Source organism: Clytia hemisphaerica, unplaced genomic scaffold, assembly GCF_902728285.1.
Source record: "Clytia hemisphaerica strain Z4C2 unplaced genomic scaffold, Clytia hemisphaerica genome assembly, whole genome shotgun sequence".
Classification (NCBI taxonomy): domain Eukaryota; kingdom Metazoa; phylum Cnidaria; class Hydrozoa; order Leptothecata; family Clytiidae; genus Clytia; species Clytia hemisphaerica.
The window spans coordinates 258,057-330,145 of NW_027104019.1; the positions used below are offsets into that span (position 1 = coordinate 258,057).

General features: G+C 35.7%; 3 protein-coding genes across 3 annotated transcripts; 1 reads left to right on the forward strand and 2 right to left on the reverse strand.

Annotated features, from left to right (window-relative positions):
• Positions 1–2,188: 2,188 nt before the first annotated feature.
• LOC136811415 (fibroblast growth factor receptor-like) lies at positions 2,189–44,116 on the reverse strand. The gene is made up of 20 exons (XM_067068019.1): positions 44,043–44,116; positions 42,721–42,850; positions 41,876–42,063; positions 41,445–41,599; positions 21,263–21,395; positions 20,331–20,442; positions 19,051–19,232; positions 18,139–18,312; positions 17,855–17,988; positions 14,438–14,579; positions 13,327–13,568; positions 12,808–12,931; positions 11,894–12,004; positions 11,381–11,547; positions 10,190–10,309; positions 9,203–9,273; positions 8,677–8,717; positions 5,346–5,442; positions 3,950–4,052; positions 2,189–2,594 (listed from the first exon to the last, which is right to left on the reverse strand). The coding sequence occupies exons 5-20, from the start codon at positions 21,291–21,293 to the stop codon at positions 2,466–2,468; spliced, it is 1,980 nt and encodes a 659-aa protein (XP_066924120.1). The 5' UTR covers positions 21,294–21,395; positions 41,445–41,599; positions 41,876–42,063; positions 42,721–42,850; positions 44,043–44,116; the 3' UTR covers positions 2,189–2,465.
• Positions 31,841–39,435, forward strand: LOC136811424 (uncharacterized). Its single transcript, XM_067068027.1, has 2 exons — positions 31,841–33,432; positions 38,200–39,435. The coding sequence occupies exons 1-2, from the start codon at positions 31,855–31,857 to the stop codon at positions 39,433–39,435; spliced, it is 2,814 nt and encodes a 937-aa protein (XP_066924128.1). The 5' UTR covers positions 31,841–31,854.
• Positions 44,117–48,688: 4,572 nt separating the features above from the next.
• LOC136811417 (uncharacterized) lies at positions 48,689–60,057 on the reverse strand. The gene is made up of 9 exons (XM_067068021.1): positions 59,452–60,057; positions 58,275–58,572; positions 57,943–58,029; positions 56,837–57,005; positions 53,166–53,439; positions 52,613–52,843; positions 51,618–51,872; positions 50,823–51,008; positions 48,689–49,591 (listed from the first exon to the last, which is right to left on the reverse strand). The coding sequence occupies exons 1-9, from the start codon at positions 59,950–59,952 to the stop codon at positions 49,148–49,150; spliced, it is 2,445 nt and encodes an 814-aa protein (XP_066924122.1). The 5' UTR covers positions 59,953–60,057; the 3' UTR covers positions 48,689–49,147.
• Positions 60,058–72,089: the final 12,032 nt, after the last annotated feature.

The following is a 72,089-nucleotide window of genomic DNA, read 5'->3' on the forward strand; positions in this document are numbered from 1 at the left end:
TCTTAGAAGCCGTATACAGTATGTTCTTTATAAAGTTTTTGATAAAAAAAGGGTTCAGACATTGAGATTTCAACCTTTACTTTTTGCTAGACGGAACAAGAAAGCGATCATCCATTCACTTTATTAAGTTTATTTGTTAACACCTTTAAAAAAAAGAGAGATCAACCATAGACTATTTCTTGTTTCATTTGTTTACTAACACCTTCACATGAAAGAACAATTTTTTTTGTTTAATTTCAACAGCTATAAAGGTGTTACAGAACAATACAATAAAAAAAAGCAAGTAGAAACCACCTCTAATCTCAAGATCAATCAGAAATAATTTATGCGATTATTCATGCATATATTATGACGTAAAAGAGAAAATAACAATAGGAGACGAAGTAAGGATATGTGACGAAGTAGTGCTATGCACACCCCCCCCCCCCCCCCGGACAACGGGTTTTACCCCGGACAAGCATCAGTCGACCTCCCCAGACAACCCAAATTTTGATGATTTTTCGCTCCCCCCCCGGACAATATATCCTCCACCCCCATGTACGGACATTTTCTGGCAGAACCCAAATAAGACATCGAGATTATAAAGCAAAGGAAATTACTTTTCGTTTTTCATGCAAAAATATAACTAATATATACAAAAAGTTCGTGCAATAGAAGATACTAAAAAAACACCTTATGGAAGCTTTACTTTAACATATTCACTCTTTCTTAGTCCGAATCGCAGATACTTCCTATATAAGAAACTCTCTTCGCTATATGATGAGCAGAAGCCTACTTTTTATCATATCAATTTTTAAAGAACAACGCAAAAAAAAACAATTTTAGGAATTAAGGGTCAAAAATAAAATTTAAAGCTAAAAATAGGTTGCCCGAACATGAAGAACATGAACAGCTGATGAGAACAACTCGAGGCTAAAAATGCCAAAAATAAAATTTTGAGTATAAAAATATTGACTGGGTTTTTCAATAAAACTCAATTAAAATGCTATCTATCTGCAAATCAAAATAAATATCAAATCCTTAAAACACAAGATATTTTCGTTTTAAATGTAAACATAAACAAATATAACAAAATAAATAAAAATATTTTCATATAGACTAGTATTTAAACTTTAAATATCGACATAAGACTCCTAAGCTAAATGGCGTTCAAAATCAAGCATGCCATATTAGCACGGCTTTATTTTGACCGTAAAGTGCCATACCGTAGGCCTGTACACAACTTACCAAAGCAAACCATGCAAGTGAAATCTTATGTACAGGCTTACGATATCCCACTTCACAGTCTAAAGAAACACTTGCTTAACCTCGCCATTACTTCGTATAAACGCCAAGGCGTATATAAATCTTTTGGTTTTTAGGAGGGGCGTTTATTCGAAGGGGAGGGGGGCGTTTATTGAAAAGCCTTTAGCCAAGGTCACTATCATGAATAGGAACCTTATTTTGCCTTTTCGTTTTTATTCGTGTACAACCATGTCAATTTAGGGATGTTTTGTCAAGTTAGGGAGGCATTTATTCGAAGGGGGCGTTTATATGAAATTCTTTCTCAAAGTAGGGGTGTTTATTCGAGGGCGAGGTGGCGTTTTAAAGAAGAAGGGAGTTTATTCGAAGTAATACGGTACACGAAAAGGCAAAAAAGGATACTCACTTTTTCTTTTACAAGAACATTGTTATAAGAACAGCAAGGCTTAAGAATGCTTAAAAATAAGAATAATTTAAGAACAACATGTAGCTTTGAAGAGCTGTATTTGAATAATATTAATTGAATATATGAAACACAAACAAAGAACAATTCTGGAATAGCCCAAATTGAACAAGAAGAATTTAAAGCGTTGAAAAAAGAGAACAAAATAAGAATAAGAACAAAATAAGAACATTAGCCGTTCGTAACGCTTAAAAGCACTTAAAAAATTGCAAAACACCTACATTGATAAAAAAAACTAAAACTAAATTCTCAGAAGATGATTCTTTTGATATTTGGCATGATAATACCTTTTCTATGATCCCGAAAAATTGATCCAATTATTTCACAGTCGAGTTATTTGATTTTGAAAATTTCTAAACATGAGTGGTTGTTCTAGAAAAACAGTTTAAGATTTCAAAATCAAGTATCTCAGAAATCGACACACGTGATCAGTGAAAAGCATCATTTTTTATTGAAAACTAATAGAAAAAAGTTAATTCTTAGTTTAGTGGCTTAGCTTAGTTTATAACTAGAAAGTGGAACTTATTTCTCGGCCTATGCACTGAAATCCACTCTTTCACTTTTTTTGCAGACTGGATTTTCTGAAAATCAAAAACCTGTTTTTCCATTAAATTTAGGGTGTATTGAAATAGGGTGCAAAAATTGAAAAATCTTCTTCGTCGCCCAACCATGGTTGGCGACATTATTTTCCCAAGAATCCCTTCAATCACTTCAAACGGCTCGACAGGAATGAATAACCAAAATTTACTTTACCAGAAGTTCACAATGTGTTGTAATGATTGGATTTGCTTTGACGTAATCCTTCCACAGCCAGATGGTTTGGGATGATTTCAAGGATATCCGAATGAAACTGGCGATGTACCAAAGCCGTGTAACTAGAGCTTGAAGTCTTTAAGGGAAAGAATAGTCATTTCGTGATTTTTTCTCTAGGGATGTTGGTCTAATAGCGCTCCGCATCGGATGTGTCATAATTATTTAAACTAAAATTTGTACGAGTTCCAATCATTGACTTCCAAGGGCTGACTCAAGACTCCTGGATGGGGAATGAAGCCACTTACTTCCCATCCAGAACGCCCGCGCGTGGTTTTTACTCAAACGCCGGATTGAAAATAAAATCTATCGCTAGATTTCAAAAAATGCAGTCCTCGAAAACATAGGAACCACTAGATACAATTCGCCGCCTGGGAAAGGTAAGTGATTCTACTCTAGTCCTTCGGGCTTTAAACTCAATGGTTCCAATCCTCTCAGTTCATTTCGAAATGATATCGTAAGAAATTAACGTGCAAAAAAGCAACTAACGCAAAGGAGGATGGGATTGCAAGTCGTACAAACAAATAAATTTGTCCAGGTTTCTTACAATTTTTAGATTCACCGCGCTGTGCTATAGAAGAAAATGGAAAGTAAAAATTTGATGACCGAATATTATATTCCAAGGACCACTTAAAATTTCTTGAAATGTATAAAAATTTCTTTTAATTTGAATTTTTATCAATGTCGTTTGAAGATTAAACTCTAAGAATATTTTAATTTTATGTGGGTCTTTTTTCAAAACATATTCAGACGTTACTGATTCTTATCGCTCTGGTATGATTTTGGAACGTTTTGAAGCAACGCAATTAACGTCTTATCCATTTTGGGACTTTTTGAGTGTTTTGAACATTGGATTTTTTGACGTCTTTTTAAACTTTCGAAGCTCTTGCAGTAGCATAAAAATCGAATTTGGGTCAAAGCACTTGAAAGGCTTTTATTTTTCGGGACAAGCTGGAGTTTTTACAAGCTCTTATTTGATTTGGTTGGTCGTTAAGATGTAATAAAAGAATCTTTACTTTTTCTAAAGAACGCGTCATCTCTATCACTTTAAATGACCAATTAGTGAAGTATCTTGTAAAAACTCCAAGGCATCTCTATTTTTCGAAAGTCGTCAAAGTGGAACTCACTAAAGGCCGGTCTCCACTTGCGCGCGCTTTAATCGCACTTTTTCGAGCAAAGTTTCCACGCTATTGGTCAGAAGAAAAATGGAGCGCGCGCTACATTTTTATGACGTAATCTTTTTTCCAAGCAAAAAAGATTGAAGCCAAAAGGTGCGATCGCAGCGCGCGCGAGTGTAGACCGGCCTTAAGAAACGGGATGGAAAGTCCCGGTTTTTGGTGAAATGTTCGCTAAGTGTTTTGGACCATTGCGTTTCAGAAGGATACAAAACCGACTGTCTCAAAGACACGGCGGCTATATTACGAAGGAACTTACGGTTGAGGTTGTATTTGCTATTGAATCAAAAATCATCTGAAGGTCTTCGAAACTCGGTCTTCGAGAAGGCTCTTCTTCCCAACACATCAACATGACAGTGTATCTGAAATTAAAGACGTTATTTTTGATGGTATATTTAATGCAGGTGCACAATTAATGCTGACAAGAATTTTTTTCATTTATGTGCTTTCCCGGCGCAGTCGTTCTTTCTTTTGCTAAAAATGACGTAGAAAATAGTACGTTAAATTATGTCTTTTAAGTTATACTAAGCTCTTTAAAAGAGCGTAAACGAGTGTGACTTCTCACTTGTTGTAACTGTCTATCACTAAGTCAAGTTAAAAGGACTGAACAGTTGAAGCTCTCTCTTGAAAATCACCGTCAACAAGAGACTCTTATATAAACGACGCCCTACCATTCGATAAAAATCCAATATCCCTTGAAAGTATAGTGGGAGGTGGGGCGCCACACCTGATCTTCGTTCTCAGTAACTTGCCTCCTAGATCAGATTAACCAAGCTACTCATTCGCTCAGCTGGCAGTGACCGGGGATCGAACCCACAACCCTTAGATTGTAAGACGAGTACTCTACCGACTGAGCTACCCGGGATGCATACATCAAATCAGGTGAGTTGTACAAGACAGGTGCGTTTTAAAGCCTACAAATAGCTGATTTACTATTTCAATACTATGTAGCCGACCAACCCACTAAGCTTCCATTCAAGAGCAGCCGCCGGCAGATTTTTTTTAAATAACTGTTCTTTTTTTCCAGGAGAGTAAATTTTATGGATAAATCTAGAAGAGACTTTCCTAAAAACACCCAGGTAAAATCCAGGGGTCGCCTTAAAGACATCTGTTCTTAAAATCCAGGAGCACATTTTAAGGAAAAAAACATACAATTTTCCAGCGGACAATCTGTTCAAAAAATCCAGGAGCTACATTGTGAAAAACACAACCAGATGCCAGATTTTTTTTCCAGGCAGCTTCATAATTTTCTTAAAACGTCTCATTTTCTAGGAGCATTTTAACTTCTTAGAGAATAGCTGTTATATTTTTCCAAGAGCATAATACTTCTAGAAGAACAGATATACATTTTCCAGGAGTCCCATTCTTCCCCAGAACAGATGATATAATCCAGGAGAGCCCAGGATACAGAACAGATAGTTTTTTCTAGGAGAAAGGGACCTCAAGAACAGATATTTCATACTTCCTAGCCGGTGGCTGCTCTTGTTCCATTACTGACTTAGCTGTCTACTTCGTATCAGTTTGAATCGTAGAATTTTATATACATTACATATACATAAAATATTTCAATTTCTTGTAAGAAGAACCAACATACTTTTGGAGATGAAGAAATTAATAATGAAAAAAAAATTAAAAAAAAGAATATAAAGTCTTACATTTTTTCCGGTGTCCAATGTGGCTTATGCAGGCGTCGTCCAGATGTCAAGAAACTGGACAACAGTTGAACGGAAATTCCAGTGTAGGGTCGCCCACCTGAAAATCATTAAAATAATATTTTGATCAGACTCGTGCCCATTCCCTTAACTCGATTTTTTATAATTCTAAGACATGTTTTTTTTATAAGAACAAATTTTTGAAACCTTTGGAACTTTTTTTGGCGAGAACTAATTTTGACGAACGGTCGATTCAAAAAAATTTTTTAATTTTGGCGAGAACTAATTATTTAGCGAACCAGGAATTTTTTAAATTTTGGCTAGAACTTATCTTTTTTTTTTTTTTTTTTTTTTTTTTTTTTTTTTTTTTTCTTTATTGAAACATAAACACAGGGTACATTACGAACATATAATACAAAATACTACTAAACATTAATATAGTCCCTCCCTCCGCTAGAAACTTAAGTTATATCGCCAGAGGCAAGGCTATGAAGAAAGGAAAAAGTAAAACAAGGTGTGACGTGGAGAGAGCTATGGTTGTAGTAGACTAAAATAACGCACCACTGAACCTTCCAGATTCATGGATATATTCAACGACAGAAAAAATTATACTTTGATTTAAAATTAAAGTCAAGCTTTCATCACCGTATAATAAAAACCGACAAAAATAAGAAGGGTTCAGTGGGAGGAAAATAATACCTAAGTCTTGTAGTTTGTCGAATAGAGATTGTCTCGCAAGGGAATATATAGAGCAGTGCAGAAAAAAGTGCTGAGTATTTTCAACTGAGTTAGTTCGACAACCACAAAAGGGGTCTAAAGTATCACGAAAACCATGCCTAAATTTGTGCTCGTTCAGATGACTGAACCCTACCCGAAGTCGATTTAGAAAGACTACACCTTGATTGTCAGAAACATCAAAAACACGAGATTGTTTGGGTCTCAAAAATTTTAAAATTGCATTCTTAAAGGTCTTAACAGAAGGTAGATCTCTTATATTCGCGCCCAGAACATTCCACTGTGATATGCAGTAAGGAAAAAAAGTATTACGAAAACGCTCAGTTCGTATATTAAGAGGATAAATAGGATTTCTTGTTCTTATGTTAACTGGCTCTGTAAGCCTTGCTGGCAGATAGTTACGTAAGTAAGACGGAGCTTGGTTATTTATGATTTTTATAGAAAAATATCATTCTTCTGGCAAAGCGTCTGTCAGCAAGGCTTTCAAGGCCAAGTTCAGAGTATATTCTCTCCTGAGACGTTCCACGAAAGCAACCTGTGATAGCTAAGCAGGCATTATATTGAATGGATTCAAGCTTCTGCACAAAAGAGGCATTTCCTGGGCGGTCATATATGATATCACCGTAGTCAAGATGAGGTCTAATGTAAGATTTATAGATGGTAAGAAGAGATCTTCTAGGCACATGTTTGCGAAGTCTGTTAATAAGGCCAATACCTTTATTGGCCTTTTTTATCTTCTCCTCAAGATGGTAATCGAAAGAAAGTTTTGAATCTAAGATAAGACCTAGATGTTTCTGGTGCTCACTGACAGCGATGTTAGTGTTATTGAAGGAGATTACTGGAGCATTAGCAGGAGTGATTCTGCAGGTAAAATAGACTTCCACAGCTTGTTTAGAAGGGTCTGGGTTGAAAGACATCTTCCATTGACGAGCCCACTCACTTATCCTGGCAAGATCTCTGTTTAGTACCCCAAGGCTCAAGAGCTGGTCCATCACAAGGGAGAATAAGGAGGTGTCGTCAGCAAAGATTTTGGGTTTTGACTCAAGGTTTAATGGGAGATCATTAATGTAAATTAAAAAGAATAAAGGACCAAGAATCGAGCCCTGAGGTACCCCAGCATTGATCTTCTTCCACTCAGACGTTTTCCCATTCAACACAACTCTCTGATGCCTATCATCAAGAAAGTTACGTATTAAGGAAAGCAGAGGTCCGGTTACCCCATATGATTTGAGTTTGAAAATCAAGCCATCATGCCAAACCCGGTCGAATGCCTTTGAAATATCTAAAAACACACCCCTGGTATCTAAAGAAGGGTTCACGTCAAACCCTGTAAAAATATCATGCGTTATGGACAACAACTGAGAAATGCAAGAGTCACCCTCCCGAAATCCAGACTGACATGGAGAAAATAGATTATTTGTTTCAAAATATCTGTAAAGTGCATCATAGATACACTTTTCAAATATTTTTCCAAACACTGGAAGAACTTATCTTGGCGAATCAACGATTTTTTTATTTTGGCGAGAACTTATTTTGGCGATTGACAGCGTAAATCTGTTCTATTTTACCTTATTTGAAGCTTTTTTGTGAATCCAAGAAGTTATTTAGGCAAAATACCAAAATTTTTAATTTTTGCGATAACTAATTTTGGCGAACCAGGATTTTTTTTGATTTTGGCGAGAGCTTAATTTGGCGAATGACCTAAAAAATTAATTTTGGGAGCTAAATTTGGCGAATTTCGAGTTTGCTCGCCAATTTCGCCAAAATTAGTTCTCGCCAAAATAAGTTCCCTTAAGGTATCTTCCTAAGAAAATAGGTGTTTTAAGGTCCGCAAAGCCTTATAATGTTCTTAACCTAATATTTTGGCCATCGAAGCCTTGTGTTATTATATATAAAAACAAAGGATAAGGATTGTATCACGTAAATCAGTAAAATCAAAGAATGCAAGTGATGGTTTTTTGATACATTACGAAGGCAGTGAATGAAACTCATCAAATGAGTGGACCATTATCAAATAACACATAACATTAGACTAAGCGCTGTGGTATAGTGGTCATTGACCTTGGTTGCTGCACAGACGACTGAGGTTCGACTTCCACCCGCAGCGGTTCACTTGTCAAGTGAATCAACCTTCACCCGGGTCAACCCATGCCATGTGAGGGGAATTGGGTAGTCACAAGTCAGTTCAAGGTGCTGACGGGGCGCTAATTCAAAGCGTCTATAGTTGCGAAAATGGGCCTCAAAGCCTCCTGAAACTCAACCAAATAGAAGACTAGATGGACGTCCATCTAACATACAATACAAAATCGAAGATTGAATTATGGCTAATGATATCTAAATCCTGCATTTTATACATTTCGCAATATAATGGTCCCTTTGTGTCCGCACCATTAAAGATGTTTTTTTAATACACAAAATATTCAGGTAATGAGTCAATAGAGAAGCTTCATGTTCTTATAAAAAAACGCGTACTTTAAGAAGGAGGGAAGACGGCGCATATTTTTGCCCTCACACTCCGTGGCGTGGGAAAGATAGAAAAGCTCTATTTAGTGTTTCATAAAAGATATCTGTATAAAAACAGTGAAGCTGAACTACCTACCAAGAGTCTCGACTTCCCACATCAATATGGCAAAAGACCAACTGGAAAGAATCAAGATAAAATTCTTAATCCACAATAGAGGCATAAGTAATTTGTGATGTAATGTTTTATACGGAAGCACCCAAAAAGAGACCGGGTGTTTTTGAATTCAAACAATAACACACTAGGCGTTTGCCACTAGTTTTATTGGACTACTTTTGATGCTCCCGTATAAAACATTACGCCATGAACATCATAAATTGAATTAAAATTTCAATAATATCGTACGCATATTTCGTTCGCGTTATAGAAAGTTTGAGTAGTAGTCATTCACCAGACTAAACAGAAAACCTTCCTTTAAAACAACACAATCCAAAACTCAATAACCAGATCTCAGAACGTTTCTCGACACATTCAAAAAGCGGGAAACAGTCCTTAAAACATCGGAACAGCAATGGCTGATCGTGAACTGAGGAGAGAGGGTTATTATTTGTTTCCGACCTAGATCGAATGATGATGATGATAAGTCAATAATGCGATCACTTACACATCACTTTTGACCGTGAACAACCCTTTAGTGATAGACTCGATTGCCATCCACAAAATAGGCATCTCACCCTGTAATCAAGAAATAAAAAATAACCAGGTGGTGGTTTTTAGTAAGCCAACAAATCTCTAGGCTGTACGCATCCCCTCTGATATGTCTTGATATAGAGGCTGCGTATCGTGTGTAAAATTCTCGCCCGACATTTACCCCCGTCTTTGAGTTTTTGAGTTCTAAAAACGTGACGAGCTTGATAAGTAGGTTTTATATGTTAGATCTTTAAATTTCATCAAATATTTTAATGAAACATTTGAATGGCTAGAGGTTAATACAATACTTTGATATCTGAAGCTTTTTAAGAAAATTGGAACAAGTTACCCAAGAACTGGGGTAGCTCTCGGACGGGAGTTTTATACAATATATGTACCAAAATCAGTTCTGGGGATGCCCGCAGTATAACAAATCTCTTAGCTTTCTCATTGATTTTGCGGGATGTGTAGAAGTCTTCTTGGTTCTTTTGTATAGAATCAAGTCCTCCAATTTAGGTTAAACATACGCCTGGGATGTAAGAGTTAAAACGCAGACTAAAAGTGATAAATCTTCTGATCTCATTTATATCTTTTTTCATTAAATCACCCAAAAATACCACAGCAATTAAAAGGCGCCTTTAAAAAAAAGGATGCAGAAATACCCTATTTTAAGAAGTGCTCAAAAATTAAAGGTGGACGAAATTTAATGGGATTGAGGTATAATTTAGTCTCGATGAATATATGGAAACAATAAATATCTCGTGCAGTCACAAAGAAACGTAAATTTGTCGAGAATTCTTGAGTAGTGGAGAGCTTTTTGTTTGTTTTAGAGCTCCTGAGCTGGCAAGCAAGTTGGTCGAGATTCAAACTTACGAACAAACTAACTACAAAATAAAATAATGGATGTAACTGGGAGGTAAGAAGGATGTATTTGTGAAGGTAAAAGATTCTTCATTCTCACAGTGGATCTCATCTGATAGTAATCCTTATTGAGTGATCGCGCCAGACCGAAGTCAGCGATCTTCATGGTAAAGTCACTGGTAACAAGTACGTTGCGCGCTGCAATATCACGGTGTATGATCTGAAAAACAAAGAATCAGTAAATATGGTCAGACCAATTTCCATATTTGTGACTCCCCGACCAAGTAGTAGATAAAAATCGGACAAGTCTCTTTAGACGGTCTTTTAAGGGTCGCCAAATGACTGGTAAACTTTACCAAAAGGCCGCAACGAGCCCAGTTAATTTAGCTGCCACTTCGAAGTGTCCGGTCCCAGATCGGCCTCGATCGACCGGTCGACATCCTTTTTAAACAATTTGTTTAATGTAATAGTTACTAACAAATACTAACGAGTGGCCAAGATCCGTCTGACAAATGGCCCAGACCAGTCTAATACCGTACCAAGACCGGTCCAATTTTCCGGTATTTAAATCGCTTGGGGAGTCACATTTGTTAACTTAATTCGGGCCGTTTAGGTAGATTATAATTAATGTACTGGCAGAGTTGGAAAGACATTCGCCATCAATTAATCAATCATCTCCACGGTCTGGTTTTTCGAAAGTAAAAATCTAGGATGGTCAGTAAAATGAGGTTGAAAATCCAGGGTGGTCAGTAAAACGAGGTCGAAAATCCAAGATGGTCCAAAAGATGAGAAAAAAATCCAAGAGGGTTCGATCGGAAAAATTAAAAAGAAAAGAAATTTCTTTATAAGAAAGTATTTTCAAGGCACTTCCAGAGTCTGTATGACCCTTGTCTCTCGAATCTTTTTTCTTTGAATAAAAAAACCATCATAAGATTTCTGATTGCTACCAAACACCTTTGAAAGATTTCCCTCTTTCATGACGAAAAATCTCTTCCAGCTGACACACACAACGTTGTTTCAACGTTCATCCAACGTTATAGAGACGTTTCGAGCATTAGCTAAACGTTGAAATAACGTTGTGTGCCAGTTGGGCAGATTCTCTTACGGAGCCAAGGCCTCTAGAGTGCATACGTTCCATGCGTGGAGTTATAAGAATCTGCTCGGAGATAAACTCAGCTGGCACACGGCGTTGTTTTAACGTCCATCTAACGTCGTTCATCTAACGTTATATGGACGTTGTGAACATTAAATTGACGTTGAAACAACGTTGTGTACCAGCTGGGCTTCTTACATTTTTAGAAGCCAGGAAGCAAAGACCATCACAGATTTGAGAGTAGATCGTCAACATCTCAGTACGGTCCAGACCAATATCTTTATTTTCTTCAGACGGTCTTTTTGAGCGTAGGTAATCACGAAGATTGCCATTTGAACAATACTCCAAGACGGCGAACAGATTTCCTGAAAATATCGACAAAAGGTTAATCATTCTTATACCAATAATGGGTAGCATGGAAGGAGAGAAGATTTCAAACGAACGTAACTTCTGCCATTCCAGCAGTACTCCATACTTAGAATAGCCTCTTTTGAAAGAAAAAAGAAAAAAGACTAGCCGGAGAGGAAGAAAGGGAGCAAGCGATCTTTTTTTTAATCTCAAAAAATCTTGTTCTGTTTTGAGCTTCGCCATGAGGAGTAGAGTGTAGTCGCGTTTTCAACGATTTGATAAGGTGTCCTCTTTTTTGAACCCCAAATAGTAGGTAAATAACCCACTGGTTCCCGTGAAAACGCCGAAAACACAATCACTTACTGGTGCAGACACCATAAAACGCCAAAACGTTCGGGTGGTCACGCCCATCCACGCGTTTCATGATTTCGATCTCTTTGAAGAAGTTGTTGATGTCACCGTCTGATGCCGACCCTAAAATAAAAATATATATGTATGAATGAAATAGAAGGATAAATGTAATCTCTGTTAACAAGTAGAGCTGAATAGAATCATATATTCTTGTTAACAACGTATGAATGAAAAATCTAAAAAGATTGATAAAAGTGGCCTGACCTACAATCAACATCATAATATTTCTCACGAAATCTTATCGCCACAAACGATTAGGAAACGCTCTGAATTAGTTTGAAAGGGTGGAGTTTTCACTTTGAGTTTTACCGCTAGACTTAAGATCCAAAAGTTCAAGAATGGTCCAATAAGGCTCAGAATATAACCTATCAGAATATAACCTAAGTCTACAAATCCCTCCCAAATTGAAATATTCGATTAACTTTAACAAATATCCAAAAAGTGGATAGAGGAAGTAATTGAAAATCTCAATATGTTTTGACGTAGATTGTACGCTTTCGAGTCCCGCATCTGTGATTTTTATATTCATGACATTCATTGCATAATGTCTTCTATGAAAACGCTTGGTTTTGTTCAATAGTAGCAAATCTTAAATTATATATTTTTCTAGTTTAAATTTGCCATCCACTATATGCAATATGGCGAATTTTGCCGTAGAAAACATTACGTAATGAATGTCAGGAATACAAATATCACATATGCGGGACTCGAAAAATAAATTTTATCATTTTTGTCGAAAAGGAGAAGAAGTGAGTAACAAAATTTTAACTAAAAAGTCAAAACTTAGCAAAAGAGATTGAGATTTACAATCCAAAAAGGTAAAAGCGAGTTAAAGACTTTGCTTTTTCAAATAACTTTTGACTAACCTTTGACCGTCTTTATTGCTACTGTGGTCAAGTTACCATTCAAATCTTCGAGTTGGCCACGGAAAACATCTCCGAAATTACCGGCACCAATAGATTCATGTTTCGTCAATTTCGATGGCTCAATCTGTTGTTGAATATATAAGACATCAAAATCTTCTCTAGTAAAACACTTTTTTATAAGCAACTAGAGATTGCTAAGGCTAGGGGGCTCAAATCTGTCATTTATTTTCGTTATCTGGTAAAGTAAAGCTTTTTAGATAGCCTTTGTATGACAAATGATAGACCTTGACTCACTAAGTATAACATCAGGGTGTGGTCAGAGCAAATTTCAGTGAAGCACATGCATTTCTTGTAAAAATATATTTCATAGCAATGTCCAAGGTGAGAGTTGGTTGTGCTTTCGGAAGTATTTTTTGTGAATCTAAATTCTTATCCTAAGCTGTTTTTTAGCCTGACTCTATTCAAAATACATTAGAATTTCTTCTAGATTTTCAAAACATGATTTGCAAAATAACATACCTCCCAGTTAGAGTCAATATGTTCATCATAAAAAGATTGTCGGATCCGCCGAACGGCGACCGATTCAAAGCTTGCGTCGCTATCTTGACGTACGATGGGCATGATGTCAGAACGACGACGTGGTTTTAGATAACGATGCCGTGATTTGAAATAGACATAGCTCCCTATCGCAACAACGATGAGGATGGGTATTGTGACACCGACCGCAATCTCAATACTATTGTCTTCCCCAGCAGGACTGTCTGTAAGATGTGAGACAAGATATCGATGCATACAATACTAATACAATAACAATGGATTAATTTTCGCGTGAATCGAGAATCTAAAATATTCACTTGGATAAAATTTCGCGAATCGGCCTTTCTTTCAGCCGATTTCTTTCATTTCCCTAGAGGTTTCAGCTAATTTTGAATTTCAAAAATTTTGCGAGCACTGATTTTCACGTAAACGGCCAAAATTCGCGAAATTCGCGAAATTTAATCCACTTAAGGTACACGGCGACTCCTTATATAGGTGAATACCGGATTCCTCTTTATCACATCTGCCTCTTAGCTGACAATAGACAGTAGCGTGGTGGGTCGGCTAACAATGGGGGAGGCAATTCCCGAAAGTTGAGATTCTGGCACCCCCATTTAAATGTAAAATATCTTTGTAAATGTTACGCGAGCGAAGTGAGCACGAAGATTTTTGGGTATTGTTTTTTTCCTTTTTGGGCGAAAAATTCTAATTCTAAGGTGTAAAAAGCAAAGGGCACTGAAAATAGTAAAAAGGCGCCTCTTTCACCCACCGCCCCAAATTAAAACAGCCGCCAAGGTTTTGATTATCAAGGATTGGGAAACTGTCACCAGGGTTATATAAAGCTCAGTGGTGACGCGATTCTTGGGAGAGAATTTCAAATCTACAGTCAACTCTCTCTAATTCGAACCTCTATTATTTAAATCTTTCTGTAATTCGAACTAACATATTGGTTCCCTTTGCTGAAAAGCGTTCTTAAATTACTCTCTTTAATTTAAATCTTTCTCTAAATCGAATAAAATTTGTGGTCTTTTTGGAGATCGAATAAGAGAGAGTCAATTGTGTTTTAAAGTTACAAAAATAAAAAAACAGGCACCTTGAACGATGGTGAAGTTGAAGACATCGTAAGAATATTGTGTTGAAACCATCAACATGTAATCGCCGAAAGAATGTTTTGTAATGTTCTTCATAACCATTTTCACTTTCTTCGATGTACCTCTGTTATTGATACTCCCGACCTGAACCAAAAAGAGAGAGAGGGTTTTTGTTTCACATATACCAGGTGTGTCAAAAAAACGGGCCTAAAATTGAAATTTTGACGTAACTCTTTGTACTTATGCTAGGCGCCTGTGTCAGAGACTTCTTTCACTGATATTGAAATAAACAAGCAACATGCTGAATGGACCTACCTAATGATTAACATCAGATGAAAATAATAAAAAAGTGACAATAATTGTACAAAAATTCAGAATGGAAAAATAAAGCTTGTGTGTTGAATAATGTAAAATGGTAAAAAGGAATTTCCCCAAATACGAAAATCACTTGAACCATTCAGGCCCAAAAAACCTTTTAAGCTGTTTTTGCCCAAATTTGCCCAAAATAATTTTCCATAAAAATCTGGCTTCGTCACATTTTGGGCATTGCCATTTTGCATCATTGTGCAAAAAATCAGAATAAAATCATGAGTCAACATTGAGAAAAGCTATATTTTCTTATTTGGTTAAAGGGAATTTCCCCAAAATACTAAAATCCGTCTTTTAAGGCGAATAAGAATTTCCCGGGAAAAACCACATCAGCCATTCTTTAGAGAATCTTGCCCTCCATCTTTGTACAAAAAATCAGAAAAAAGTAATAACAGGATTTTGCACAAAGTCCAAAAAACCCTATTTTAGGCAGTTTTTGGCCCAAATTTGCCCAAATATATTTTTTTTTCGAAAATCTGGCTCCGTCACATTTTAGGCATTACCATTTTGCATCATTGTGCAACCATTTTGCATCATTGTGCAAAAAATCAGAAAAAAATAATGAGTCAACTTTGAGAAAGCTATATTTTCTTATTTGGTTAAAGGGAATTTCCCCAAAATACGAAAATCCGTTTTTTAAGGCGAAAAAGAATTTTCCGGGAAAACCACTTCAGCCATTCTTTAGAGAATCTTGCCCTCCATCTTTGAACAAAAAATCAGAAAAAATTAATGACAGGATTTTGCACAAAGTCCAAAAAACCCAATTTTTAGGCAGTTTTTGGCCCAAATTTGCCCAAATATATTTTTTTTCGAAAATCGGGCTCCGACACATTTTAGGCATTGCCATTTTGCATCATTGTGCAAAAAATCAGAAAAAAATAGTGAGTCAACATTGTTAAAAGCTATATTTTCTTATTTGGTTAAAGGGAATTTTCCCCAAAATACGAAAATCCGTTTTTTAAGGCAAAAAAGAATTTTCCGGGAAAAACAACTTCAGTCATTCTTTAGAGAATCTTGCCCTCCATCTTTGTACAAAAAATCAGAAAAAATTAATGAGAGGATTTTGCACAAAGTCAAAAAAAAGCTATTTTTAGGCAGTTTTTGGCCCAAATTTGCCCAAATATATATTTTTTCAAAAATCGGGCTCCGACACATTTTAGCCATTGCCATTTTGCATCATTGTGCAAAAAATCAGAAAAAAATAATGAGTCAACATTGAGAAAAGCTATATTTTCTTATTTGGTTAAAGGGAATTTCCCCAAAATACGAAAATCCGTCTTTTAAGGCGAATAAGAATTTTCCGGGAAAAACCACTTCAGCCATTCTTTAGAGAATCTTGCCCTCCATCTTTGTACAAAAAATCAGGAAAAAGTAATGAGAGGATTTTGCACAAAGTCCAAAAAACCCTATTTTTAGGTAGTCTTTGGCCCAAATTTGCCCAAATAAATTTTTTCTCAAAAATCAGGCTCCGTCACGTTCTGGGCATTGCCATTTTGCATCATTGTGCAAAAAATCAGAAAAAACTAATGAGCCAATCCTGAGAAAAGCTGGTAACAGACGAACGAACGAACGAACGAACGAACGAACGAACGAACGAACGAACGAACGAACGAACGAACGAACGAACGAACGAACGAACGAACGAACGAACGAACGAACGAACGACGAACGAACGAACGAACGAACGAACGAACGAACGAACGAACGAACGAACGAACGAACGAACGAACGAACGAACGAACGAACGAACGAACGAACGAACGAACGAACGAACGAACGAACGAACGAACGAACGAACGAACGAACGAACGAACGAACGAACGAACGAACGAACGAACGAACGAACGAACGAACGAACGAACGAACGAACGAACGAACGAACGAACGAACGAACGAACGAACGAACGAACGAACGAACGAACGAACGAACGAACGAACGAACGAACGAACGAACGAACGAACGAACGAACGAACGAACGAACGAACGAACGAACGAACGAACGAAACGAACGAACGAACGAACGAACGAACGAACGAACGAACGAACGAACGAACGAACGAACGAACGAACGAACGAACGAACGAACGAACGAACGAACGAACGAACGAACGAACGGACATGGGTTAATTTATAGGACCTCCACCGGGGCACCCGGAGGTAGGTCCAAAAAACAAATTCAGTGAATAGATATCAAGGATGAAGCCATTTCTAAAAGCATACCGTGGCGAATCTAATAATAGACATAGATTTTTCTGTTTGACCAAAATTCAATCTTATTCCCCTTTGCGTTTATTACGCTTGTACGCAAATTACACTCAATTACAAAGAGAAAAGTTTCACGACTTTTGAATTAGGACGAATAGGATTGTGGGATTGAATTTCAGTCAAATGAGAGAAGCAATAATCATGACTAATCACTCGGCATACATTCATTCACCATCTGGATAAGGCTATCACTATGTCTCACTAACATGCTGCCGATTGGTAGTGTGAAAGTTTCGATCAATTTAAGATAAGTAAAGCTCAAATTGCAGATGTAGAAACTCGGCATACAATAATCATGACGTTTGCATAACGAAGCGCTATTCGCGTAACACAGTAATATAGGTGTTATACGATAATACGATAATTGTTATGGAATAATATTCATTTGTATGAATAATGTCATGTCATTCAGTTTGTCTTTATTTCATGCCCCACTCTCTTTTAAAGTTAGTACGCACTGAGGTTTTAATGAAACAATAGAGAGTATTGAAACCAGTGGCGTGTTGGGTCGACCAAATCGGGGCCGACGGAGGAAGCAGTTTGTTGGGATTTTGATTTCGACTTTTATCAATCAAGAAAAAGTGAAGCGTTAAGATTCGTGCCGCTATTTTAATGTGTTTTCGTGCGGCAAAATCTGGCGATGGATTTTTATTTTCAATCTAGCGTTTGTGTGAAAGTCACGCGCGTCATGCGTTTCGAATGGGAAATAAGAGGTTTCATTTCCCCCTCCACAAGTTTCAACTATAGGCCCTTCAGAGCTTTAAACTCAATGCTATGAACATACCATATATTTGACGAACCGATTCATATTTTCCATGACAACTCCTTGGTCATCCACGAAATTTGGTGTTCCATGTACATCAGAAGGTAGATGATTATCCTCTAGGTCGATGATTGACGAAGCGTTCCATGCAAGTTCTATACATTGAGGAGTAGGTTAATTTAAAATATTGACATGATATTACCATCATGAATAAGAACATTTTTAGCGGGTTGAAAACTAAAAAAGTCACAAAAATACAAAGCCTTTAAAGATCATGGATGTTCTTATAAAAAATTTGTGAATACCTGAAGCTTTTTGATGCGTGGTCGAGACAAGTTTAAAAAGTTCCAATCGAAAATTTGTTGTTAAATCAAAATCACTGAATGTTGTCTCCATGACTAATTCTTCGCCTATGGTTGCTGAGATCAACTTGATGCCGGGCGCCCGCCCATCCAAATGGGTGAATGTAATATGAGGTCCTAAAAAAGAGAGAAAGTAGTAATAATAAAGTTACAAATCCAGTGAAATAAATAGAATCATGAAGTACTCAAGAAAACTTGGGGCGAAATATAGAAAAAAAGAACTAACTTATAATTCCAATTAAAAGTCAGGTCAGCGACCGTAGTGCAGTGGTAGAGCATCCGCCTACGGTGCGCAAGGTTGTGGGTTCAACCCCCAGCCGGTTCATACCAAAGACTCCCAAAATGGTACTTGATGCCTCTCTGCTTGATGCTCAGCAATTAAGAGAAGGATCAAGATTAAGTGGATCAATCCAAGGAGAACGAGTGGCGCACTCCCTTACATTCGGGTAGACAGCTATCGAAAGAGGACGCAGACTTACTTACTTAGGTCTTTATTTCTCGATAGCCACAAATCTTACAAAAGCTTACTTGATGAAGAGCGTGCATGAGAAAGCCATCAAATATGGTCCCGATACCAGTAGCGTTCTCAGGGGTGTCGGAAAGTCTGTGTAGGAGAGCAGATTTCGATGACAAAGTAACTATCTATTCATATCATTAAAATTACTTGTCAACAAATTGCGCTATCCTACACAAATTTTCACTCCTGAGAGCGAGATACTGGATAATGGTTAAGATTAAACTAGTTGACTCTCTCTAATTCGATCTTCTTCAAGAGACCAGGAATTCTTCGAATTATAGAAAGATTCGAATTATAGAAAGTATTTTATACTAATTTCTAGCTAAGAAATTACGAACCAGGCCAACGGAATGTAGATTGCCGTGAGATGGAACCATATTTGTTTTTGAGCACACATTTGTAGATACCAGAATCAGTATAATGAGCATTATTGATGGTCAATCTTTGATGATCGTCATCAAGGAAGAAGTACTGGTAACCAGTTCTGTATTTACGACGAATGTCTACACCATCATGGTACCTACGTGGAAAGATTGAAGGTGAATTCAATTACAGGATGTAGTATAGAAAAGTAGAACAAAATTTATGCAACTAATATATAATTTATGCATCTTATATATAATTTATGCAACCAAAATATATTTTATGCAACCACCTTATTACACGAATATTACTAGTTATTTTATTAACACGAATTGAAAAATTTCGTGTAATTAAAAAACCCCTTAATTAAAACCAGCCGTGGTGTCTTTGAAAAAGCAATAAAATATGTGTTAATTTTTAGCGTGTTAATTTTTTTCGTGTTAATTTCAAGGCCGCTGAATACTTGCCTAGTAATATTCGTGTAATAAGGTAAACTATAAAAACGAACAAAGCTTCCACGCTATTGGTCAAAAGAAAAATGAAGCAACTCCATTGGCGCGATCTGACGTAACTGTTGAAAAAAGTTGAAATGTTTTCATCCTTTTTTTCAAGCGCGCGCTACATTATCATGAGGTGTAATCTTTCTTCCAAGCAAAAAAGGATTGAAGCCAAAAGGTGCAATCGCAGCGCACGCAAGTGGAGACCAGCCTTTAGAGCAGAGGATCGCCCTAACAGTTGAGATTATTTGTTATAAGATGAGGGCATGGTGATTTCGTTGTTTGACTTTTAGAGGCTCTTGTGGCCTCAGTTTAAATACATTTAAATGGTATACCAATAGACAGAGAATTTCAAATTCCAAAAAATGCTTCAGTCAATAAGAACAGTTTTTGAGGTGTTTTGTAATTTTCATTAAGCGCTGTTAAATTTATTTTGTAAGAAGGTTATATCAATGTATCATTATGTTCAGTAATTAGAAAAAAATCAAAAAGATTTTGAATGAATCGAAAACGGTTTCACTCCACTTCGAAAAATGCGATGCGAAGCTGTAACGTCTAAGTAATTAAGTAGTAAGTTAGTAATGAATTTGTTTGTCTTTATAAGTGAGACAAGCGATCACATTCATAGACATAAAGCTAAACTAAGGAGGTGGCCGCACGATACTATTACAAGAAAAAATAGTTTCTAAGATCTTACTAGGATACATTGAAAATAAATTTGTTAATAAGTCTGACCATGGTCTGAAGTGAGGGCTTACCATGTTATGTTGACTGGTCGTTTACCAAAAGCACGACAATCCATTGTATGTCCTTCCAGACCCAAGTCAAAGATAGGTCTTTCTCTGACCTTCACAAACTTAGGCTTGGTGTCTGTAAATAGATAGGGAGGTTATAATCAGATTTTAAAGATGGTTATATGGGTAATAATTTTTTCTTTTTTTGCTATTGCAAAATATTCACAGTTAAAAGATATTAAGAAAAGCCAAACTATTACACAGAATTTTGATTCCAAGTATAAAGGGTGCGTGTGAAGGCAAAATGTGAAGCTTACATAGATGGCAATAGACGATATCGCGTTTAGATAAATGCAATGCATTCTGGTTTCTCGGGGACCCTCAAAGGAATTATAATCTATTCCAGATCATTATATAATCGACATTATAATTCATTTGAGAGTCCCCGAGAAAGCAGAATGCATTGCATTTATCTAAACGCGATATCGTCTATTGAGATTGGCTGAATTTTCGCACGATTTAATCTAAAGTCTTCGCGAATCTATGCCATTTTCGCGAAATCACGTAAGCAAGATCGCTGACTGGTAAAATTGAATCCACGCGAAATTTTCGAAGACAGATTTTCAGCGTAAAGTACACGCACTGTTAATATACTTTATTCGACGTCTAAAGGGTCATCTTAAACGAAGATTTGCCTGATTTTCAAAATCAAATCCACGCGATATTTTTCATAAGGCTGTTTTGCTAAAAATAAATCTCTTATTTTTCGGTTTGCAAAATTAATTCTCGTGAAAGTTTTCCGATAAAAGTATAAAACAATTTGGAACCTGCTAGATTTGTAAGCTCTATTTTCACACAAATTTACCCTTCTTATTTCACCAAAATGAAGTAAAACCAACCCTCAGCGAAAAAGATATTTTTTAATGAAAATTGTTCACTAAAAAAGAAAAACTTACACTGTCCTTCTACGATTAACGTATAGTTCATTGTGCTGGTACCGAAGTCGTTTGTCACTACGCATTCGACTTTGTTTAACCCATCATATTCATATGGGATTTTCTGGATCCTCAAATAGTTGAACTTGACAACCTGGTGATGTGATAGAAAAAGAAATATTCTTCGATCAACCTTCAGATCAAGAGAAATAAACTCGGTTTTTTACGGTTCAGAGTCACTTTCATTTTTAAGGCCAAAAGTTTGGGAATTAATTCCGGATGAGTATAGAGATACAGTTGATCTTAGTATTTTTTAGGAAAAGAATAAGCAGTGGAGGCCTACATCACGCCCGTGCAGAAACTACCGGACCTATATTGACGGTGTCGGCTTTTTGTAATCACCTTACAAATTGTAAAGTAGCGTTGACTTTTTTTAGCCTTTGTTGCTACCTGTTCGTCAACTTGAAATAAACTATTACATACATCAAACATTGCGAGTAAGAAAGCCTGTGACGGAAAACGAAGGCGGCCCGATGGTTATCTACCCGAAGGTTGGGGTTTAGGCAATACTATTTCTCCCTGGATTTCTCAAATAACCCATACCGTATTTCAACTAGAGAGACAACAGGTACTATTTGTAATTTTTGGTATGACCTAGTCGAAGATCGAACCGATAACCTTGCCCACCGCAGCCGGACACTTTAAACTGCGGTCGTAAGATACATGCAGGTATTTGAAGAACAAGTAGAACACAGGCTCTACTACTAGTCTTACTCTACACACAGAATTGTCCAAAGAGACGTTTCATGCAGTTATGACATCATTTATATCAATAAAAAGAAGAGCTTTAAACGGCCCATTCTCTGTAATACCAAGTTAATGTATGTGTGTTTTTATGCGACGGAGACGGGAAGGTTCCAATTGTTCTAGATCCTGACCAACTGGGGACGACGGTAAATCAGCACTTTTAACGTCCTTGATTTAGCAGGGCAGAAGTGCGGGTTATTCCAAATCGCTTTAGTCGCTTTACCGTCCTCAAAAGCGCAAATACATAAACTCGATAATAGGTAAAAGGTCGACAGAACATAGTTTCATATTTTTGCTTGAAAATGATTAAAGGAAGTCATTGCATTGACGTAAAAAGAAGGCATTCAATTGACTGTTTGACAGTCGACTTTCTTCCAACTTTCATCAAAAAATAAAGGAAGGCCGTCAAAAAATTCGAACTTTTTTAAACGCATCGAGTAAAGTTTCTAAAGGGTTTTTTGGGGGAAACATTTTTGTTCATCCGTGTCAAGGGCAATTCATATTCATATTCAGTGGCGTATTTAGGAATTTTGCCAAGTAGGTCAAAAATTTTGAAGCCGAGTGGTTCAAGTCTGGTTCTTGGAAAGGCTATATTCCTTGCATGTCGCGTTTATCATTTTTCGTTTAATCGCTATCTGAGTTATTTATGCAAGATTCCACTTTTGTTTAGACGTAGTTTGTATCGCACTCGTTCTTCGCAAGTTATGAAAATTGAAAATTTTTTTACTTAACGAATACCCCTGTCTCACGTTTTGACTACCTTTTTACGCTAATTAACCGCTTGTGGTGAAAAAATAGATACTGATGTGGAGCAAGTGTCCGTTTCCACAAAACAAGAAATATAGATGAGTTATAGTTGAGTTTATAGGCCTTTCTATCCCTAAAATTATTTTTTATGTTTTGAATTGAATGGGAGCTAATTAAATGGTGTCAAATCATTCTAAGATATTCATTTCCGCTCACAACAACAACCAAAAGCAGGTAAAAAACAAAGTTTTAAAAGACTTTGAAAAATGCTTAATTTTTGCTAAAAAATAAATATTATTAGTTCAACTTAAAGCAGTGAAAACTGCTGCTGATGCATAATACCCTGACTATCAATTCTTAGCAATCGATCCACAAGAATTAAAGCTATAAAATCACAGTTAAGACGTGAAAGTCACTTGGAATTTCAAAATTTCAGATCAAACTCAAAAGTTAACTGGGTCGCTTCAGCAAATTTCAGCTCTGGAAACTGAGCTTCTCTCAATAAAATCTGTGAAAGAGATAAGCTAGGAAAAGTGAATTGAGTATTGTTTTTTAATAAACTCGACAGAGAAGCTGTACGTAGTCTCATAGCTCTTACCCCGATTTTTTCAGAAATTTTTCTAGGTCGTTTCAGCCATTTCTAGCTATGTCTCTCGGCTTCATATTATCTCTAAATGAAAGGCGGCCAGAAATATAAGCAGTCATTGAAGGTCATTACACGTGAATGTTTAGAGAAGTTGAGCTCGGTAATAATATGATCCCGATTTGCTAGGGTGAAAGAGGTCAAAAAGGGTGTTGCTAAGTCACTCAAGCGGGGCGATATGGGTCGGGCGGTATTAGATAGGTTTTCGGATTATCAAAATAAAAGCCTCTAAATAGCGAAAGGTTCACTCGCAAAACACCAGGGAGGTAAAACTGCGGAGATAATGTTAGTCTATGTTTTAACTGCCGCACGCATAAAATTGATAAAGTTGATACGCAAGACATGGCATCCGAAGGAGACTAAAAGGAATAAGAAAGCCTGTTTCACAATTTTTCATATTTTTCAATTTCTCGGAACTATGTCACTTGACCTACTTGACCTACCCTAAATACGCCTCTGTTCATATTCATGATATGCACCACTGCAATGACTTTACGAAATTATGCAACTTTCCTGTTTTTGTTCCACCCAATACGTCACTTTTTCTATTGTTTAAGTGACGTATTGAGTGGAAAATTTTAAAAGTTCTCAGAAGACTCTCCAGTGGTGCATATCATGAATACAGCTTTGCCTACATTTTGCATACTCACATTATTCATGATATGCACCATTGGAGAGTCTTCTGAGAACTTTTAAAATTTTCCACCCAATATGCGTCACTTAAACAATAGAAAAAGTGACGTATCGGGTGGAAGATCTTAAAAAGTTCTCAGAAGACTCTCCAGTGGTGCATATCATAAATAGTCATTATGAGAAACCCCGGTCTAGTATTGTATTGTTTTAACTTTATTGTCAAATTGTCCTTGTTGTATATTAAAAGGTGAGTTGCCATAGTAAGCATACTTTTTGATCAAGTGACTATTTTCGACTCATGGGATTGGTTTATTTTCTAATCACATGATCAAAACCTATGCAAAACAAATCCATTTAAGGTACGCTAAGCTTTAATTGTTAATAAAAGAAATTGACGAAAGCCTTTCAGGCGAGGTTTTTTTTATAATGACAAAAATGACACATCACCTTTAAGATCCAAGAGTGGGGTGATTCAAAACTTGTTCCTAGAAATCAATCACTTTTTAGCTGACATTGATTTTTTTAACGTAATTGCTCCGGCCTAGGAGCCTTTAATTGCTCCGGCCTAGGAGCCTTAAATTCTCTCTCGTCCGACGGTCAAGACATTTTTTTTTTGTTTATCTAATCCGATGATCTTTTCCGATTTAATAAAAACGGATTATCTGGATTCGGATAATATTGTGATTTTACACTGACCTTTATATACCCTGGATCAAGCTGGCAGATATTGCTTGGTCCAGGGTTATATAAAGGTCAATGAATTTTCGCTGCCGAAAGTGGGCTAGCTGACTGTGGTGTAGCGAATGGGCAAATCTCAGTGAAAAATTGATCATTTTCTTCATTATTCATGATGTTCTGGACATGATTTATGAGAAGTTTAATGCATACTGGTTCTCTAACAATGTGGAAAGACTTTGGAGAAATTTTGGCAATGAATCGTCAGCTGATCGAGTGCTTAAATCTTACATATGGCTAACTTCTCTTCTAGACGCACAAAACCATAAAACTCTGTAAACTTGGAAATGAAACTTTCAAACACACAGCCATTGGAATTCAAAAGAGAATACTAAAATTACAACATTACAGTGCAAATTTGAAAACGATCTGAGTAATTTTTATGGTGTTGTGTGTATGGCTGAAAATGATCCTGTTTTGTATTCATCATTGTTGACTGGCGACAATTCCTTTTGATTTTTCAAATCCGACACAGATTTTTTACAAACATATCACTATGAGAATTCAATAAAGGATACTAAAACACAATTCCTGTGTAAATTTAAACAAGACTGGAGAAATTTTCACAGTGTTATGGCTGAAAATGATCGTTTATTTTGGACTTTGTCGTAATTTCATCGCTGCTGGCGACCGTTCCTTTTGATTTTTCAAACCCGACACAGATTTTTTACAAACATATCATTATGAGAATTCAATAAAGGATACTGAAACACAATTCCTGTGTAAATTTGATCGTTTATTTTGGACTTTGTCTTAATTTCATCGCTGCTGGCGACCGTTCCTTTTGATTTTTCAAACCCGACACAGATTTTTTGCAAACATATCACTATGAGAATTCAGTAAAGGATACTAAAACACAATTCCTGTGTAAATTTTAACAAGATCGGAGAAATTTTCACAGTGTTATAACTGAAAATGATATTTTTTGGACTTTGTCGTAATTTCATTGGCTGGGGTGACCGTTCCTTTTGAAGATTTTTAAACCCGAAACAGGTTTTTTCCAAATATACCACTATTTATTATATACACACTATTGTACCATTTTATTTGGTTTATCCTACTCTCCTCCAAGTATTATCCAAACAGAAAAAATAATGCTTAGCTAAAAGCCGTGGCCTCTAATTTAGGCTATTTTTCTCCCCAAAATTTTATCCAGACAATCAAATCAACGGCACATCATGGCTTGGCTATTGGCAAGTTTAGAAAAAATAAATTTATAAGAGCTTGGAAATATTGACTCCTAAATGTTTATCTCCTTTAGCTCCAATTTTGAACTTTTTGGTCGAGGATGAGTGGGCGGGGGAGGGGGGTGGGGTTGGTTCTTTAGGCAAGAAAGTGCATGTGTAATCACTTAGAAGAGCTAAACTTTCAGCTGGTTTATTCATATTCGTTAAGATTATTTCTCATACTCGCTCTGCAATAGAATTATTACTTTGCTTTCTGATCTGTTCTGATTAGTAGTTTGTGGGAAACGTTCTAACACAACTAACTCAACAAACTCATCTTTCACATCTTTTAATCTCTTAAGCCGGAGCTTCCAGCGCAGCTGGTTTATTCTCTCTTCCGACAGCGACGTTCAAGGTCAAGACATTTTTTTTTGTTTATCTAATCCGATGATCTATTCCGATTTAATAAAAACGGATTATCTGGATTTCGATGGCTGCGGAAAGATCTAGTTTCAATCACCAATTCCGCCCTTCTCCTCTTTTTCTCTATTTCCTATTTCTAACTCTGTTTTTCTGCTTTCTGGACTTAGTTTTTTCTGAATTTGACTATTTGAAGCTATTTTGCTAATTCTGAAACTATACTCCCACACCTCGGTTCGAACCACCAAATGCAAGCAACCTTGGTTTCCAAACCCGACGCCCTACCACTTGCACTATCGTCTCATAGCAAAATCACGCAATTCATAACATATTACACCGAACTGGCAAAAGACGGGGGTAATGTAATTATAATATGGGTAAAAGTACCCCTTTTTTAAACCTGACTGAAATTCGAGCCATTACTAGCAACCCTGCGGGGCCCAAGGCGCCGAGTATGCACCCGGCACAGTGACAAGCCGTTACTAGCAACCCTGACCCTAACTAACTGACAATAATCGAATCCTGACCATTGAGTTTCAAGCCCGAAGGGCTAGAGGTCAATCTCTAACCTTTCTCAGGCAAGAAAAATTGAAGCCTTAAAATATGCGCCGTATTTTTGATGACGGATTGAATCTAGCAATTCCTTTGTTTTTGAGTGATATATTTTTTGAAACTAAGCGGTAAATTTTAGTTTCAATCTGTCATTTGTGTAAAAACCAGGCGGGTCGCTCAAGGCCGCGCAACTTTGGTAGGATTTGTTGGCTTCAAATCCTACCAAAGAGATTGACCTCTAGCCCTTCGGGCTTGAAACTCAATGATCCTGACCCCCGGAAAATTACCACGGAGTAGAAAGAACGAAAAAAATTGAAGGGGCGGAATTGCTGATTGAGACTAGGTCTCACCGATGGCTGCCGAAAATGGGCTTGCTGCAAATCTCAGTGAAAGATATCATTTTCATCATTATTCATGATGTTTTAGACATGATTTATGAGAAGTTTGATGCATACTGGTCTATAACAATGTGGAAAGACTTTGGAGAAATTTTGGCCATTAATCGTAAGCTGCTCGAGTGCTTAAAATCTTGCATATGGCTAACTTCTCTCTGTCTCTAGTTTTATGGACGCACAAAACCATAAAACTCTGTAACTTGACAATGGAATGAAACTTTCAAACACACATCCATTGGAATTCGAAAGAGAATACTAAAATTACAACATTACAGTGCAAATTTAAAAACGATCTGAGCAGTTTTTGTGGTGTTATGTGTATGGCTGAAAATGATCCTGTTTTGTATTCATCATTTTTTGACTGGGCGACCGTTCCTTTTGATTTTTCAAACCTGACACAGATATTTTACAAATATATCGCTATGATAATTCAATAAAGGATACTAAAACACAATTCCTGTGTAAATTTGAACAAGATTGGAAAAAATTTAACAGTATTATGGCTGAAAATGATCGTTTTTGGACTTTGTATCGTACCGTCAACTGCTCCAACTTGGGACGAGTGTACGCAACATGGGACTTGTTGATATCTGGTCTGTATTTTCACTTACTGTAAAATCGAAAGAGAAATCGTGTATTTTTTAATACGCGGTTCATTAAACTCAGATCTAATGACTTTTGAGGTTCGGTGAAATGTTGGTGGAATGGCCCTCCCATGTTGCGTAAGATAGTCCCAAGTTGGAGCAGTTGACGGTAATTTCATCGCGGCTGGCGACACCGTTCCTTTTGATTTTTCAAACCCGGCACGGATTTTTCCAAATATACCACTATTTATACCATTTTATTTGGTTTATCCTACTCTCCCCCAAGTATTATCCCAACAGAAAAAATAATGCTTAGCTAAAAGCCTGTGGCCTCTAATTTGGCTATTTTTCTCCCCGAAATTTTATCTGGACAATCAAATCATGAACTTGGAAATATTGACTGACTTCTAAATGTTTATCTCATTTAGCTCCAATTTTGAACTTTTTAGTCAAGGATGAGTTGGCGGGGGGTGGGGTTGGTTCTTAAGGCAAGAAAGTGCATGTGTAATCACTTAGAAGAGCTAAACTTCCAGCTGGTTTATTTATTCGTTAAGATTATTTCTCATACTCGCTCTGCAATAGAACTATTACTTTGCTTCCTGATCTGTTCTGATTAGCAGTTTGTGGGCAACGTTCTAATACAACTAACTCAACAAGCTCATCTTTCACATCTTTTTAATCTCTTAAGCCGGAGCTTCCAGCGCAGCTGGTTTATTTGAACTTTGAACCGATTACACAATGTCAATATTTGACCAACTTTGTTTCTAAACCTTATAAACGTGTTTACAATTTGTTCTATTACACAATGAACGTGTAGCGAAACGGAAAAAAATGGTTTATTGGAAAATATGAGAAAAAAAAGTGTACGATATAGAAGGTAATTTGTAAGTGTTGAGGGTATTGTTTTTGCATCGCTATGACTCATTCTAACCCTTTGAAATGATGGTAAACCAGGTGAATAAAAAGTTTAAAAATGTGATTTTTTGGTGTTTTTCAGCCTTCTTGAGTGATTTTAGGCCAAAAAATGAGATTTTAGAAAGAAAATTTTTTTTCAATTTTTGTAATTTTTCTTTGAGGTTATATAGACAGTATTGATGCTTCATATTTTGAAAACATTGCGATGAATATAAAATGTTTTGTATGATTAAATTCTTATTTAGATATAATAGGACTTCAGTTAAGTAGGGGGAAATTTACTCGTTCTTTTTTAGGTCACTCAATTGTTTTGATCAAAGCACTTGTTGTATATTTTTGGAAAGCTATAAGAGGTAGGGGAATCAAAATTACTTAGGGTCAAAAATTAAAGAAAATTTTAGATTGAGAAAACGGAGACCTGTTGTATATTTTTGCAAAGCTCTCAAAAAATTAAGATTAGATATATATTGCGAGTATAGGTGATTTCAGTACCTAACTCGAGATATTGATCTTCAAAAAGCGCAAAAACTGGACAAAACAGCTGTTTCTGGCTAAAAAACACTGTTTTAAATCATGCTTGATGTTGGGCATTGTTATCAATAATTTTTTTGTGTGAAAAATATTAGGAAAAAGTATATTATATCATATGAACATTAGGAAAAAGCCCAATGAAAATCTGCTAAAATGGCAATTTCCGGCATATTTTCAGCCGGAAAAACATTTTTCTGAAAAATCCGACTCGGCCACATTTTGGGAATTGCTAATATGCATCTATGTGTAAAATATCGGAAAAAACTAAAGGTAAAATCTTGAGAAAATGCCAAAATACGGTTTTTCAGGAATAATTCCAGCATTTTCGGCCGGGAATTTTTTTTCAAAAATCGGGCTCCATCACTTTTTTGCATCATTGTGTAAAATATCAGAAATAACTAATGAGCCAATACCGAGAAAAGCTGGTTACAGACGAACACACAAACGCACAATTAATTTAAAGGAGTTCTGAGGTAAGTCCAAAAATGGAATTTATGCATTCTAAGAAAGTTCAGTTATTTTGCATCCATTCAAATATCTTTAGTGTTTGCTCGATTCATAAAGCAGTATTGTTTAAAAGTATCAATTTTGGCAAAACACAAATATAATTTTGCAAAAATCCACTATTTACAAAAAAATGGTCTCAAGAAGACAAATTTGCCCTGAGAAGACCAAAATAGGGTGTTCTCTGTGTCAAATAATACTTAAATACTTTTAGTAAATCAAGGGTAATAAAATACCACTTATCTAAAATAGGGTTGTAGAGTGCAAAAAAATATCGACAATCTTTTTAGTACTCATATGTCTGATATCTTAGTACTGACCCCCTACAGGGTGTCTACAGATTTTTTTTCGGGATTTTCAAGGTTTTCAAGGTTTTTTTGGTCATTTTTAAGTGATTTTTCAAGGTTTTTTGGCTAAAACTTTGGCACATTTCAAGGTTGACATGGCTCTTTACAGGAATTTTTTTTTTCAGAATAGAGGACAGCAAATAAAATTGATTCGCTTTTGGTGCCCGGGGAATTACTTTCACAGTAAAGGGCTCTGACCATAGTGAATTTTTCATAATTGCTGTGTTTAAAATGTGTTTTCTGGCTGATGTAACCAACAAAACTATGGCATGTTATACATTTTCTGTTAGACAAACTATTCCTGAATCTGAAAATTCAAAAATTGCATTGAAAAAATTTGATGAAGAAGAAAATGAAAACTTTTGCGAGGAAGAGTATTTCAACTTTGAAGAGCTTAGTTTCGACGAAGAAAAAACATTTTGAAAATTTTTTCGCAGTAGATGGTGTATCTTTTACCGAACAATAAAAATTTTTGCGGAAAATTTTTGTAAATGCTTCTTTGTCTCGATATCTTCAAAATAGTGGTTTTTCAACAATTTTTCATCTGGATTTTGCTTAAAAAAACAACATAACTTTTGACACGTCTTTTTAGAAAAACTTTCCGCAAAATTTAAAATAGTTCAATTCTTTGCGGACAGTGTAAAGAAATTTTGAAACAAAAAAGTTAATTACCCATTAAAACTAAGCACTTTTTGTAAAAGAGGGTGAAGCAACATATTATTAAAATCTTTTTAAAGTTCATAACGTCATTTTTGCAATTAAATTCTTAATTACTCTTAGGGGATTCGATTAAAAAGCAATTTATAAAGGCAATTCTTTGTTAAAAGTGTTAAGGAACCTGAAATATAACTCATGTTCAAATACCAAAATCAATTTTTGGACTATGGTCAGAGCCCTTAAATTCCTATCTCCCTCTCGAGAACAATACTACAAAGAGAAATAATCCAGCTCCCTAGTCTTCCAACTGTAGGAATAAAAAATTAGAAGCGAAACCAATTGTTTACAGTGACCGAGGAGGCGAGAGAAAATTTTGATTTTGACTCTTTCAAATGGCTAAAAAGCGCCTTGTTTTTGATTTTGTTTTTTACAAAAATCAATTTCCAAAAGAGTTATTTTAAGGAATCTTCGAAATTTTATTGATGAACGGCCATTATTCCAAGACGCCCTGAAGCGATTTGAAAATTGGGGAGCAGTCGATTTCTTAGGGATCATGCAAACATGAAATTAGTGACAAAAACTCAGTTAATGATAAAAGAATATGTTGCATTCGTTGCGACAGAATCACAACAGAAACAGGGAAATATGGAATTCTCTAAATGTTATAAAGGTTTATAGCGCCGCAGGCGGTTTTTTACTTATTCTTACTTTTCGAATGTCTGGATAGTGCTTTTCAAGGTTTTTAACGATTTTTCAAGGTTTTCAAGGTTTTTCCCAGAAAATTGATAGTTTTCAAGGTAGAAAATTGATAGTTTTCAAGGTTTTCAAGGTTGGGTGGTTCATTTTCAAGGTTTTCAAGGTTTTCAAGGTCCCGTAGACACCCTGCCCTATATAATATAGCTTTCTATCTTTTAAAACATGGAACAAACGCGAAACAGTAAGTCATTGTTTTTTTAGATTTAAAGATGTGATAAAAAATGAATCAAAATTTGACTTCAAAGATACAAAACCTTGGATGGCAACAGATTAATCCTGACAAATGCACCAAAGATCTCTCTTTATATGAGCAAATCCATAAGAACTCATGCACCGTTCAAAATTGTCAAAATAAACAATTTGATCTCGGAAATGGACAGACATTTAGAACTCCCATTGAAGCTGCAGAGTATCTTTTGGAGAGAGAATATGGGGAAAGCTTTCTTTTCGAAAATGATTGTCACGAACCTGTTTTTATTCCACAAGAATTCACATCAAACCAATATCTGAAAGACTCATCTGTGGCAGTACTGGACTATGACATTACAGAGACAATCCGTAAGACCTTGCAAAACCTTTTAAAAGGATCCCCTAATCATTGGTTCACTAAAGCTTTGGACGCATTAATTGGTACCCAAAAATCTCAACACCAACACTATATCCAAGAAATTAATCAAAAAGCCTTTGAAGATTGGAAACTGAATGTCAAAATAATGCACCTGGTTGTTAAATTTGCAGAATATGACAAGCTATGTCTACCATCAACTATAGACGAGCCAGGCATTTTTATCCAACGTTGTATTAACGAAATTAATACACTACCTTCGGGTAGCAAAAAACCGAATCCACTTCAACAACTTCAAGCCATTCTCCAAGACTTTTTTGGTGCCTCAAAGAAAAGTTCAAAGCGTAAGATTAATAAACTTTTCAACGAAAATTTACCAACAAATCCAATGATAAAATGGATGCTTGAATTAGAATTGTCAGATATCGGGGAGAAGACTGAATTTGATTTCTTTGAGCAGCTTTCTTTGAAAACAGGGGACACTCTTAAAGATGCAGTCATTCTTCAATCAGCAACTTTCATGACAGATATTTCAAAGAAAAAGCACCAAGAAGTTGATTTTCTGATCATCTTTTGGCAACGCAAACTAATTATTGGAGTTGAAATTAAACGACAATTGACAGATACCAAAGCCTTTGACCAACTTGAAAAGTACCAAAAAATATTTGAGGAAAGGTTAGGAGACCAGCTTGGCCATGGTTGGACCTTCTACCCTACTATTTATGTTGAAAATGACAACGGATTAGGTGAAACTCAGCACTTCATCAATATGAACAGTGACATTCCCTCATGGATTTCAAGCATCTTAAGAAGGTTTCCAGTAACATCACACCAGATTCCATTCGTCCATCCATTGGAGCAACTCAAAAAGGTTCTTCAGATCATTGTGTTCACTATACATATCTCCAAAAAAAACCTCCAAAGGCCAATTACATCATCAAACTGGATCGACTACGTAAATAAAGTAATAGATTCGTTATACACTTTAGACAATATTATTTTTTATTCGCGAAACCAATTAAATATTTTGACTGCAAATGAAAACAAACTACTTATCAAAGCTGGTTATGGCACAGGAAAGTCGTTCTTAATCCAAGAAAAAGCCAAGCTTCTAGACAGAGAGCCACAATTCACAGGCAAAATATTGTATGTTTTGGATTCTGGAAGAGAGACTCTTTTCTATCATCAATTGAAAATGGAGTTTAAAGACACAAACATCAATTTGATGATAACGGTAAGCGCTCTAAAATGTTAATTACTCACTCTTTAGTAAGGTAATTTTGAGTGGACAACCTCAATAATTTCTGTGTTTTTATTATCATTCTTCTTAAATAGAGAATTATGGTCCAACAATGTAAGGGCCCAAAATGGTCAAAAAAAAAGGAAAGTGTTTATTTTGAAATGTACAAACAAACATTATGAATGCTGCAAATTGCTCTAAAGCTCCAAAGTGTTACACATTATTGTTTCGATATAAAATCAGTGTGCAAATTTTCAGAGCTAATGAACAATTTTACAGTTTTTAAGAGCCATTTTCTGTAAGAGTAGGGCGGGTCCAGATAGTAAGGAATTTTAAATGATCTCATTTTTGGATATTTTGTTCTACAAGGTGAAAAAATGAGAAATCCAAAAGGACAAGTCTCAAAAATCCATAATGGTGGATCTATGGGGTTTTAAAGATTTTGCGAAAATTCAAAAAAGCCAAAAATTAGCTGAAATAGCAATTTCTAGCCCTAATAACTTTTTGCGCCCTAAAGATCACATGGATTTTTTTTCATATATTGAAACTATACCAAAAATATTACCAAAATCCGAAAAAAAAAAATTTGTGACCATAAGGGCGCGCTGCTATGGTGGCCCAAAAATACAAACTTTTCAATTTTCGGTGTACTTTGAGCTCATTTTGCAGTCCATCTAGAAGAAATTTTCACAGAAAATTGAATAAGAATGAAAGAACACCATTTGGACTGCCTAAAAATCAAATTTTCAAAGTCTGAAATTTTCTCAATATGGCGCCATTATGGTTCAAATGCGGTAATAATTTTAAAAAGTAGCATCTTTGAGCTGTGCCAGCCGTCTGCGCCCCAAAATCTGGAAAATTTCACTTTGAGGGTCTGATAGTCCACCAAGTTGACTTTCAAAAACAACAAACAGAACTTTGTGATCTCTAAAACCATCATGGAAAAAAATTAAATTGAAAATTTTTTTTGCTTGTCCGAAAACGTCACTTTTTTGCTATTTTGACAAGCTTTGCAGCCTTTCAACAGCAGTTTGCAAACATGAAATTTGACAATCTATTCATAATTTACTTGAAATATTATCTAAAAGACCCAAAAAGTGATTTAAAACTCTTTTTTATCACATAAAAAGGCTAAAATATCTGTAAATAAGTAAATTTTAGGTAAATTTGGTGAATTTGGGTAATATTAAGAGCCTTTTTTTAAATCTTCAGAATAAAGAAAGTATGATACCTCACCCTCTTGGATTTTGATCTAATGATCTATCACACAAGAAAATAAGACTCTGAAAATTTCACTTTGATAATCTCAAGTAGTTTTGCAGGTACAGTGTCTCAAAGATAGGCTACTAAGCAAAAATTGACCCCTAAAAACTCTGGTGGGGAGCAGATTTTGAAAGCCAATTAATTTTTATTCAAGTACATTAGAAAGCTGATTTACAGTGGATTTCTAGAACTTTTTGTAAGGAATCAGAAAAAATCAAATTGAGTCTCCAAAATCTTCCCCGACAATCTCTAGCAGTAGCACCTCCTGTAGAGGGCTTCAAACTTTGCGTAATCTGGGTTTGGATGCACTTTTAGCTGTCTGCTGATGGTCCTTGTGACTTTTTTAAAACTAACTTTTGACCTGGAGTGGTTTACTGGTCGGTTTTGGCCACAAAAATAACATTTTCAGGATTTCTATCTTTGCGTAACTGACAAAAATGGCCGAAAAAATTGCTATTTTAGCAGATCTGAAGCAAAATTCAAGATGGCGTATCTTTTTGCGGCAACAACAATTTTTTTTTGAAACTTTCAGCAAGGCTTCCTTAGTAGGTCTAGTTTATAGCCTCAAAAAATCTCAGTGGGTTTTTGAAGTCTCTTAAAGATATGATCGATTAAAAATTTACTTAACTTTGTTGTCTTTTCCCTCTTAAAATGCTAAATCAGGCCCACTTAGGGGCTCTAAAGGTTAATTTTGGTCAAAATATTGGTCTTTCTTCTACACCCAACTAATCATTGGCATTAGGGGGACAACTGCAAAAAATTTCAGGTCATTTCCATCAACAGATAACATTTTATGGCAGTTTCTTAATTTTTAAGTACAGAATATGTAAAAAAATGAGACTGACATCTGGCCTTTCCTACCATTCCAGGGCCTATATTTCAAGGAAAAGCCTCAACCTTTCACAGTTTGGTGAATATCAGTCTTAAATATAAGCAGGTTACTTCAACTAAATGAGTTTAACAGTACTTAATTCCTATTCAAAAACCTTTTAGACTCATTCAGAAATCCTACTTTGACAATAATTTGCACTTTACCACAAAATTTCTCTGAGTCCAAGTATCGTGATTAGCTTTAGACTCTGACTGTCCAAAATTTCTTGTCCAGAACATTTAAACCGCATTGTAAAATATCACCCTAGCAATGTTGCTTTGGTTATTAAGAATCAACAAGTAAGGCTGTTACGTTAGTGTACACTAATATAGAGATATTGGACGGTCTAAAAGTTAATCACAACATTGGCTTTCAAAATCTGCTCCCCAACAGAGTTCATGATTTTTAGGGGTCAATTTTCGCTTAGTAGCCTATCTTTGAGACACTGTACCTGCAAAACTACTTGAGATATCAAAGTGAAATTTTCAGAGTCTTATTTTCTTGTGTGATAGATCATTAGATCATTAGATCAAATTCTAAGAGGGTGAGGTATCATACTTTCTTTATTCTGAAGATTAAAAAAAAAGGCTCTTAAAGGGACCCCTCGCTTGTTTGTGATCTTTATGAAATCAAATTATATTGGTCCAAAAACCCCTAACAGCATATTCAAAGAACATAAAACTTACTGCTAGTTCCTGTAGAGATATCGAAAAATTCCTCTGAAAACAGTATGGCCTCTCCGTCTGACTGAAACCAACACAACCAGGGCTCATTGGGAGTTCTGAAGCCGATACCGATTCTCCATAAACCCGCAACTCGACTCCAAGCAAAGGGTTTTTCTTAGGAGAAGAGCGCGGATTCTAGACTTTTTTTCCATGATGGTTAGAGATCACAAAGTTCTGTTTGTTGTTTTTGAAAGTCAACTTGGTGGACTATTAGACCCTCAAAGTGAAATTTTCCAGATTTTAGGGTGCAGGTGGCTGGCGCAGCTCAAAGATACTACTTTTTAAAATTATTACCGCATTTGAACCATAATGGCACCATATTGAGAAAATTTCAGACTTTGAAAATTTGATTTTTAGGCAGTCCAAATGGTGTTCTTTCATTCTTATTCAATTTTCTGTGAAAATTTCTTCTAGATGGGCTGCAAAATGAGCTCAAAGTACACCGAAAATTGAAAAGTTTGTATTTTTGGGCCACCATAGCTGCGCGCGCCCTTATGGTCACAAATTTTTTTTTGGATTTTGGTAGTATTTTTGGTATACCGGCTGCACCAAAAAAAAGTATACAACTTTGCCGAGATATTGTGAGCTTCAGGATTTAATTTTTTTGTTCATTCTTTTTTTATTGTATAGAGGATGCTTTAACTTGAATTTTGAGCTATCATACATTAAATTTGAAAAAGTGGTTCGAAAGTTATTTCCAAAAAACTGACTTTTTTTCCATGTCGAAATTTCAAAAAATCATTAAAAACAGTGAGCAAACTTTTCTTTTGACACTTACCTTCTTTACACATGGAAATATCAAAAAATGCAATTGTGTTCATCAAAATTCGTTATGGAATTTAATAATATGGTAAAACAAGCTATTCCCACGTGGGATAATATTTTTGGAAAGGCTGAAAGATTTTTTTGGAAATCTCCAAGAGAGGTTTTGATTCTATGTGTGTGCTATGTGAGAAATTATTTGAAAAAATAGATCACCATTCCTCGACTAGTTGCTCAAAGAACTTGGGTCTGCATCGAGTTTGCTGGCGTTGGAAATGTTCATAACGTGCAAATGAGATGGACAAACTGTTGGCATAATATACGATAAGAGAAAAAGGAATAAAAAAAACAATGAAATTGTGTTTTTGTCATTTTGTCTCATTTATCGCGTGATAGCTGTTTTTAATGATTTTTTGAAATTTCGACATGGAAAAAAAGTCAGTTTTTTGGAAATAACTTTTGAACTACTTTTTCAACCTTAATGTATGATAGCTCAAAATTCAAGTTAGAGCATCCTCTTTACGATAAAAAAAGAATGAACAAAAAATTTAAATGCTGAAGCTCACAATATCTCGACAAACCTGTATACTTTTTTTTGGTGCACCTGGTAGTTTCAATATATGAAAAAAAATCCACGTGATCTTTAGTGCGCAAAAGTTATTCGGGCTAGAAATTGCTATCTATCTTTTTTGAATTTTCGCAAAACCTTTAAAACCCCATAAATCCACCATTATGGATTTTTGAGACTTGTCCTTTTGGATTTCTCATTTTTTCACCTTGAAGAACAATAAAATATTCAAAAATGAGATCATTTAAAATTCCTTACTATCTGGATGCTCAAATTTTGCCCCACTCTTACAGAAAATGGCTCTTAAGCTAAGTTTCTACACTTTTGAGTACCTATTTTATTAGAATCAGCAATATTTAAGCTTGCTATAGTCTCTAGAGGATCTACACATTATTTAAGTACCTTACCATTAAATTTGCCGAAAAAACATTATTTAAGGATGGGGAAACGATAAGCTCGAATTTGAGCACGTGGCAAGCAAGTGGCTTTGAGAAAATAACCCACAGAAACTCTACAAAACATTTTTGACAATAATTGAGATTTCATATTACTTTATCTTGAACAATTTTCAGGGCCAAACAGACTATGATGCAATGGCAATGATTGTTACAGCTAAAGGAATCAAAGCAATCTTTGTTGACGAATGGAAAGGCAATTATACTTTGTTGAAGTATTTTCATATATATCCACCTCGTCCTGCAGAAATTATTTGGCTTTCATCTAACGTATTATACAACACCGGAATACATTATCATGATCTTATAAAGGAGGGGTTCAAGATCATCCAACTAGATCACAATTTCCGTAATTCAAAGAATATTGTTAGAAGAGCAATGCAATATGCTGAAAAGACAAGACCTGAAGATGCAGCTGGTATCATTAAGCCTCCTCAGGTTTTCCCAGTCGGTCCTTCACCTGTGTACGTGAAATCAGTTCTCAATGCAGTATTGTTAGAACATAAAAGACTACAAACTACCAATGGAATCCTTGTCCTAACCAATTTAAAATTCCCAGTAGCCCAGAATCTTATCTCATCAAAGGTCTCTCAAGTAAAAGTATTTCCAACTGATTTCTCGGCCATTGAAAATGCTTTTCAATTTTTGCAAAGAGGTGGTGTTTTGGTAATCAGTGCAGACTATATAGATGGTTTCGAATGGCCTACTATTATTGTTGATAGTGATATTAAGGGTTGTAACGCAATGTTGAGGTGTAAAACAAATATGTACATTGTAGGGTTCAGAGAAGACAATTTACCAAACACTTTCCCATATACAGAGATTAGTAAATTAGTTGAATTTTCAGGAGAACCAGAAGAAAGCTTGATTTATGAATTCAAGGGATTTGCTAACAACATGATAAATAAACTTACTATAAAAGAATCCATTTTTAAAATGCAGATACATTTATCAACACTGAAAGATTCATTGAAAAGTATACAGATTATTGAGCAGAGAAAATCTTCTTTATTGATAGATGATCATTTATGGAAAGTCATGGAATTTGTAACTCGTTGTATCATTTTACTGGATCTTGGTAAATTGAAACAACAGGCTTTGAAATATTATAAAAACTTGGACTTCAACGAAAGTAATCATAACCCTTTGCAACCAAGGGATACATCTTTGACAGGTTGTCGAAATTATATACGGGACTTGAATGAATTTGAAGAGCTTGCTCCTATATTATATATTAGCGAGGTTAAGCAAGAAGCTCTCTATTACGTACGGAATCTATTACGTAGATTTTTAGACTGGATCCGTTTTAGTCTGATTACTAAAGCTTCACAGCATAGAAAAAAAAGTGGTTAAGCAAAAAGGCGATCTATGACGTATGACGTAATGTTTATTTTTCCTTATCTCACTTTCGGCCCCAACTTTTATTTTTATTTTTTTCTTTTCCAGCTTTCTTGTTGGTGGTTTGGTCTAGAAAAACCCCTTACTTTCAATCTTAATCTACTTAGTTTTTTCCCAAGACAAATGTTTTCACAAAAATTAAAACTAGACAAGCATAGTCAGAGTTTTCTCTATATTACTTTTACTATTTTTATTCAACATTTTTATAAACAAAAAATATGTCTATGACTTAACATTTCAATGAATTCTCAACATTGCAATAAAAATATATAATTTCATAATTTCATTCCTAGTTTACATAGGTACCAATCAAAAATTACTGCTTTATTTATAAACAAAAAAATAATCTGTAAGAGCATAGTGTACAGTCTGTCATCCTTTTATTTAGCTGCATTTCTATACGAATGCTTCACCATTAGCATTACCAATAAAAACACTCTTATAAAAAAGTGTGCAAACCAGGTCTCGAGTTTCATATCTGGCAGGTGTTCCTTCTTCTGCTTCTTCTGCATCTTTGCATTCCAAGTAGGTATCAATATCACCTTTTTAGGAAGGGAGATGTCTCTTTAGAATCCAACCAAACTTTCTGTTAGTCTGGAACGTTATAACATTATGATGTCGAAGAAGTTGAAGGATGACCAGTCAATAAAAATTTTTCAGTAAAGGATTGAGAACTTAAAGCAGTAGCGGTTGTCCAGAAGATAGCTTTATATAATGTTTGAGAACTCAGGCTGATTTGTACGTACAATATATAGTTGATGATGGAACAATAAATAAAGATTTCTTCTGTTATGCTTCGGGCATCGGGTGGAAGGGTAAATTTATTTGAGCTTGGCAGATCAGTCTTTTTCGTGTTTGTTGCTTTGGGTGGGTGACATTATAACTTTGGCTTCTTCACACTTGATGGTGGCACCAAAGAAACACTGAAAAACATGAAAAAGAAATATGGTTACATGCTGTTCACTGTAATGGTTACTTTGAATGTATTTGGACTTTGAGAGCATATAAAAAGCAAGATAAAAAAGAGAAGAAAAAAAAAGAACCAGAAAGAAACTTCTGTTTGTTTTGGTTTGATAAAAAAGTCAGCAAAGATTATTTTATTACACTTACATCTTGACCTTCTTTTGTGCAATAAATCCTTTCACTTTGTTTGTATGCATCATAGTTTCCACAGATGAGATTCAAAAAATTTCTTCTGCTAGTTTTCTCAGCTCAAACTTGTCAGAAATCAAAATAAAAATTTACCAAATTTCTTTTCTGTTTACATTTTTTCGGGTGATTTTTGATCCTAAACGATTCAGCCCAATCTCGGTAAGGTAAATTTCCCATGGATCATGCTTATATCCTAATCGATATCTATTACGTGAGATTGGAGAATTTCGCGCAATAGATCCACTCCCCAAGCTATGACGTACAGGTCAAATCTCACGGGAAAGAGTTAGCCTTGAGATTTGGGCTCTAGCCCGCGAAAAACTCACGTAATAGATTCCGTACGTAATAGATAGCTTCTTGCTTAACCTCGCTATTGATCCTATGACTGTTATAATTCCACACCGGGAACTGGACGGCATCTTAATTAGATTAAACAGTATTTATTAAGAGTATTGTGTAAATTTTGTTAAAATTCAAAAGAAAAACCTTCATTATTTCTCACTTTACTTCATAACAAAAGAATACATTATTAGTTCTACAGATACCAAAAATCGATTTTAGGTTAAGAGATCATATAGGAAATATCATAAACTGATAGGGTTTTATTCAGTTCAATCACATTATGACCTGAATTAGAAAAAAACAAGTGATACTTTTATGGACCTACCCAGCCAATCAAAACCAAAAATCACCCTTTTCAAACAAAAAATGGTAGAATTCTCTACCAAATGAGCCACATGGTTTCTATTGCAGATTATATTGACACCAGTATTTAGAATCTAAGTAGATATAAGAAATAAAATGATATTAACCTTGAAATTTTGTCTATCATCTTGATCAACTTTCTTCCCATTGATAAACCATCCCCAACTTCTTGCATACTTTGAACTTGTCACGCAACTGAACTTTGTAAACTCGTTGATCTTTTTTATCCGAATTCTTGGCAAGTAGCTGTGTATCTGAGGAGCTTTGAACAAAATAACGTCAAACTTGATTGGGGGCTCTACAAGGGTTTACAATTTCCTTAGTGCCAAAGAATCTTTGTCTATTTCCCAGATTCAGTGAAAAATGTTTTACTAATTTTTCCTTTGTTTTTAAACCATTTTACCTAATTCTAAAATTTATAAAATAAAATATTCCCTTTGCCAAGATTTCAAAATGTAAAAAATAAATATATTTACTATGCAGAGCCAATTTAAGAATTCCGAAATACTTTATATAGTTTGTAAAATTAAATGCAAACCTGCTTTTGGCGGTATGTCAACAGAATTAACAAGTGAAGGATGATCGAAAGGAACACAATGATATGTTCCACTATCTGCCTCTCTAATACCGATCAGTATGAGTTTCCTCTGATTGTCGTTGTGCTTATAAAGGCGACCAGTTGCTTTAAAATAGCGTTCAATGCCCCATTCTTTAGTATCTTTATACCTAAGAGAAAATTTTAGATCACTCATTGGAAAATTTGATTATTTACAGGTTATTCAATTGTTTACAGAGACAAAGGTTCAAAATTTAAACTGGGCGAACCATCCGAACCTCAATCAAATATACAATAATCTACCACGCATCTCGCGTATACTCACCAATAGAAGACTTCAGTTCGCAGGCCACTGTTTTCGAGCAAAAGAAGAATTAATATCCAGACTTCTTTTCTGGTCACCAACGGGTCTAGTAAGACTAAGGAAGTTGACCTTCCTGGAAACTCTGAAGAGGGAAACAGGTCTCTAGATTGAGGAAATAAAGACAGTCATGCAAGATCGGGTATTGTGGAAGGAAGGCTATGCAAATTTTCCGACGTAAGTCGAAAGATGATGATGATGACAGAGACAAATTTGCAGTAAATATACAATCTTTTTTAAATTGATTTTGCTGATTGGTTACATTTTCAATTTTTAAAATAAATTTTAAAACTCTATATGTATTTTTAAGCTATGTTTTCTCATGCTCACAGTATTAACATACTTGTATAAATATTAAATATTTTTTTGTCTTACTTAGTATTGTGACAGTTTAATTCAAAACCCTGACAATGCCTCTTGTTCAGAATATCATTTTAAACATAATCAAATTGAAATCTATACTTACCACTGAATTGATATTCTCTTTTCACAAATAGTCTTTCTCTTTGCAGATTCTCTTTGCTTTGGTGCATTGATGCATGTCAACACATAATCTGAGCTATTGTTACTGCGCTTTCTAATCTGAAGACCTGTCCCTGTAGAATGAATTAATGAAACTGAATAAAACTACCACTTGCCATTCATATTCTTTTTTTTGTGAGGCCAAAAGATTCAGTTGAATTTGAAATCATAGCTCAAAATTATCCAAAGAATTAAAAAAAATCAGTTTCGTTTGACTAAGAGTTATTACAAAGCAAAGTGGGTCAAACTTGCATGGTGATGGGTATGCCAAGCTAAAGTTTGAAAGATCTACCCTTTGAGAGACTATTAGTATAGTAGTGGTAGCAGAAGTTTCATGAACTGAAAATTAGGAATATACTATCGTCAATTACTGGGCAAATCTTTTGTTAGGTACTTTTTGAGATATTCAAATTTTAAGTGGCATTATCAATTATGATGTCCATAGTCATCCTGGGTCAGTCTCCCCCCAGGAAAAAAATTATTGCCAGGTTATGAGCCCCCCCCCCTGAAAGTGAAAAAAGCCCTGCCCTTTTCTAATTTTGGAAACTTCCACTGCCCCTTGCTCCCCCAAAAATAGTGTTTCTGGAGACTATTATCCAGCGACTACTCTGTAAAGCTTAATTAATTTCAAGCAATCAAATAAATCTGTTTGAGAATTAAAATTTTGACATAAGATCATTTTATATTTTAGCTTATTTAAATTTATACTTATATTTGATTTTAAAGGAACTTATATTTTAATCTATCTATTGCTGACACCATATTTTTCATTTTTTTCTTTTCTCGTCTACAGTATTTGGCAAAGATTTTTTGTTGAAATTTTGACAGAAAGGGGGGAAGAAACAACAATGTCATAAAGTAGTTTTTCCTAATTTCTCAAAAAAGACAAAAAATTAATCTTATTAAAAGCAATTTCTGAAATCTACGTCTTAGTAAGCTTCTATTGAAGTATATATTCTAGCATGCCTCAATCTCATTCCTGTGTATTCCAGGCTTTATTTAAGTTACTGATGGACACCAGAGAAATTGCTCACCGCATCGCATATGTCATAATTATTCTAACTCAAATTTGTACGAGTTCCAATCCCATAGTTCATTTGGAAATGATTGGGAAAGCGTGAAAGTTTATTAGCTTTCTTTTGATATTGTAAGCTTTTAACGTGCAATATCAGTTAACGAAAAGGAGGATGGAATTGCATCTCTCCTGAAAATTTCACAACAATTAATTTAGAGGAAAAGAAGTTATAATTAAAAGGAGTTCTTTACCTATCGTTTCTCTGCTGGGTTTCCTTGTGAGAACTGGATTTTTACCTACTGTTTTTTTACGCTCGCCCCCTGTAGTTTCCAGCAGTCGCTAAAATCAAAACAATGGAAAATTGTTTGGATGCGGGCGCAATTGACACTACTTAACAGTGTATTGCTAATTTATCAGTTTATGGTGTTTTTTTTGTACTCCTTTCACCAGACGGTGTCAATCGAACAAGTTCGAATGAAAATCGCGATCAAACCAATCAAATGTAATCAAACGCAATCGAATAATTGAGATTCAAATGTCGAATGCAGTAGAATCTCAATCGAACGGCGGATTTCTGGGTAATAATATTCAATTGTGTTTGATTGGTATTACGTTCAATCGAGGTTTGAATATGTTTAATTAGTTCGATTACGATAATGTTTTATTAGATTGATTGTAACTAAATTAGCCCACTCCCTTAGAGCTTTAGCAGGGGCGGCCACCAATACGCCATTGGGAAATCAAGTAATGATTGAGTGTATAAATTAAAGCCAAAAAACCTTTGTCCGCTATCAGCACGCGCGGTAATCTTTGCCCGCTTCAATTCTTTGATAATGAATAAGAGAGGTGCGCTTAGCTAAGCCGTGCTCGCGGGCGATAAATTTATGTTTATTTATCTTGTATATTTTAGTGGTATTTATCCAATGAAAAGGATGTTGACAAAATATGCATGTCGCTGACAAAATATGCACGGCATTGATTATGACATCATTAAATATGTCAATGTCGATTCAACGCCCGTTAAAGAAAATAATTCGTAGATAGTTCTTTTTATCTTGAAATTTAGAAATACAAACAAAAAAAGAATCAAATTTAAGATTTGTTTCCTATGTAGATTATATTAGCGTTAGAATACGGTGAAGGAAAGTTCCAATTTTCAATTATCGGGAAATCGGGGAAACCGGTTCACCACGTGGATAAAAAACATACGGAATGAAACCTGACAGAAGGTTTTCAACCAGATTTATTCAGATAAAGCTATAAGAGGTTCATTACTTGTGGATTTTAAAACCTACATAACCAAAAACGAAAGTTGTCGGGAAGGAAAAAACGCAAGACAGAAGGTTTGGTTGTGTTGATCAGGTATGTTTTTATTCTATCCGAACTAATGTTATAAAAGACCAAGGAGGCCCTGACTGGCACGAGACGAGAGCAATCAAAGCGAGCGAATGGCAATTGAATCAATCAAACATAATTGAACATAATCGAATAGACCTTTTTTCAAAGAGGCCACCCTGTTGAATAATTATGTAGTCCAGTAGAAAAACAATGATAAAACCATGCATAATTATTAATATATGCATGATACAGTAATTATGCATGGCTCTATCATTGTTTTTATGGCTGGACTACATAATTATTCAACAGGACGTCCTCTTTGAAAAAAGGTCTATACAATCAAGCTTAATTGAAACAATCAAACGGCGCAGATCCTGGGTTATATTCGATTACGTTTGGCAATCAAATCCCAATTATTCGATTGCGTTTCGGTGTTCGATCTGTTCGATTAACACTGTCTGGCTTTGAGAAACTTTTGTACTTTTGTGTAAAAAAGGGACACTATATATGACTCATGTACCTGACACAAAATTTTAACGTTTGACAACAAGGATGTTTCATAAATGGTAGGTATTAGAAATTGTAACAAAATTGAACTGATATACTTACTTTTCTTTTTTCCCCTCTGTGAGGTTTTCCCCTGCTGGGTGCACTGGTTTGCAATGAAAAGACATATGAAAACTAAACTAATTTTCCTTTTTTTCAGTATCATAATGATTCAATAATTGCCATAGAAAGTACCCTAGGTAATGATATTCTTCTGGTTTAGAACTTTTGACTGTGCTGCAAAAAAAAATTATGATTTGCGAGCACGTGGGTTCTCATTTTCGCGCGTTTTTTTTTGTATAGAGAGAAATTAGAGAAAGTAGCGCAGCGAGCGCCGTCGGTAATATCCTAAAAAATTAATAAAAAAAGAGTCGCAAAGAGGCGAATGATAAAGTTAACATTTTCGATAGTATATAACACCCGCTTCTCACGTTCTCACAGACCCACTGGAAAAATTGCCCGAAATATCGTCCCCAAAATTGTGCTCTATAATTTTTTGTCCAACTGAAAATAATCAGATAAGAAAATTCTTACAGTTAGTCCACTAGCGTCCCCCGCCGAAATGCGTATCATAGATTAATGCTGCGAAAGCGCTATGTCGTTTACTTGAATCGCAAGCAAAAAAATGCACCGCAAAACTTCTAAAGGGATTCGCAAAAAAATAACCCGGCGCTTTTTAATGAAATTAACATTTTCAAAAACTATGAGAAATTGCCTAAAATTTGAGCCATAGATGAAAAGATTTGAGCAAAGCCAACCTTAAAAAACTAATTTGAAGATTAACTTCCCAAGAAAAAGATTTACGGGGGAGACGGAACCCACCTAGATCCGCGCACCGCCGGGTAGGCTATTTCCCGGAAATTTTGCCGGTCCTCAAACACTGACCCATTTCCATTTACATGTGCGAAATTATTTTTACTTTGGCGTATAAATAAGACCTCAGAAATCGAAGTGGTGTCTCGGGAATTGAATGACAAATTTGGTTGGTTGATATTCTGGCTGCTGCACGTTCGCAATCGGTCATTTTGTCTCACTTTAAGTTTTCAAGTTTTAATTAATTGTCTTGGGAACTTGTTGTTGCAAATAGATCGTGTAGATGACTGATGTTGTTTTTTCTAAAAGCTTGATTTCCTAGTGTGACTAACTGTCTTACTGCGAAATATTTTCCATCCCCACCGCTGCACCGAAGCCACGAACACGAAGGCTGTTTTTGACATAAATAAACTCCTACTCCTGCGATACTCTTAAGACTTGTACTGTACAATATCTAAGAGCGAAACACCACGTAAACAATGTAAACAATGCGCGAACCACGTGTCATTAAAGAGAACAATTTAAATGTGTCCAAAACAAACTTGTAAAACAATTGACACAATTAAAATCAACCGTATTTATTCTAATTTTTAATTTTGACAAGTAACATTTGTTTTGATTTTGCTTACGGTTTGTTTACAAAGTTCGTCAGTACTTTTATGTCCCTTTAAGGGCCCTAACTATCAGTCGCCAGCGGCCTCAGAATCAACAAAATACAACAAATAAACAGACAATGCAATAAAATATAAAAAGGCAAAAAGACAAATTCCACCATTGATGGACAGTTCGATGCAAATAAAGTTCCGGGGGAGGGTACTTAGGCAAAAGTGGTGCCGGGTAAGTGCGAGCCATAAGGTCCCTTTTTTTCTTCGAAAGTCTCTCAAAGGGGTACAAAAACCATTAAAAAGCAAAAATTCAAGAAAATCAAAATTACCTCTCTGAAAGGGTCGTGATTTTCAAAAATTTGGACAAAAATCGAGTTAAACTGGACAAAAACTTTGGGAAAAGTCTTTCTAAGGGTCCCAAAATGCCTATTTTCCTCTCTCTAAGGGTCGATTTTCGATTTTTGGCTCGGACGTACCCGTCACCTTGTAAACCTTCTACCCCCGGGGTCTCGGGGAAATAAGTTAAAGCATTAATTTAATTAAAACTCTTACACAAACAAATTTGTACCACCCTTTCGTTTTAATGATGATGGGCGTTGGTAAAATGTTATTCTTTTGTGAGTGTCAAGGGGCTGGGTATTAAATGGATACTACGAATTTGAATTTTTTTTCTTCAAAAGAAAGTCCAGACCGGTATTCATATGCTTCTACTGAAGAAAATTCATTGGAACGTCAGAATTTCCAAAAATCTACAATATTGCCGTACGAGTATTAATTTCAAAGGAATTTATTATTTTCAAACAGTCAAAAATATAATAATTATCGTAATATATATTATATCTATTTTTTCAGATTAAATCAATATTATATAATAAAAACATAAGAAAATTGTAAATTTGAGAGTCCTAGCAATTTCGTATCCCATAGTCACTTGCATTATAATTATAGTCATTACTGATTAACGTTGGCGCTTTCAGAACTAAGGGACTGCGTATTAGCCCTGCTAGTACTAGCTTATTTCATAGGATTCACGCATCTGTTGCAGGCTTTCCATTCAACTTTAAAGGGAAAAATGCAGATCTGTGCAAATTTCTCTTCGAGAAAAATGTCGAAAACAATCTTTTTTTGTGATCATTCAATACACTCTTCTCGAAATGCATAAATTTATTGTTGTCCTCGTTTTCAAACAGATTTCATTGCTATGAAATTATACATTTAAACCAGTTTAAATTCCCAAAAGGCAAACATTAACTCTAAAACAAAAGTACTTGAAATTCAAAATGTCTCATGAGGTGTAAACAACACAATTATCATTGTGAATATGTAATTTTATAGCAATGAAATCTGTTTGAAAACGAGGACAACAATAAATTTATGCATCTCGAGAAGAGTGTATTGACTTGGAATTTAAAAACTTTTTCATTGTTGTTTCCTTTGTAATCTCAATACACGTGTTGTAAATTTATATCAATGCAGTCAAAACATGTGATTGCTCGAAAAAGTTCACATGATTTTATTCCCATGTTACTTGCTTTACAGTTTACAGCTGATAACTTTATTAGTGTCAATAAATTCGAACCAATCAGAAGTAATAATTTCGAGTAAAAGAATGATTTGTCTTCTACAGGGTGTCCCTAATTAAAGTATCGAGTTTGAACATGCGATTGAGTAGAAAAGTTTGTGTGTGTTATCGCTAAAATATAAAAACGTTCTCCATCATACAGGCTTATTACAAAAGGTAGTTACAACGTATAAATTAATCGTAATGACAAAGAAAAAAGAGGGAGAGCTTAAAATACAATTTTGTGAACACGCACATAAAACTTACTACTCATAGTTGTGTTTCGACTCGATACTTTAATTAGGGACACCCTGTAGAGTTTAATTTTGCAACCTGTATATTCGCAAAAAAGTGCTCGACCGTTAGAAGTGGACTACTACAATGGTGTTAAATATATCATGCACTAAAAACACGAATCTTATGGAATAGGCTAATTATATGCGGAACAAAGTCTATTTCGTATTGTCAATTTCAGAATCTCATTAAGATTTCACTAGATGTGATGTCGATGGGTTGGCCATTTCATACGGTTGTTCCGGATATACGGTCTCCCCGTTTTCGAAGCTTTGGTGGGATTTAACACGACATCACAATATTGTTGAGATGGATCATTTTTACAATCAATAAATTTCATCATATAGCTTTTCAAATATTGAAGAGGTGATGATCCTTGTGAAAGAGCTTGTAAATGGAACTCTTTGATACTATAATTATGACCCAAACTATCTTCAGTATCATTACGTAATTTCCAAATATCCAACTGACCAATCATATAAGCTGTAGCTTGTCCGTAATTACTTTGGTAACGAGTGACCTCCTTTTGACTGAGATCTGTAGCATCCCAAGCGTATTTTTCGAACAAACTCAAAGCTTCGGTTCGATTCATTCCTTTGTAGTGAATACCGGTATCAACGATCAAACGAAGGGCTCTCCAAATCTGTGAAAAGAAAACGATTAATTAACGTACATAGACTGTGCAAAACCACCCTGCCAGGGGGTGAAAATCGAAATGTCCAGGGGGTGAAAATCGAAATGTCCAGAGAGGTGAAGGTCAAAATGTCCAGGAGGTGAAGGTCGAAATGTCCAGGGGGTGAAAATCGAAATGTCCAGAGAGGTGAAGGTCAAAATGTCCAGGAGGTGAAGGTCGAAATGTCCAGGGGGTAAAGGGGGTAAAGATCGAAATGGGGGTAAAGATCGAAATGGGGGTAAAGATCGAAATGTCCAGAGAGGTGAAGGTCGAAATGTCAGGAGGTGAAGGTCGAAATGTCCAGGGGGTAAAGATCAAAATGGGGGTAAAGATCGAAATGTCCAGAGAGGTGGAGGTCGAAATGTCCAGGAGGTGAAGGTCGAAATGTCCAGGGGGTGAAGATCGAAATGTCCAGAGGTATATCAAATCATTGCAAAAATAAAACATCCTACCACCATTAACAGATTTTTATGGATTCTTATATATTGTAGACCGCAGTGTAAAGGTACGGCTACGGGTCGCAAGGTTGTGGGTTCAACCCCTAGCCGGGTTATACCAAAGATTCCCAAAATGGTACTTGATGCCTCTCCGCTAAGCAATTAAGAGAATGATCAAGGGTAAGTGGAGCAATCCAAGGAGAACGAGTGGCGCCCTCCCTTACATTCGGGTAAATAGCTATCGAACGAGGAGCCTTCGGGTCGCCTCCGACTGCAGTTACAGACTTACTTACTTACTAGAAGCAATTTGAGTTTGAAGTTTTCTGGTTAAAGAATTCTGGTGCCACAAAGGCAGCAATACGGAATGGTCAAAGATCTGGGCAGTAGGAACACCTAGTTTCCAAATCTCTTTAAACCGGGAATGAATATTTGCTTGTAAAATTGACAATCAGTTTGAAGCTAGTCTTCTAGCAAAAAATAATGGAAAAGAAGAGCAGACGAGATGAATTAAGCCAAGTCGAATGAAGATTTCAATTGGAGAGTGCGGGGAAGTCCTCGTGACAAATTGTACCTTAAAATGATTTTTTGTACAAGATCGGTTTAGAGGCCCTCGTGTGCCTGGACTGTAATTCTTTAATAAATAAATAAATAAGAAAATAAATAATCTTATATTACCTCATTACCATTATTATATTATCATATAACACCCATATTACACTGTTACATACGGATTATTAACGACTCCAGTCTAGTTTAAAGCTTACCTGCCACTTAAGCATTCCAAATTTCTGCATCAGATTTTCTTTGTACACGTCAGTGTCTTGAGCAATAAGAGGATTTTCAGCATATAAGGCCCATCCTTCAGTGAAAGCTGTGTAGAAAGTTTTGTCATCCAACCAACCTTCTGGGCCACCGCATTTGTCACGGAAATGTTCTGTCAACCCTTGAACCTAGAATGTAAAGATTGATGTAAGAAATTCTTATGTATATCATTTTGTCTTTCACTTAATCTCCGAACAGATTCTGATAATCCGCGTATGACAAGTATTCAATCTAATACAATGACGTCACGGGTTCGGGAAAAAATTCAAAAAACGTCAATTTTTTCCAGGGGAAAGCGGGTTTCTAAATTTGCGAAAGATTGATTCTTCTTATACTGTATTCAAACTAAAGGCCATGACTCCTTAAGAAATTCCGTCACATTCACTATATCCCTTTAGAGCAGAGCATTGTATGTGCAGAATGGATGATCTGTTATGAGATAAGTGTTCATTCTACTTTTCCCTAGAGAATGACTAATTGGCAACTAGCACTGTGCCAGCCACCGTCATCTTGCTAATTGTGGATGAAAACCCAATGCCACTTTCACCACCTTCTGTTTTTACTGATCGACAAACCTTTTATGAGCGTTATCACAATCATCAAAAAGCGAACTAAGAGACTGGGTTCGAGTTCAGAGAATGGATGAAAATTATGAAATAATCAAGGAAAATCAACAAAGAAATGGAAAAACAATCATTTCTTAATAGAAAATTTATCATTGAAAATACAATTCTGACCTGTGTATGATGGCCTGGTCTTGCTTCATGTGCGTTTACTGAATACTCCGAAAACTTCGGTCCCAAATCTTCCAAAAAGAATGGTATATTGTAGAAACAAGGATAAGTGCAATTAGGATCGCTATTATCATAACTTTGTGCTCCACTCGATGGATTGAAATCCGGACGGAGTTTTACCGGACATGACGGTGTGCTTTTCTTTTCACCCGTAAAGTAAAAGAAATCAACAGTGTTTGGGTCATGCATGCTCATCGCCTGAAAATGTAAAATAGCAGAGATAAAATTAGACTAGAGTCTACTCCTGACTGAACTGATTGATGGCACTAAGTCTTGTGAAGTAGATCGCCATCTTGGAATTTTTTAATTGGTTTTTGAAAATTATATGAAAACTCCAAAACAATGAAATATATCCTGAAACCCGATCAAAGTTTATGATTGGTCAATTTGGTCATGGTTTTCGGTTCATTTTTCTCCAAAAAGGGACTGGATCTAGTGGTTCACATTTCAAGCGTGCTGAGGCAAAGCCCAAAAGGTTACGACGTATGCAATATACTACTAGGCCATTTATCAGCACAAATGGTGCAACACTATAAAGAGTCCCCGAGGATAAGCTAAAATAAAACTCTACTTTCTAACCGTAGTTTAACGCGCTTAAAACCATTTGTGGTGTTTAAAATTTCGCAGGGAAATCCCCTTTGTCTCAAATATTTTGTCCATGATTGTATTTCATTATTTTCACGAAATTTGCTAAAATTATTGATTAACAATAGACGATATCGGCTTAACGTGAAAACTCAGATTTGACCCCCGAGAATTGCCTACAATGCTTTGCGCGGAAAAAAGTTCACGGTGAAATTCTTTCCACACAAAACATTGTGGGCAATTCTCGTGGGTCAAATCTGAGTTTTCATGTGAAGCCGATATCGTCTATTACTCAAACAATAACGGAAGGATGATACATAGGTCACATCAATCTACCGCAGATTTTTACTCACCATTTGAGCGAAAGAGAACCACTTCATCATAGCTTTCCAACGATTGGGACAATGAATTTTAGCTGATTCTTCGTTTTTGCACAATGAGAATGCATCTCCTTTTGTTTCATTCTCTGGCAATGGTTGATCATGAAAATAACTCAGCGAATGATTAGTCAACCGTTTCTGGAATTCCTTCACAGCTCTTTCCGTGTCTGGAATACCGGTCACGTTACGGGCAATTTCTTCAACCTATAAAAAGTACATATGAAAAACTGAAAAGCATTTTTGAAGGTACGGTAAGAAAATTAAACTTTCTCTCATTTCCAGCTATGCTTTCCTATTGTAACTTACTTACAGAGAAAGATCGAGACTCAGGGTAGGTATAAAAGTACCTTCAAACTATAGGTCGATCAATCCCAAGTCCACTATATGTTTGTGTAGTAAAAAATTTATTATTACTTGTAAGCCCACAAAAAAAACAGGGGAAAGATCCAATATTTTCGTTAACAAGAAAATTTTTCTGATTCTTATAAAAAAATAAGTGTTTCAAGGATGGTGATAACAAGCTTACCTGTGGGTATAATTTATACAAATTTTCCCAACCAAGCTCATTGACTTTCAATGGGTGAATATCTTTGGTGGTAAAATATCCCAAAATCAATTCATACGCTACGCTACCGTTCAATCGGCATTCTGGTCTTCTACCGCAGTCCGGTAAATAGGGATCCGTCCGGTTATTTGTCTTGTTACCTTTGTACCAGATGTAATCGAGTGGAAGGGCGGAGAGACCCGCGGGTCCAACATTAGTTGGCCGACAGTAAAGTAGATGCTCGTATTCCAAATATCTTTAAAACAAAACAAAAATTAACTTCGTTTAGAAAAAAAAAGAGCGGTGACAACGGGTTCGAATGTTCGCTCCTTTCAATACTTAGCTCAGTTCATGGATAAGTAGCCTATCTCTATCCCAACACGCGATTTTTATCACTACGGTGTCGAGGAAAAAGCCGTGGTCGTCTGGTACAGGCTAATGGATAAGGAGCGATGGCCAAGTGGTCTAACGTGTCAGCGTCTCAAACACCGCTCCTTTCAATGTTCTGCTCAGTTCATAGATAGCAGAACCGGCTGGATGTGGAACCCGTGAAAACAATCGAAAGACTGCCTAAAAGTCCTAAATTACTGTGCTATCCACGTAAAATTTCGACAATCTATCTATGGATAGCCGAGTCAGCTAGACCGGACCCCGTGAAGAACGGAAGACTGCCCTAAAAGTCCTAAGTAAGTTGTAAGTAAGTATATTCATCTGGTGGCTGTCGACGGAGCCGGGAATGAGGAAGTCTATCGCTAGACCTGGGAGATCGAATGCTGAGGTGGACCGCCACACCTACTCTCAACTCCCAGTAACTTACTGCTTAGATCAGATTACCCAATCTAAGCTATTCATCTGCTGAGTTGGAGGTGACCGGGGATCGAACCTACAACCCTCGGATTGTAAGGCGAATGCTCTACCGACTGAGCTACCTGGCCACAAAAGTCCTGGATTACTGGGATATCCACGCAAAATATCAACTCCAGACAAGGAAGCGAAAGAATGTTCGATGGATGAAATGACAGTTTTTATTCAAACAACTCCTAAAGAAATTTCTTCATTAAATCAATAAAACTCCTCCTGTATATCGCAAAAATATCAACTTCAGTCGTCCTATAAACAAATACCAGATATTTCGGGAGGGGGGGGTAGCGTTGGTACTAGGCACAGGAAAAGATTTTCGATTTCCAAGGTTGGAAATTTCAAGTTTTCTTAGTTGGAAAAAAGATAAAATCCAATGGAAAATCCAACCTGAAAATGTGGGACATTCTCCAAGGTTGAAAATTTTGCATTTTCCATGGCTTGGAATTTTCGTAAATCCAGGTTGAAAAAAGCCAAAATCCAAATTTAGCAAGGTTGGAATTTTCGTAAATCCAGGTTGAAAAAAGCCAAAATCCAAATTTAACAAGGTTGGAATTTTTTATAATTCAATTGGAAAAAAGCCAAAATCTAAGCTTAAACAAGGTTGGAATTTTCGAAAATCGAGGTTGAAAAAGCCAAAATCTAAATTTAACAAGGTTGGAATTTTTTAAAATTCACGTTGAAAAAAGCCATAATCCAAATTTAACAAGTTTGGAATTTTCGTAAATCCAGGTTGAAAAAAGCCAAAATCCAAATTTAACAAGGTTGGAATTTTTTAAAATTCAGGTTGAAAAAGGCCAAAATCCAAGATGGCAGAGATGTGGAAAAGAGATCTTAAACAAGGTTTTTGTTTTTGTGAACAGTCACTCGCTAGCCTAGGCTCGATGGCTCCCGGTCAATCTCTCGTTATTGTTCGCACAGATACGTGGTTGATCTTAGATCACTCACACAGCTCAGCAGGGCGCTATTTGAAACTATGACACAAGTACCCTATGTGCTTCACTGTGCGAACTCACTGCGATTGACCGAGGCCGCTCCGAAGCGACGCCTCACCTGACGGAAACTTACAGCTTGACTGCTCACATTATAGTTTAATATCCAGGTTAGCTATACATCAAAACAGTTTTGAGCGAAAAATCGCTTGTGGTTTTCTCAAAGGAGCATGCGCAAAATGGTTAGAAAACGTAATTTCCACATGGATTTTTACGTTTCCAAACTGTTTGGAGAAACACAAATTTCCAACCCAAAAAGTCTAGTTTTCAAGAAGGGTCTCATCTTAGAAAAAATGTAATTCACATGTATTTTAACGTTTTCCAAACTGTTTGGAGAAACACAATTTCCGACCCAAAAAGTCTAGTTTTCAACCTGAGTATCAAATTTACAAAAATATGTATTTTCACATCGATTTTTGACCTTTTTTTTCAATTTCCAAACTGTTTGGAAAATAAAAATTTCCCACCCAAAAAGTAATTTTTTCCAACCAGCCTTGGAAAACTGTCATTTCTACATTGGTTTTTTTTCACTTGATTTTTCAAGCGCATTGGTTTATTCTACAAAACCTATGGGTAATTTACGTTTTCCAAATCACTTTAAAGTAATCGCCCAAATTTCCAACCTTCAATTATAAAACCAAAATTTCCAACCCAAAAATATCGAATTTCCAACCTTGGAATTTTTTCCTGTGATTTGAAACTATGACACAAGTACTCTAAGTGCTTCACTGTGCGAACTCACTGCAATTGACCGAGGCCGCTCCGAAGAGACGCCTCACCTGATGGAAACTTACAGCTTGACTGCTCACATTATAGCCTAAAATCTAGGTTAGCTATACATCAAAACAGTTTTGAGCGAAAAATCGCTTGTGGTTTTCCCAAGGACATGCGCAGAAAATGGTTAGAAAAACGTAGTTTCCACATGGATTTTTAGGCTACCAAAAAGTCTAGTTTTCCAATCGAAAGAGTTTCAATTTCACAAAAATGTAATTTCCACATGGATTTTTAACGTTTTCCAAACTGTTTGGAGAAACACAAATTTCCAACCCAACAAGTCTAGTTTTCCAATCGAAAGAGTTTCAATTTCACAAAAATGTATTTTCCACATGGATTTTTAACGTTTTCCAAACTGTTTCGAGAAATACAAATTTCCAACCCAAAAAGTCTAATTTTCCAAGAAAGGGTCTCAATCTTAGAAAAATGTAATTTCCACATGGATTTTTAACGTTTTCCAAACTGTTTGGGAGAAACACAAATTTCAGACCCAAAAAGTCTTTTCAGATCGATTTTTGACCTTTTTTTTCAATTCCCAAACTGTTTGGAAAATAAAAATTTCCCACCCAAAAAGTCATGTTTTCCAACCAGCCTTGGAAAATTGTCATTTCTACATGGGTTTTTTTCACTTGATATTTCAATGGCATTGGTTTATTCTACAAAACCTATGGGTAATTTACGTTTTCCAAATCAGCTTAAAGTAATCGCTCAAATTTCCATCCTTCAATTATAAAACCAAAATTTCCAACCCAAAAATATTGAATTTCCAAACTTGGAAATCGAAAATTTTTTCCTGTGAGGTTTGCGAGATAACAGGTATGTTCTAGCCGAAAAAAAAAAAAAAAAAAAAACCCTCAAATTATTGGGACCCTCAATAATTTCAAATGTTGTCTTTTATTATTTTAAAATCTTCTCGTCTACTAAGATCATGTTGTAACGGTTCCGTTTCACTTTGAAACAAATCGAAGCCATTCTATTGATTAGAAGTGATGGAGGAATTTCACAAATAGAACGGTTAGTTTCACTTACTGTAACATATCATGTATTGGTTTTCCGATGTTTGGTTCCATCAATCCCAAAATATAATCCGTAACATTTTTACCATGTTTCTTGACAAAAATCTTATCCAGTTTGATCGTAACGTTGTTGTAAAATAACGGCTCATACATTCGGCGCACGTACCATTCGCCTACGATGCCTGAAAATATAAACAATGATTTAAATTGTTTTTTTTTGTTGAAAATTTAGGACTCTAAGAAAGTTTAGTTGCTTTGCCACTGTACAGAAAATGTGAGTAGAGTTTATCTACAACTGGGTTGTGATAAGCACGTTTCATACACTGAGTTTCAAGCCTGAAGGGCTAGAGGCGAGACTCCTGATGGGAAATGAAACCACTTATTTCCCATCCAGAACGCCCGCGCGAAGCTTTTACATAAACGCCGGATTGAAACTATAATCTATCGCTAGATTTAACAGAATGTAGTCCTCCAAAAAAAAGGAGCCGCTAGATACAATCCACCTTCATGATTACGACGCGTTCTGGATGGGAGATGAGTAGCTTCAATTTCTCTTGCCTGAGAAGGGTTAAAGTTTCGCCTCTAGCTCTTCGGGCTTGAAACTCAATGGTTTCACACCCTGGAACGTGAAGGAATCTAAAACCCGTTCCAAAGTGTAAAAAATACTAAATCTAGGTGATCTTATCACTTTTCCTTGCCTTCATAGTGCAAGTATCGTATAAAAACGGCTTTGATAGCTAGCATACTGGCCGAAGACTAAAGTGGTTGTAAATTGTCCTCGTGGAACTTCTACTTTATGGGCAGAAACTTTCACAATTTTTGTCCTTTTTCGCAAAAGTTTTTGCCAAGTAAGAAATCACACGAAAAATTCGTGAATGTTTTTTCCGCGAAAAGTACACTTTTTTTGCTATTTTATACTAAGTTTTCAGTTTTTGTGCATTTTTTTTCGCTTTTTTTCCTGCAAAATGAAATAACATTCTAAAATTCGCGAAAGTCATATCCGCTGAATTCGTTCCAAAAGTAAAATTCGCGAAAGTAAAATTCGCGATTTTGCTACCTCGCAAATGTTTCTGCCTGTGAAATTTTCTGCTCTTAAAGTAAATTAAGTTGACAAATTACCTTTAGGGCCGTTTTCAGTGATATTAGGATGCTTAGATTTCATGGCATCGATTCCAGCGACACATTCCACGTGCGTTCGTACCATACCTATATAACATGAAAACGAGGTTCTAGCATGAAAACAAGGCTTTGATATGACAACGAGGTTATAACACGACAATGAGGTTATAGCATGTAAAATACCTAAAAATACGGAAATTATAGGAAAAGAACAGTTTTGCTCTCAAAAAAAACAACAACCGAAGATTCCAATAGCTAATCATTTTTATAAACCCAGTAATTGAAAAGTCTACCTCTAAAAATGTTCTTTATGGAAAAAGAAAATATCTTACCTTTCTTGATACCCATTTTCAAAACATCAATGTAGGTGTAAATAGATTTTTTCACATCTTTTAAATGGTTTTCTACGAAGTAAACATCATCTTCAGTCGAAGGAGCCATTGAGCCGATGGAATTATAAACAGCATACGCCAAATAGCATATCGGTTCAGAACAAAAACTGCTAGGTCCTAGAAGCCATAATCCAGCTTTGTAATTCAGGTAACCAAAGCCAAAAGTGTTTTGAAGGAAATGCTGTACTTGCAGGTAAGCTTTGTGTTCGCGCGGTTTCAATTTCGATTTGTCTGGATTCTAAAAATGAAAAGTAAGTATAATAAGTATAATAAGTATAGGCAATTCTCTCCAATTCGACATTCTATCATTGGAATCTTTCTGTAATTCAAACTAGACCCCTCGACCCCTTAACATAAAACTCATAAAAGAGACTGTAACTAATTGTTGGTTCCCTTGAAGACTCTAACTGTTTAAAGTTGGTTTAGAGCTGGTACACAGGTGTTGTTTTAAAGTTCTCCACTAGTAAGGTTAAAGGTTTTGTTTTAAATAAGAGTGATATCGTTTGCTAACTCATCAATTTTAATTTACCAGCTTTTTCACATTGGATTTACACGGATGTGGAGCAAGGTTGGTCAGAAAGAGGAAAAGAAAAACATTGTTTTGCTTATATCAGCATAAAATAACAATAAGCAAACACTGTCCTGATATGAAATATATGTGCCTGATATGAAACGGGAACATAAATAAATACATATCGATAGATACCTACAGGTTGACCCGAAAGCAAGGCAGTTCTACCCTGCTACGAAATCAACTTTGCTTGTAAAGCAGAAATTTGCTTCTAGAAATTTTTTTTCAAAAAGCGAAGCATGTATACTATGCCGGCTAAGTCTACCTTACTTTGCGATTAGCCAGCAAAAAGGTTCTTTAGCCTGAACAAAGGCTAGACAAAATTAATACGTCATTTTAATCTACCTATCGATAAGCAAATATCGTTTGAATGTTTTGAAGAAAAATTTGACGAAAATTCAGATTAAAATAAAGGTATGACGAACGAGATAAGTAGGGTTTCAAAAACTTAAAACTCGTACGGTAAACTTAGTTGATTTAGCGGTTAGACGGGACTCAAAATGGTTACAGCGTTATTATTAGTAGAAACGAAACGCCCCTACATACCAAATTGATTGATTCGTTCAACAGCGCGTCAGCATTTTCCCAAATCTTCTTCAAATTCTCTGGAGATGGATCATGTGCTTTAAATTTATTCCTTATAATTTGATCTGTTACTTCCGGTGACCATGCTATCTCTTCCGGGAAAACTTCGTGGTACACATCTTGTACTTTTATCAAAAATTCATTCAATTTGACTCGCTTAGCTTCTTCAGATGGGTCACAAAGGTCGTCACTTAAAACAGTCTTTCCCTGATCTGGGTCAACGAGTTCAGTAGTACTCGATGTCTCACACGAGTTAACGTTCGCAAGAATAATCAAGACAATACCAACGATTAGCAATAAAAAAGCAAAGGTAATCAAGGCAATAAATTTACGGTCAATTCCGTATTTAACAGTACCCGTATACCCGGATTCGTATCTTTCCGATACACTATTGTCTATGTTTCCGGTGTTATGGTCATATTTCACAATCTCTTTTTTGTCCTTGTTTTCTGAAAGCTCCATGGCAACAAGCAAAACACCCCTTCTTCTTCTTCGTCTCGCTTACTCCAGATTATTTTTACTCCTTCATCCAAATAGTTTTGTAGATAACGCTCTGAAATAGAAAAATATTGGTCTTCATTATTCATTACATATTAAACCAGAACATAAAATATCAAAAACTAGACTGTTAAATAAACAGTATTCAAAGCTTCAAGCCTTTACAATCTTCAGCGTTATAAGTATATTGATACACATAGATTTTTCGTGAAAAAATGGTACAATCCGCTTTGAAATAAGTCGTAAAAATTGATAATATAAAAATGAGAATCAATCAACTAATAATAATTAGCTGGTAAAGGGTATGCAAAAAATATGGTCAGACAAAAATTATTCTACTCGCAAAGCACTTTTTTTACTTAATTGCTCTGAAAGTAGCATAACTTTTGTCCGACCATATTTTTTTTGCCCACCCTGTATATTTTTCATTTGACAATACACCTTTTCGACCGTAGTCGCGCGGTCAGGCGCGTGTCACTTTATTATTTAATTTACCACCCTAAACTCGATCCAATCCTTCTTTACACCTTTTTCTATTGTCTTTAGGAAAAAAAAGACTGGGAAGGTTTTAGGGTTATCTGGTACCAGATGTGGAAATATGCTACGACACACTTTGCTCTGAAGGTCGGGCATATTTTCAGAGCTTTAGCGTGGGCGGCCGCCAATACGCCATCGGAATATCAGATAAGTTTTAGGGTGGTAAAATGGACAAAAAATGCCCGCGCGGCAATTGGCTGCTACGGTCGAAAAGGTGTATAATCTCACACCTTTTGTTCTGTTCGTTTATTATTTATAAAATATTTCTTCAAGTTTTTCATTAAGGCATAAATTGCAGATTTTGGAAACATTGATGTATAGTTTCAATTCCGAAAATATTTTCAATTAGTTTCTCCGGCTAAGAATTTCTGGTCCACTTCCAGAATCTTTTCGCTGCCCTACCCAGCCGTACCGTAAAAAAGATCTGCTGCGTACAAATGCTTATAAAATACATCACAGCCGGGCACTGATCACTTAAGCTGTTTCACAAAGTTACTTCTTTACCTACCCAGAATCTGTCTTTTCTGTTGTAAAATGGCACTAGGAAAGTTTTCCAGGAAGAAAAAAGTTGAGTCATCCAAAATGAGATTCAAAAATGCAAGAAATGTTCAAACGTCCTAGAATAGTTTCTCACGCTTCTCGAAAGAAAAATACAATCGGCAATCCACTCCAGAAAAAAAATGTTATGATAATAGAGAGGTCAAAACAACATGAATATTTTCTGTGAGAAGATGGAATAAATTGTGTCAGTTAGGCATGCTTGCATATTTCTATTAAATGTGATTCAATAGACCTTTTTATACATTTACGTCACTAACAACGCTTACCTCGTTATCAAAATATTGCTATGGTGATTAATTCCCAAAGGACTTCATCAAGAAGTTAATTCCATTTGTAAAGTAACATTTAAAAACTCGAGGGATTTAATCATCTTGACAATGTCTTGTATCAAAACGAAATGGAAACAGAATTCAGGGATAGTCTTTGAAAAAACAGTACTAGTACTAAGCCCTATCACTGTCCCTGCCTTAATGCCAATTAAACCGCTCCAAACATTCTAAAAACGCTACTACATTACTACGTAGACCGTGTCGTATGTCGTTAGGGAGAACGCGACGGTCTTTTGAATAACTAATTACTTCAGTATAAATTTTTTAATGATGACGTCATATAATTGATTTGTCTGTTACAACACAGATGTTATCTAGAGACAAGATAATTTATCCCGTTTGTACTGGCTTAGGGAAAGTTATGTACGTATGCTTGAGTAATTCGTTATTCAATATACCGTCGCGCGATCCTAAACGACTTTAGCATAGGCTAACCACGAATAAGCCCTTGATTTCAATTTGTATTACCGTCAATTCATAGATTTGAGTAAAGTAAGAGGATTTTCGCCATCCTTACATTGAAACCGTGTTGACTTTATTCGCAAATGGAATAGACGTTACTACGTTAAAAAAATCGTGGCGTATAAGTAGTATAGGTTTAACACGAATTCAATTGATATTACTGTTGATTCATAGATTTGAGAAAGTAAGAGAATTTTCGTTTTGATCGGCATTCCTGTATTAAAACCGTGTTGACTTTGGAGGGGGCCAATTAAGCCATAATCCGTGATCATTTTGAAGTGCTTTACATAATTCATACCCTCAAAAGTGTTTTTCCTTTGTAAGAGGGGCTTGAGTTAAGTCCATGGGTGGTACGGTAAATACTACTTTTTTATAAGAACATTCAACATTTTCGAAGCCTTTGGATGTTCTTAACTGTTCGAGTTTTAAGCCCTAAAAATGTTCTTCACATGTTCTTATTTGCGCCATTTTTGGCAATTTTCCCAAAAAATCAGTTATTTTCGAGACCGCAAAGCCTTAAAATGTTCTTAACTTGTTCTTAATATTTTGGCCGTTGAAGCCTTATGTTCTTATGTAGTTCTTATGAAAAGAACGTGTAATCTCCATGACTGAAACACAGTCACGGAAGGTGGAAAATCATCCTTTTCATGGGATTAGAATCTTTTGTTTTTTAGTGAGTAAAGATGCTGACACATTTAAATCATTGAGCTTAAAGCCCGAAGGGCTACAGTAGATCTCTAAAAAGTGAAGTCACTTATTTTCCATCCAGAACGCGCCGCAATCATAACGACGGATTTCAATTCAGCGTTTGTGTAAAAACTACGTGCGGGCGTTCTGGATCTGGATCTCCTTAACTTGGACAAGTTTTCCCGTCCATTTAGTTAAAAATACCTTAAAAACGTTACTCCATAACTCGAAATTACTTTAACTCGAAAAAATTTGTACGCCTTATGACATATAACCACTAAATTAAAGTTTCTACGAAATACTGAACTCCACGATTCATCTTCCTCCTTTTCCTTTGACTTTTATGTGACATACATTTGTGCAACAAGGGAATAATAAAAAAGGCTATCGATTTAAAAACGTTGAAACAAACTTTCCCAATAAGCTTGTATGATGTAGTACTTTCTGATATTTTGGCGATAACACACTCACAAACTTTCCCAATAAGCTTGTATGATGTACAGGGTGTCCCTAATTAAAGTATCGAGTCGAAACACAACTACGAGTAGAAAGTTTTATGTGCGTGTTCACAAAATTGTATTTTAACCTCTCCCTCTTTTTTCTTTGTCATTACGATTAATTTATACGTTGTAACTACCTTTTGTAATAAGCCTGTCTGATGGAGAACGTTCTTATATTTTAGCGATAACACACACAAACTTTTCTACTCAATCGCATGTTCAAACTCGATACTTTAATTAGGGACACCCTGTAGTACTTTCTGATATTTTGGCGATAACACACTCACAAACTTTTCTATCCAATGATATATTCAAACTCGATACTTTATTTAAGGACAACCTGTATTTCCATATCATGTGATGCAAATGGTTTTTAGTTTTTAGTCCAGGATCTTTTATTCAAATTATTCTGTTAAAGTTACACTTTTGACAAAACGTGAATTTTCCATCAAACCAGTGACCACGTGAGCACCTCCATGATCGAACGTGATACAGACGTAAGTTGACCAAAAGAGCACAACGCGTATACATTCACACACACAGAAAAGATAATACACATTTAGATCAATAAAAAATAGAAAATAGAGTCATCAACAAAAATGAATTTTGGTGAATGTTGACTTTACGATACCTGATAAGTAAAATCAACAACTTTAGAAAAATAAAACTTGAATAGAAAAATGTCAATTGGCTTTTGATCATCAATGACCTTTCTTTCCTGCGCTACTTTCCCCCTCTATATTAAGATCAACATTTTTTTAATGTCCACGCGGTCTTTTAAGTTCGAGCGAAGCGTGTGACACAAATGAAAAATGAGCTAAATACACCTTGTTGACCGTAGTCGCGCCGTCCGGCGCTTTATTATTTAATTCACCACCCTAAACTCGATCCAATCCTTTTTTACACTTTTTTCTTTTGTCTTTAGGTGTGAAAAAAGACTGGAACGGTTTTAGGGTGGTAAAACGGGCAAAAAAAATGCCCGCACGGCGATTGGCGGCTACGGTTGAAAAGGTGTATTCAAAGAGCTGTTGAAAATCAATTAGTCAGCGTGTTTTGCTATTTTAAGGAGTAGGTATGTAAATAGGTCTGCCACCGCAGTCGGAGGCGACCCGAAGGCTCCTCTTTCGATAGCTATCTACCAGAAGGTAGGGAAGGGCGCCACTCTTTCTCCCTGGATTTCTCTACTTCTCCTTGATCCTTCTCTTAACTGTTGAGCATCAAGTAGAGAGGCATGAAGTATGTACCGGCTGGGGATAGAACCCACAACCTTGCGCACCGTATCCGGATACCACTACACTACGGTCACCTTCTTTGTCTGAAGAAAAGATTACGTATACTCATACCATACCCAACTCAGGCAAAAAAAGCTCTCGGTTATTCGAACTCCAGTCATTCTGACTTTAAGTTATTCGAAGCGATTTCTATTCCTCTTGGGACCAATTATAGGCTAAATCACCCTAAGTTATTTGAATTTTTCTTACTCGGGGATCGTCGGGTGAGGACATTGATTTTCTGGGTTCAAAACACTATGTGCATCAAAGAATAGTAAACGCAAGAGACTAGGCCATCAACCCTCAATCTGCTTTCGCGTTTTCTTTTCTCCTTTTCGACTCTAAAGTAGTCTTTTTCACACAAACCCGGATCTACTTTGAATACTCAGGTCAGGTCTATTTTCACAGATGCCCAAGTCGAATTTTTAAGACACATATAGGAATACTATGTCTAGAGATTAGTTTAAGACGTGCTAATATTGCTTTAAGCTATAATCGATAAATAGTTTAAATAAATTTAATCTAATAATAAACCTCTTCAATCAAAAAGGTCAAGTGCCTTTGACAAAGAAATCTAGAAAATTTAAAGTTAACGAAAACGCATCAAAAAGTCATCAGATTCGGACGTAAAGAGAAAAGACACTTCACGTTTTTTTATACAAAACTAAACTGTACTAAAAAACTAAACACAAGGCTTCGACGACCAAAATATTAAGAACAAGTTAAGAATAAGAATATTTTTTGAGGATTTGCGAACTCCAGTTTCTTTTGGAGATCGTCAAAAATACTCTCAAAATGTTGAAAAGAAGAACATTTTAGAACATCTCTGGGCTGAAAAACTGAAAAAGTGAAGAACATCCACAGGCTTCAAAAATTTTGTATGTTTTCAATTATACAGTAACTGTATTGATTGAAAAATGATTGTCACTCTATATCCAATCACAAATAACGGAAAAAACATCATTTCAAGGAAATGGCCGACATTGGAGAATACCAGAGGAAAATTCTTCCAAATCCGTTACAAAAATCTCTATATGGTAACACTTGAACAAAAAACGTTATCACTATCAGGAAAGATAACATTTATGCATAAACACTCGCAAATTGAAAGTTTCAGTGATTCAAAAAATTTGGAAATCAGAAATGTAGAGTGTTGTTACGTATAATTACGTGACAAATCTTGTTGACTGAAACTAAGTTAGTAGTATCTAAGCTTGAACTTCTATTATTTGAATCTTTCTAAAATTCGAACTAAAATATTGGTCCACTTAGCTATGAAACTAGTACGAATCTTTTTCTTACTCGGAGATAATTCTTTGCAATTTGAAGATCAACTCATATACCGTTAGGGGGTTTCAGAGGGTATCCAATTGCGCCATTCCGTCAATTTTTTCCTTACATTCCGCCAAACCGTCTAAACGAGCGAAAAATGCCGTCACCGAAAATTCCTTTGAAATTCCCGATTTAAGTCAAAAAACTTTTTCCATATTCCGAAACTCCGAAACTGTAACCGAATTTTTTGCCAAACTCCATTTTCCCGGACTGAAATAGACCACTTTTCCGTCTCAGACATCTAATCAGACATCTATCTCTAATTTCCGAAATTTTGTCCAAATTTTCTTCAAATTCTACCACTCCACCCGAAAAACGCATGACTACACTCCTCCACCAGCCGTGACTCTCGCATGAAAATCACACTCTGACAACATCCAGGATCTTAGATGAAGGCTGTAAAAATTATTACTGTCCATCACCACAGGTTAAGTTTCAACTATAGAAACTGACCAAAAACTGATAAAATTGATTTTACAGTTACAAGAGCGATTGAACGCAAAACTAATTGAAAATAGAACATCAGAAAATCAGTAAGAAAGGTAGTAGACATTTCATTGATTAAAAATATCACAACACATTGTCAAACCAAACAGATCTCCATTGTATGTCGCACTGCTTTTATAAAAAACATAATACCGAGTTTATGTCTGTGTGTTTTTATGCGACGGAGACGGTTAGTTTCTGATTTGTCTAGATCCTGATCAACTGAGGACGATGGTAAGCAAGCACTTTTACCGTCCTCGGTCAGTCAGGTTCAAAACTGCTGGTTTTTCCAAATCGCTTCAGTCACTCTACTGTCCTCATAAGTGTAAATACATAAACACGCTACAGTAATATCTATCCATGTAAATACAGGGTGTCCCTAATTAAAGTATCGAGTCGAAACACAACTATGAGTAGAAAGTTTTATGTGCGTGTTCACAAAATTGTATTTTAAGCTCCCCCTCTTTTTTCTTTGTCATTACGATTAATTTATACGTTGTAACTACCTTTTGTAAAAAGCCTGTGTGATGGAGAACGTTCTTATATTTTAGCGATAACACACAAACTTTTTTACTCAATCGTATGTTCAAACTCGATACTTTAATTAGGGACACCCTGTACAATAAACTTTCCTTGAAATATTATGCTTTGATTTGATTCAAGAGCTCGATTACACCGCAGATTACATCCCCTACATCTCTAATACTCCAATACTTGTAGTAAGGTTATTATAATAATTCTGAAGCCTTGGGGGTGGTACTAGGGTTGGCGGATGAGGGGTATGTGCGGATGGGATCTCCGAAAACCGACCCTTAGAGAGACTGATTTTTGGTGAAAAAGTGACCCTTAGAGTCACTTTTTTGAAAAATTTTCTTCGATTTTTGCAAAACTCCCTACCCTTAGAGAGACAAAAAAATTCCTAAAAATCGTTGATTTTCCGACCCTTACCCAGCAGCCATTTTGCCTAAATTCCACCCCCCCCTGGGTTCTGAAGCTGTCTGAAGAGCTTACCGTATGTATTATCCCTTTAAATTTATCTGTTAATACGAGAATCCTCTAACTATAAGAGATCGGGTAGACAACAAAAAGGTTTGCTAATGTGCTAATGTACTTTTCAAAAAGGTATTAACAAGATCTAGCTAAGTATCATGTCAACATATCTTTTGAAATGACAAATTTCAATGAAATAAACCACCACTATACCAAAACCGAGCTCAATAGAACGATCAAAAACTTGGATTAAACTGATAAACCGAACATTTAAGATCGATAAAATTCATTAGCCTAATAAAGCATATAACTTCCAACGAAAATGCTTGTAGGTTCAGTAGCGTAGATAGGAGGGGCGCAAAATTTGTGGAGAAGAACAGATTTGTATGACACTGTAATTATGAATAGATAATTTCAGTGTCATAAAAATCTGCTATCCTACACAAATTTTGCTCCTCTCCTTTCTACGCTACTGGTAAGTTAGGTGATTTTTCTTGGGGAGGGGGTCATAAAAGTACATTTCCAAAAGATCAGACAACCTACCGTACCCCCTCCCATCAGCAGACGCACCACATTCATTTAATGTTCATCTAATGACGTTAACTGAACGTTGTCCGTCATCTGTGAAAATACATCTTTATGATAAGTCTTGGGACACCTAAACAACTCTCTATTCAAGACTCGTGAATTCAGCCCAGCTTTACTTTTACGAATACACTTTTTATTATAAGAACATCCAAAATTTTAAAAGCCTTCGGATGTTTCGGGTTTTGAGCCTAAAAATGTTCTTAGCATGTTCTTATTTTCACCATTTTGTGACCATTTTTACCTATTTTCCTAAGAAATCGGGTGTTTTTAAGCCCACAAAGCCTTAAAATGTTATTAACTTGTTCTTAACATTTTGGTCATCGAAGCCTTATGTTCTTATATAGTTTGTTCCTATAAAAACGTGTAATCTTAAACTTAACTTAACAAGCTAGATGCTGAATGGACCTACCTGATGATGAAAGTTAGATAGCAATGTGAGGAGAAAAATGAATGAAAAATCAGTCAGAAAATATAGCGTTTAGCAAAAAAGCAAAACGCAATAAATTTATCATTGATTGTTGATTGGGGGGAGAGGGGGGAGAGGGAAGAGTTGTAGGGATAAAATAAATAGAAAGTTCTGGTTGCAAAAATCAGTTTTATTGACAATTGAATCATGCTTGATGGTGAGTGTTGCTATCAATAATATTTTTGTGTGAAAAACATAGAAATATAAGGAAAAAATCCAATGAATATCTGCAAAAACGGCGATTTCCGGCATTTTGAACCGGAAAAATTTTTTTCTCAAAAATCGAACTCGGCCATGCTTTGAGCATTGCGAATACACATCTTTCTGAAAAAATTCGGAAAAAACTAAGGATGAAAATTCGAGAAAATGTCAAAAAACCAGTTTTCCCGGCATATTTCCGGCATTTGCAGCCGGAAAAAAATGTTTTTCGAAAATTGGGCTCCGTCACATTTTAAGTATTGTCATTTTGCTACAGAGTGCAAAATTTCATAAAAAATATAAAGTACAGCTCGAGAAATTCAAGAAATACTGTCTTTCCGGCGAAAATAGGTCGTTCCGGCGATTTTTAAATAGTTCCGGCTTCAAAAATCAATTTTATTGAAAATTGAAACATGCTTGATGGTGGACATTGCTATCAATAATGTTTTTGAATGAAAAAACAACCAATTAAAAGGAAAACCCAGAAAAACGGCGATTTCCCGCATATTGCCGGCATTTTCCGCAGGAAAAAATTTTTTCTCAAAAATCGGACTTAGCCATGTTTTGGGCATTGTTAATACGCATCTTTGAGAAAAAAATCTGAAAAAAACTAATGATAAAATCTCGAGAAAATGCCAAAAAATCAGTTTTTCCGGGATATTTTTTCGAAAATCGGGCTCCGTCACATTTTGGCCATTGCCATTTTGCATCTCTGCGCCAAAAATCTGAAAAAAACTAATGAGCCAATTTCAAGAAAAGCTGGTAACAGACGAACGGACGAACGAACGAACAAACAGACGGACGAACGAACGAACAAACGAACGAACGGACAACGGTTAATTTATAAGACCTCCACCGGGGTACCCGGAGGTAGGTCCAAAAACCTGGAGCCAAGTCAAAGATCAAATACAATTTCATAAAAAAAACAAAACCATCATCATTTAACTTTAACTTCACCGTAGAAAAAATTAGATTGAGACTCATGGAAGCCAGCCAATGGATCTCGTGTGTGTTGGTCTTAAAAAACTTTCTATCTCGTGATTCCGATGGAACATCGTTTTAATAAGGTGATAAATTTCAATGTAATATGTCTTTTTTACAGGCCAAAGGTTTAAAGATCTATTAAAAAAGAGACTTTCATCTATGCTAACGAAGCAGAATAAACCACAGATATCTAAGCCCGAAGGGCTAGATTTGCAACTTTAAGCTTTCTCCAGCAAAAAAAAGTGAAGCTAAAATTTGACTTTTTAAATTTCGTGCCGATGGATAGGATCTAGCATTTTAATTGTTTTCGGAGCGCGAGATCAAAAAACGTAGCCGACAAACGCTATTTCACATCTCTCAAACCGGTGAAATTGCATATTTTAGTCACGTGACTCTGGTAGGAAATCCTTCCAAAGATGAGCTTCACTTTTTGATAAAAGCTGCAAATCTAGCCCTTCGGGCTTTACAGATATCTGTGGAATAAACAATGGCGCGTTCTTTTAAACCACGTGTAGCTAATTCCCGTGATAAATAAAGAGGAATGAATCCGTAGGAGTGGTACAGTCACTTTCGGTCAGGGTTGTGTGAAATTTATTCTTTTTGTCCATTTTTAGTTAATGCAAGATTTGTTAGATAGACCCTCTCGACTACCAGTCTCTACAGACAACTGCATTCTCTAGAGTCGCTTTATATCATTCTCATTTTTTCGCTGAGTGAAACAAGGAAGTTTTCAATTGACACAGAGCAGTCTTGCAGCAGCTAAACAACCTAGTCTGGAACAATAAACTATGCAGCTTTAAGAATGAGGATAAATCGACAGTCAGCAAATCTGACATTGTTCCCGAATAGGTTTCAAACATGATAGCTCGGTTAGTGTGTCAGTGGAGCCATGTTCCCGTACTGGTATGATAAGAAAAGTCTTTGATGATGTTACAAACAAATCGACCACTTTAGAATTAACATCAAAGTTTTAACATATATTCGCTAGTGACGACGAGTATGAACTTTAAATGACCATAATGTATCTAAATTGCATTGAAAACATTCGAATTAAAAAATTAATGCAACGGTTTCTCAAAGTATAAATTTGTCCATTACTGTGACCGGCAGTAAACTTGTTAAAATATATTCTAATAAAAAAAGAGATGATATGCTTTTATAAAAATATAGAATAAACACACAAAACACAGCATGACAAGATAAACAACATATATATGCTCCTGTCCTTTAATTTATTATCACTTTGCTGGTGGTATTTCAAAAGACAGCTTTTAATTTCTAAGGCGTTGAGAGTAAAAATCAATGCCAGAAACAGGCCATTTACTTTTAAGTGTTTTCGAATGAAAGGCCTAAGTAAAGCACATTTCAAATTAGCTGACAGTAAATTTTCAATTGCGTATTACTTTTGATAGATTTCGAATTAGATAGCGATTTTATACTTTTTGGAAAGGCAATCCGGAGTGGAATATTATGCGTATAAAATTGATATAAACACGAAGATGAAAAACGAAAAAGAAAAAAATCAGCTTATAGCAATTCTATAACCACCATTTTTGGAACTTGAGAAACTTCAATCTTTGACCATGTCAGCTGTGAATTTCTTTTTCAAAAAAAACAATTCAGTAGAAACATATTGGAGACGAAAGTTGCTTAAAGCTCAGCAAATAAAGAGTACAAGGGGACTGGTAACCCTCCCTTTCTCCAGTTAGATAGATTTCGGGATGGGAGCTTTCGAGGAGTATCTGACTGCAGTGGCAAGATTAGTTTTAGCTGAAAATGAGTTGGACTGCTACTGACCTGAACAGGTTAATAATGGTAGTCAAAAATTGATGTAAAGTTTAAATCTGACAAAGATTGAAAAAAATAAGAAACACTTTGTCTTTGAAAGTATCAAACTAAATTATATAAACTTCTACGTGATAAGATGTATTTAATGTCTGAAGGAGGTGTTCAATCACACAAAAAAAAACAGAACAGACAATAGAATTATCCAAAAAATTCATAAATCAAAAACCACCTTAGCACCGAAAAACAACCCAAAGCAGACCATATTCATAAATCAAAAACCAATTTTCCTTGTCCATGCAAAGGTTCTATGAGACATTCTTACGAGCTATGCAATAAACATAATAATTGATAAAACCAGCAGTAGGATCACATCAAAACTAAAACCAATTGACATCTATTAAAACGGAAAGAAAAATGCTATCATTCGATAAAAACATCGATAAAAAATGTTTTCATTATGTCATGCACGAAATCTTATTTTTATAAATACAGACTGCTATCAAAACTGCAACACAACGTTTATTATAAGAAAAGGAATCAAATATTTGAAATTATTTCAACAACGTCGATTGAAGGCTTAACCGACTGAACAGCCTAATTATACTATATCTAAAAAATCAGAGACTGAATACAAGTGCGCTCGAACTCAGTCTCTTGTTAGGTTTAAAGGTTTTGGTCGTGTTCAGACCTGAAAGTTTAAGTTTAAGGTTTAAGTAGTACTTTGTTGATATGGGAATTCAATTATAATCACTTTTCTTGTGTCCTCATCTATTGGCGATCTCGAGGAATCTCCTTTCCTAACTTGAAATCATGTCATCTTCTCTCTTGAGATACTTTGAAACAAAAAAGATTTCAGGGAATCCCTCTGCAAAACACTAATTCGTGTTCGTTGCAGCCATTACTGCTAGATATGCTCCGAGCG

Excerpts from the sequence above, each read along its gene's own strand:
- LOC136811415 (XM_067068019.1), bottom strand. The coding sequence starts at position 21,293 with ATGAACTATACGTTAATCGTAGAAGGACAGT. Across the intron at positions 20,443-21,262 it reads GTTAATCGTAGAAGGACAGT|ACACCAAGCCTAAGTTTGTG; the intron begins GTAAGTTTTTCT and ends ATCTATTTACAG. Across the intron at positions 10,310-11,380 it reads GCTTCCTGGCTTCTAAAAAT|ATCATACACCGTGATATTGC; the intron begins GTAAGAAGCCCA and ends TTTGTTTTTCAG.
- LOC136811424 (XM_067068027.1), top strand. The coding sequence starts at position 31,855 with ATGAATCAAAATTTGACTTCAAAGATACAAAACCTTGGATGGCAACAG. Across the intron at positions 33,433-38,199 it reads ACATCAATTTGATGATAACG|GGCCAAACAGACTATGATGC; the intron begins GTAAGCGCTCTA and ends AACAATTTTCAG.
- LOC136811417 (XM_067068021.1), bottom strand. The coding sequence starts at position 59,952 with ATGGAGCTTTCAGAAAACAAGGACAAAAAAGAGATTGTGAAATATGAC. Across the intron at positions 58,030-58,274 it reads GAAAATGGGTATCAAGAAAG|GTATGGTACGAACGCACGTG; the intron begins GTAAGATATTTT and ends CATGTTATATAG. Across the intron at positions 53,440-56,836 it reads CCAATACATGATATGTTACA|ATATTTGGAATACGAGCATC; the intron begins GTAAGTGAAACT and ends TTTGTTTTAAAG.